The sequence below is a fragment of the Ahaetulla prasina genome, chromosome 5 (assembly GCF_028640845.1).
Source record: "Ahaetulla prasina isolate Xishuangbanna chromosome 5, ASM2864084v1, whole genome shotgun sequence".
NCBI lineage: Eukaryota > Metazoa > Chordata > Lepidosauria > Squamata > Colubridae > Ahaetulla > Ahaetulla prasina.
In genome coordinates this window covers 120,176,682-120,248,770 of record NC_080543.1, presented here as the reverse complement: position 1 = coordinate 120,248,770, position 72,089 = coordinate 120,176,682, and the positions used below count along the sequence as shown (strand labels likewise).

At 37.6% G+C, this 72,089-nt stretch overlaps 1 protein-coding gene and 2 long non-coding RNA genes across 4 annotated transcripts in view; 1 reads left to right on the top strand and 2 right to left on the bottom strand.

The window, feature by feature from the left end:
• LOC131199200 (uncharacterized) overlaps window positions 1–6,812 on the bottom strand; it is a 13,154-nt gene extending 6,342 nt beyond the window's left edge. The window contains exon 1 of one of the 2 annotated variants that reach the window (XR_009155294.1): window positions 412–6,812. This is a non-coding gene — a long non-coding RNA (uncharacterized LOC131199200). Of the gene's footprint in view, window positions 74–411 lie in introns of those variants that run through there. The other variant, XR_009155293.1, reaches the window with a different exon arrangement.
• Window positions 6,813–12,776: 5,964 nt separating this feature from the next.
• Window positions 12,777–14,997, top strand: LOC131199201 (uncharacterized). The gene is made up of 2 exons (XR_009155295.1): window positions 12,777–13,139; window positions 13,251–14,997. It is a non-coding gene; the product is annotated as an uncharacterized LOC131199201 (long non-coding RNA).
• A 9,650-nt stretch (window positions 14,998–24,647) lies between these two features.
• Window positions 24,648–69,904, bottom strand: RBM26 (RNA binding motif protein 26). The gene is made up of 22 exons (XM_058184694.1): window positions 69,451–69,904; window positions 59,795–59,913; window positions 59,003–59,139; window positions 58,094–58,182; window positions 57,030–57,247; window positions 55,589–55,849; window positions 54,281–54,520; window positions 50,740–50,877; window positions 49,326–49,466; window positions 47,945–48,053; window positions 46,687–46,846; window positions 43,822–43,986; window positions 42,804–42,935; window positions 41,752–41,823; window positions 40,174–40,302; window positions 37,246–37,320; window positions 35,797–35,964; window positions 34,841–34,945; window positions 33,697–33,906; window positions 32,521–32,607; window positions 29,335–29,448; window positions 24,648–25,551 (listed from the first exon to the last, which is right to left on the bottom strand). Exons 1-22 carry the CDS (start codon window positions 69,519–69,521, stop codon window positions 25,462–25,464), a joined length of 3,030 nt encoding a protein of 1,009 aa, XP_058040677.1. The 5' UTR covers window positions 69,522–69,904; the 3' UTR covers window positions 24,648–25,461.
• Between the last annotated feature and the right edge of the window lie 2,185 nt (window positions 69,905–72,089).

Here is a 72,089-nt window from a genome sequence, read left to right as displayed (position 1 = left end):
CGCCCCCAAACCCCCAAAACTTTAACCTTAGACCAGTGCTTCTCAATTATTTTGTCATGCCCCCCTAGGAAGAAGAAAACATTTTTCGCCCCCCCCCCCCCGCGACTGTAAATAGTATCATTATTAAAAAAAACGAGGTCAAACACGCCCTCTTTACGGAGCCTCACTATTTGAGAAGCACTGCCTTAGACTGTCTACTGTAGACCTCATCCCATTCCTAAGAGGTCTATAAGGGGCGCCCATAAGCGCACCAGCGTGCCTACCATCCTTGTCCTAATGTCCTCATTTATTTGTATCCATTTCCTGCGTTCATATTCATGTTTGTACTTATACCTGTTATCTCGTACATGTTTGACAAATTAAATAAATAAATAAAAATAAATAAAATAAAAAGTTGATTGTCTTGCTGACCTTACCCAAGTCTTCAAATCTATGTCATGCGAGGTTCCTCAGGGGACCAAGTCAGTTCCATAAAGATGGATCAGAAGATCATACCTTGAGGTTCCTCAGTCCCTGCTCTTCTGGCCTTGCTCTGTGGCTCCACCCTGAACCTAGTGCTGGAGCTTGTTTGCCCTTTGGCATTGCTGGATTCAAATCCAGACTGCTATTTCAGACAGAGTCCATCAATCTCCCATTGGATTGCTTGGGAAGAGAACCCTTTCTATATTTGAAAAAATGTGATAAAGTTCTTGAGTAACTGCACTACTAATTCAGCGGTGGGTTTCAAAAATTTTTTACTACCTGTTCTGTGGGCATAGCTTGGTGGGGAAGGTTACTGCAAAATCCCCATTTCCTCCCAATCAGCTGAGATTTGGGAGGCAGAGAATAGATGGGGGCGGGACCGGTCAGAATTTTTACTACCGGTTCTCTGAACTACTCAAAATTTCTGCTACTGGTTCTGCAGAACTGGTCAGAACCTGCTGAAACCCACCTCTGTACTAATGGCAAGTAAAAGCTTGCACTAAAATTTTGATTGTATGTGTGTGTGTGTGAGAGAGAGAGAGACAGAGGGAGAGAGACACAGAGAGAGAGAGGGAGAGAGAGAGAGAGATTTAACATGTTACTTCAGCCTTTCTCAATAGGGTGCTTTCATATTTCTGCCTTGAATTAATATCTAGGTTAATGAAGGTTTCTACTCATCACCACAGCCTCCAAAATGGCTTCCTACTCTCTCTCCCATGAAAGTAAGCCCTCTAGAAGAAAGAGTTTAGCTTTTTATCCCCACCTTTCCTGCCATAATCCTAATATGCCTGATAGAATTTGGAATGTATTTAAATAGCAATCAGAGTTTACTTTGAAGATGGATGTTGTGTTTTTGAATAAATTAGTTCTCAACATGGCTAGCCAATGGACAGATAATGCTAAGCTTCACACACATTTGGGTTTACAGGTCGTGCTTATATGGCTTATTTTGGCTGCTATGAATGCATGTGTTACAATTTCAGATAATCACTTATAGCTTATGATCACAAAGCCAGCCAATTGTGGCTTATTCAGCAAACTATGATTAAATTAAACTTCAGCTTATTGAAGTGTATGAGTTATGTCTCTCTCTCTCACAAACAAGTCTAGCAGACCTCTGCTGGATGGATGAGACCTGGTGAGCTACTTTACAGGGCAGCTGGAACAGTGTTTTCTGGAAAGGAAAGGAATATTTCTTTTGTTTGGATGCGGTCATAATGACCTCCCTTTTACTTCAATGCTCTTTTAAAAGACAGAAGATGTAAGTGGCTGGATCTTCTTAGTCAGCAACATAGGGTCTGCTTTGTTTCTGTTGTCCAGGGGAGTCACAAAAATACTTTTTTTAAAAAAAAACACCTCATCAATGTTGAGAAGAATGCAATTGAAAAATTGGAATGGCTTGTTGGAAGTGACACAACAGAGTTATGGGGTGTTCAGATGCCCCTTCCCCATCTTTGTATTTTGATTAAAATCCTCTGATAATGTCAGCGCTTCTCAAGGAGAGCATTATTTCTCAGCACCCGGGTGGCACAGTGGCTAGAATGCAGGATTGCAGGCTAACTCTGCCCATAGCCAGCAGTTCGATCCTGACCGGCTCAAGGTTGACTCAGCCTTCCATCCTTCCGAGGTCAATAAAATGAGGAAACAGATTGTTGGGGGCAATAGGCTGATTCTGTAAAACTGTCCTGAGAAGGCAGCTGTATACCACTATGGGGCAGTATATATAAGTCTAATAAGTTGTTGCTATTGCTATTATTTTATTGTTGAGTGTCTGTGATCCAACCACGTTCTTATAAAGTCCACTGTAAAAAGCTTGAATTCTTCCAAATCATCCTGAGATCCTCTTGGTCAGAAGTCACCCCTATCTATGCATATATTAATTCTGATAAATGGATGCCATTGCCTCAATTAAGAGCACAAATGCATTTTTTAAAAACTTTTTCTTTTGTTTGAGGCTCATTCTTTTTTGAATTGCATTTTGTTAAAGCTGGAAAGCTTTGGGAGGCCTACAGCCTGTTATCTAGCTCTCCCAGTTGACAAAAATGGGAGTGATTTAAATGAAGAGAAATAGATTTTACTATCCCTTATTCTTACAGTATAGCATTTAATCCACAGCTGTGATTAAAAAGGGAATCATGAAGTTAGTTCAAGATTTTTAAAGATACTATTAAAAAAATGGGAATTTAGCAAACTGACCAAACTTGAAACAAACAAACCTTGCCAAGTTAAACTTTTATAAAAGGACACTTGTTATGAATACAATCTCTGCATACTTTTTATCTCTTCAAACAGGATGCTGAATAAAATTCTCTCTCCAAATAAATTCACAGTGTAAGCCCAGATCATTGTATAAGTTATTTATATAAACCTTTGTGACAGCAGCATCCATGAATGTGTGCTAAATTAAAAATATAAAGGTTTTGTGATTTATTCAATAACTGGATTATCATTTTGGTATCTGAGTTATGCCATTATTTCCAAGTTCACATTAACCCATGTGAGCTAATAAGTTAGCATTATTATGTTTTTAAATGACACTGAAGATACGACATCCCTTCCATTTTTTAAAATTTTGGTGGTAGTCTCTTTCTGGTTTTTGAGTACTCTTTACCATGTGTTTGTACTTCCAAAAAGGTTTTCTAGCAACCAGCTGGTTGTTTCTATGGTGGCAGAAATCCCCATCAGATCTGCTGCCATCAGGAGAGTTGTAGGATGAACAAGAAAACCATCTACTCAGCGGAGTCTGAAGCGTTATTAAGAAAATTATTAAGACCCAGCAAGACTTCCTCAAGTGGAAGATCTGATGTTTGTTAGAGGGCTAAGATCGCAGAACTTCTAATGAGAATGGGATTGTCTGTAGAAGTCCCTCTTCTTGGTCAGAAAAATCTTGAGTTAGTGTTAATTCCTTGCTAGCACATCAATAGATTTCTGTGGTAGAGATAGTCCTCAACTTATGACCACAATTGAGCCCCAAATTTCCATTGCTAAGTGAGACAGTGAATTTAGCCCCATTTTAAGACCTTTCTTGCTACACTTGTTGAGTGAATCACTGTAGTTGTTAAGTTAGTAACCCTGTGGCAAAGTGAACTTGGCTTCCCCATTGACTTTGCTTGTCAGAAGGTTCCTAGAGGTGATCACATGACCTTGGGACGCAGCAACCATCATAAGTATGAGCCAGTCACCAAGTGTCCCAATGTTGATCTTGTAACCATAGGGATGTTGTGATGGTTCTGTGAAAAATGATCATAAAACACTTCTTCAAGTGCCTTTGTAATCTCAAATCTTCATTACATGAATGGTAGTAAGTTGGAGACTATGGCACCTGTAGTTTTAAGTTATTTGAATATGGATGCCTTTGAAATTACGAGGTTCGAATGAGTTGTTAATTCCAATGTAAGTCAGCTAACTAGATGTAGATTCAACCCTTGGAATCCAGTCTATGGTTGGCCAAAGATTTATGTTGTAATTAATACTGAGAAGGTAGATTATGGATTTATCTGAGGTCTAGTGTAAACAAAACTACCATCACTTTTTGTTTTTTCATCAATTGCTTCCCCCAAGTTACAACACCCATCATAACAGCACATTAAGCACACAGGGTTATAAGCAGGAGAGAAATAGTAAAGCTTTATTTTAGAAGAAGAACACCAGGACAACAATATTCTGATTGCATTCTGGTCAGTGACTGTAATACAAATTTCCATACAAATTTTGTTAAAATGAATCACTGCAGTTTTTCAGTTTTTCTCATCCATTCATCAGATTGACCAATGGGGAATCTGGCTTCCCCATTGTCAGGAGGTCACAAACAGTGATCAAATGATCTCAGGATACTGCAACCGTCATAAATACATGCCGGTTGCCAAACATCCGAATTTTGATCACATAATCATGGAGATGCCGCAACGGTCATAAGTGTGAAATACGATCCTAAGTCATATTTTTTTTTTACAGTGCCACTGTCAACTTTAAATGGTCATTAAACAAACTGTTGGAAGTCAAGGACGACCTGTATTTCATAACAATGCTGTCGTATTACCATTTTTATCTAGGCTAGGTTTCTGACCAGGTTAACTAGGAGCTAGTTACAAGCAAGCAAGCAAACTTTCAATGGAACTTGGTATGGAACTTCCAAGTTTTTAGCCAGTGAACAGAGTTCCAACAGTGAGTAGATTTCTAACAAAGAATCAATCATAGTCCATAGCAATCAAGCTGCACGTGTGTGGAGGCTTTCCATTTTCATACACAGTCAGAAAGAGTAAGCATTGGGGAGGGAGAATATTTGCGCAAGTGAACAGGGGCAAATGAGAAAAATCCCAGCACAACGCACAGGGGTACTAATGGAAGCGAGAGAAAGGACTGCTGTTAATCAAATGTCAATAGTTGTCTAATAGGAGGGTAAGAGGAAGCTGCAGGCTTGAGACCTAAGGGAACGGAACAAAACAGTTTCCCACTAATATTAGTTCAAAAATTAAATAGATTGCTAGACTTGGTACATATCTTATGTCACTTCTGTTCAAACACTCTGTCGGACAATTTCATACTCTGGACAAGAAAAAAATAGAGTCCAGCTAAAGGTACACCTGATTCATTAGCTTTTAGAAACTCAGTTCATTATGGAAACTAAAATTCTGCGACCTGAGCTGGAAAAACGGATGCATGCACAACTCAAATGAGGGCATCACCCTGTCTCTGAAAGACAGTAAAAAATTCAGTCCTTATAGGCATAATATCCCTGTGTTAATTAAGTTCTTTCATTTAACCATGAAATGGTTTTGAACTAATTGGGAAGAGACAAGTTTTTGTTCCTAACATTGTATATTCTCCAAAGCATCGTACTTGGTCTGGCAACTCCTGGGGATCCTTCAGACTTTTTCAAAGTAAAACAAATGTTTTTTTAAAAAAATTCTTAGTTTTAATTTATAACACACACACACAAGGGGCAGGGTGGACCCTGATTCATATATCTAGTATACATTCCATCACTTACCAAGTATACTTAGAATTAGCAATTACAGATAGAATATTATTCATACTTGTTTCATATATACATGTCCAGTGGATTCAGTTCACCCAATGAGGTCAGTTGAAATGTGAGGTAATCAAGACAAGAGTTTCTGAACATACTTGTAAGTCTTCTTGGCCTTGTGACTGTTTTATTATATTTCTTGAGCAAGGTGTAAAGAAGACTCTGACTATAGAACATAGTAATGAGAAAACAGCATTCCTTAAAATCTGCTCAAAGAAGCAGATTGGCAGTGATCTCTTTTAGCTGACTATGAATGAAAGTACCAGTAATATATCAATAGTACCATATGAAAATTTGCAGACTCATAACAATTTTATGCTGTATTTTTCATAGAAAACATTTTGGAGATGAGAGGCTTAAAAGCTTTAAAGAGATCTGTCTCACTTCTATAAAAAAATAATCTATAAAGTCAAGCCAATTGGAATTCAAAAATAAATTCAGAGAGGGAAAACAATCCATTTATTTCAAAACAACGTAAGATAGAGGAGCGAGGGGTGGAAGGAGAGAAGCAACTGGATTTCAGCACACAACTACAAAAGGAAAAAAAATCAATTTAAGAAGATATGTCTGCAGTTGTCTTACAGGTTTTTAATTATGTGTTTGTTTGCCATGGTGGCCTAATTTAGTCAAGTAGATGAGGCAACATTAAAAGCTAGTAGGAGAGGTAAGTAATCCCTTGGGCGACCAGCTTGTGCATATAGTTTAGAAGGTACATGCACAGTAGCAGAAAGCTACAGCAAATTTGAGATGGGGGCCTGCATGATGAACAGCAAAAAGCTAGCAAATCAAATTTTTCACAATTAGTTGAACAACAACTGTGACAGGTTTGGCGCTTAACATTTTCATTTGTGCACTCAAATTTGGTTATCTGTCCTCTTTTATGCAAATGTGATGTGACAGGAGAAGCTGAGAGCACTCAAGCAGGCCGATCACTCACAACAGGAGCTGGAGTCCTACAGCTGAGAAGCTTGGATTAAATGGACTGAGAGCTGATGGAGAAGTGACAAGAAACAGTCCTGGAAATCTCATGAACTCATTTAAAACTTCTTCAAAAAAAAAAAAAAAAAAGACACATAACTTACAATTATCTTTCACATTCGTACATCAAAAACCCAAAAGATAAGAAACAAAAATCAGGTCAAGTCTGTTCTTCATTAAATCCAATACATTGTTATTAAAAATTATAATTGGGTTATGCTTTGCTTTAAGAGTGGCATTGTGTATCAATGTCGTAAAGAAACAGATGAATGAAAGAAAAAGGTTGTGAAGAAAGAAAGAAAAACATGACAACTTGAGGTTTAGTAAACTGTTGTGACCCAGGTTCCTGGACCCAGACTCCTGGACTCGGATGATTCAGAAAATGAGGGAGAAGACCTGGCAAGCCCTGCTTCTCTTGAGCCCTCTCCCTCCCTGGCACCCACTCAGAGGGAGGGGCCGGCAAGGCCTGATTCTCCCGGGCCTTCTTCTGATTTGGCAACGCCCCAAGAACAGTTTTGGAGGGACGCAAGGTTACGAAGGCTTGATCGGCGTGCGCAGCAGCGGAAGAGTTGGGACAAAGCCAAGTCATAATTGTCATGCAGTGACATCTGCAGAGACTATAAATAGGAGGCGGGACTTCCTGGTTTTTTGTCTCGGACAAAACAATGAATTTGGCGCAAGCTAATTCATGGAGGGAAGAATATATTCGTGAGTAATTCTGGCCTTATCTATAATTTCCTCGTTATCTCCAGAAACTTGGCAGGCCCGTGGGTAGACGTGGCCAGGACATGTATCTATGTAAATAAAAGGGAAAAAAAGGAAGGCCTCTGACGGACTCTTTGCTGGGAGTATTGGGGGAAGGGAAACAGAACATTTTGTCCGAGACCTGACTAAAACATCTTCCACCAAAGATGGATCAACAGCTCCAGCAGCAAGTGGCTCACTTGGCAGGCCAACTTGCTGCCAGGAATGTGCCTGCAGCCCCCCCCCATCCTCCCACTCCTCCTCCTCGTCGCAAGTGTCCGATAACCGTGCCGGATAAGTTTTCTGGGCAGCCTGAGATGTTCCCGACCTTCTTGGGACAGTGCCAGCTCTACATGGCTATGAGGCCAGAGGATTTCCCAGATGACCGGGCTAAGGTGGCCTTCGTGATTAACCTTCTTTCCGGCTCGGCTGCTCGATGGGCCACGCCCCTCTTGCTCCAGGACAGCCCCCTGCTGGCGGACCAACAGCGTTTTGGCAGCACCTCGCACCATGTATGAGGACCCGTTCGAATGCTGACGGCAACCAGGCGCCTTAAGGAACTCCGTCAAGGAAACGCCCCTGCAGGAGTACATCGCCGAATTTCGTCTTTTGTGCCAGGACTCTGACTGGAATGATGCAGCGCTGGTGGGCCAGCGTTCAGGAGGGACTCTCAGAGGAATTGCAAGACGAGCTGGCCCGCGTGGGCGCGCGGACCCTCGACAACTTGGTGCCCTTTGTCTCCGCCTCGATGCCCGTCTGCAGCGGCGACCGTCCCGTCGCACCCCGGGACCCTCCGTCGACATCTGCACCCCACTTCCTGCACCACCAGCACCCAGGGTCGCCCACGTTTTGTAACCGCTGCGGAAGAGCCCATGGAGTTGGGAGCGGCCAGACCTCGCCTAACAGCCCAGGAGGCGGAACCGGGCGCCAAGGGGATTGTGCCTGTACTGTGGGGAGCCCGGCCACTTCGCCGCTTCTTGCCCCAGAAAGCGGTGGGGCACGCACGCCGGTCCCGAATCACAGCGTGACCAATCGAAGCGGAGCAGGCCCGACCTCGGGGAAACCCTAGGTCGGGCACGTACTAAGCCCCCACTGGACGTTGCGGAAGTAGACTCTGGGCCCCCTCGGCATCTGATTCTGGACACACGGATATGGTTGGGGAACCAGTCGGACGGGCTCCAGGCACATGCGCTGGTGGACTCAGGGGCCACAACAAACTTTATGGACCAGGCCTTTGTGACCCAGTTTGCGGTCCCCGTGGTTCCGTTGGACCCTCCGATGCGGGTAGAGACAATTGATGGACGAGAACTGGTGTCTGGCCCCATTAAATTCGCCACCCAGCCTTTGCGCCTGGCTATTGGGGACCATGAGGAGGCGATCCAGTTTTATGTCACGGTGGACCTTCATTTTCCTTGGTCCTTGGGTTGGCCTGGCTTCGGACCCACGATCCTCAGGTGGCCTGGTCGCGGAACGCCATCTCTTTCCCGAGTCTGCAGTGCGTCGATCACATCCGCCACACCTGTGCCGGCCAGAACGTCCCCACCGCTGCCATCACCTTGCCTCCTGGGCTGGCGGGCTTCGCCGGCGTGTTCAGCGAGAAGGAGGCGGACCGACTACCCGCGCCGGCCCCTCGATTGCCCGTGGACCTTCTGCCCAACGCACCACTGCCTGTGGGACGCCTGTATTCCATGTCGGAGCCCGAGTTGGCCGCCTCAGGGACTTCCTGGACAAAAACCTGGCCCGAGGTTCATCCGGCCTTCAAAGTCCCTCTCTCGGCCCCGGTCCTCTTTGTGAAGAAGAAGACAGGGACTTGCGCCTATGCTGTGATTACCGCCGGCTAAACGCCATTACGGTGCGGAATCGCTACCCCTGCCGCTCATCCGGAGCTACTGGAAAGGTTGCGGGAGGCCACGATCTTCACCAAGCTCGATCTCCGGGGCCTACAACCTGGTGCGGATACGAGAAGGAGACGAATGGAAGACGGCATTCGGCACCCGATACGGACACTCTGAATACACTGTCATGCCATTTGGGTTGACCAATGCTCCCGCCGTTTTCAGCACTTCATGAGCAGCGTGTTCGAGACATGTTGGATCGGTTCGTGGTTATCTACCTCGGCGACATCCTGATTTACTCCCGGTCCAGGAAAGCCACCTTCGACACGTCAGTCTGGTTCTGCAACGCTTGGAGCAACAACTCAATGCGAAACTGGAGAAATGCGTCTTCTTCCGGACTTCCATAGAATTCCTCGGGCATATCATCTCGCCCGAGGGCATAGCCATGGACCCATGTAAAGTAGAAGCTTTGTGTAGCTGGGAAGCCCCTCGTCGGGTGAAGGATGGTCAGCGCCTACTGGGCCGCCAACTACTACCGGACCTTCATCCCGGGCTTCGCCACACTGACAGCTCCACTTACCCAGCTCCTCAGGAAGAAGGTTGCATTCCGGTGGGGTCCCCCGCAGCAAGAAGCATTCACAGCCCTCAAGAAAGCCTTCGTCACGGAACCCGTCCTGAGGCATCCCGACCCGCTCCGGCCTTTTGTGGTGGAAACGGACGCGTCAATGTGGCTCTGGGAGCGGTGCTGCTACAGGCTCCGGCGAATGGCGGCACACTTTTCCCTGCGCTTACTACTCCCGGAAACTCAACCCTTCCGGCGCAACTACACTATCTGGGAAAAGAGTTGCTGGCTATCAAGGCTGCATTCGAGGCTTGGCGACACCATCTGGAGGGCCCGACATCAGGTGGAGGTCGAGCGGACCATCGGAATCTCGAGCACCTCACCACAGCTCGGAAGTTGAACCAGCGGCAGATCCGGTGGTCGTTGTTTTGCCGGTTCAACTTCCGCGTGACCTACATTCCCAGCGGTCACAACCGGAGGGCGGATGCCCTGTCCCATAAGCCAGAGTACCTCTGCGCCAAGGACCCCTTCCTCCACGGACAGTGCTGCCGGCAGAAGCCTTGGCCGCAGCACGGAGCCAGTGGACTTGCGGGCCCAGGTGCGAGGCGCAGCGCCAGGACGCCTGGTCGCAGCAAAGGAGAGCGGAGGTGGGCCCCACGTCTCCTTGGACCTTGGAGGAGGACTTACTCAAGTTTGGGCGATTATATGTGCCCACAGGACCACTCCGAGCCCTCGTCATGACCCAGTGCCACGACAACCCTGCAGCAGGACATTTTGGGTTCTTCAAGACCCTCCACCTGGTGACACGGACCTTTTGGTGGCCCAGTGCGGCATGATATACATGCCTACGTGACATCCTGCGTACCGTGCCGGCAAGCCAAGACCGCCACGGGGCCCCTCCCGGCTCCTCCAGCCCTTGCCGACACCCGACAGACCCTGGGGCGATCTCTATGGATTTCCTGACAGACCTGCCGCCGTCCTCTGGGTTCACCACGGTGCTGGTGGTGGTGGACATGCTCACCAAGATGGCACACTTCATCCCATGCCGCGGACTGCCCACAGCCGCAAAAACGGCCCGTCTCTTTCTGCAGCACATCTTCCGCCTCCATGGTCTACCGGACAGGGTGGTTTCGGACCGCGGAGTTCAGTTCACAGCTCCGCGTTGGAGGTGCAGGTATGTCTGTCGTCATCGCACCATCCGGAGACCGACGGGGGTACAGAGAAGGTCATCGGTATACTGGAACAGTATCTCCGTTGCTTCATCAACCAGCAACAGGACAACTGGGCCGACTACCTGTCCCTGGCGGAGTTTGCTTTTAACAACTCTCAGCACACCTCTACTCAGATGACCCGTTCTTTGCCAATGTGGGGTACCATCCGCTCTTCCTCTGGCACCACGGACTCTCCTGTTCCCGAACGCAGACCTTCCTGACGGAATTGCATGCGGTCCAACAGTTGGTACGTCAGCAGCTGAATCGGGCAAGGAGGACTACAACGGTCCGCCGACCGCTCCCGACGGGCAACGCCCCGCTGGCAGTTGGAGACCGGTGTGGCTCTCCACCAAACACCTCCCGTCCGACCGCCCGGTAAAGAAGTTGGACCACCGATTCATCGGCCCGTTCCCTGTCGAGGCAGTCATCAACCCGGTAGCCTACCGCCTGACCCTGCCACGATCCATGCGGGTCCACCCGTTTTCACGGTCCCTTCTGGTTCCTGAGGCCACACGAGTCCCCTTGGTGCCCAACAGCACCCGTCACTGTCGCTGAGGACGGATCTGAGGAATCTGAAGTCCACAGCGTCTGAGACTCTCGCTGGCTAAAGGTCGTTTCCAATATTTGATCGCGTGGAAGGGATACGGGACTGATTTCTCCTGGGTAGATGCCTCCGGCGTTCATGCCCCTGACCTGGTGCAGGCCTTCCATGAGCAGAACCCAGCCCGACCGCATCCCGATCGTCAGCCCGGGGAAGGGCCCTGCGGTGAGGATAGTGTTGTGACCCAGGTTCCTGGACCCAGACTCCTGGACTCGGATGATTCAGAAAATGAGGAGAAGACCTGGCAAGCCCTGCTTCTCTTGAGCCCTCTCCTCCTGGCACCCACTCAGAGGGAGGGGCCGGCAAGGCCTGATTCTCCCGGCCTTCTTCTGATTTGGCAACGCCCCGCTGGCAGTTGGAGACCGGGTGTGGCTCTCCACCAAACACCTCCCGTCCGACCGCCCGGTAAAGAAGTTGGACCACCGATTCATCGGCCCGTTCCCTGTCGTGGCAGGCATCAACCCGGTAGCCTACCCACCGGCCCTGCCACGGTCCATGCGGATCCACCCGTTTTCACGGTCCCTTCTGGTTCCTGAGGCCACACGAGTCCCCTTCGGTGCCCAACAGCACCCGTCACTGTCGCTGAGGACGGATCTGAGGAATCTGAAGTCCACAGCGTCGAGACTCTCGCTGGCTAAAGGGTCGTTTCCAATATTTGATCGCGTGGAAGGGATACGGGACTGATTTCTCCTGGGTAGATGCCTCCGACGTTCATGCCCCTGACCTGGTGCAGGCCTTCCATGAGCAGAACCCAGCCCGACCGCATCCCGATCGTCAGCCCGGGGAAGGGCCCTGCGGTGAGGATAGTGTTGTGACCCAGGTTCCTGGACCCAGACTCCTGGACTCGGATGATTCAGAAAATGAGGAGAAGACCTGGCAAGCCCTGCTTCTCTTGAGCCCTCTCCTCCCTGGCACCCACTCAGAGGGAGGGGCCGGCAAGGCCTGATTCTCCCGGCCTTCTTCTGATTTGGCAACGCCCCAAGAACAGTTTTGGAGGGACGCAAGGTTACGAAGGCTTGATCGGCGTGCGCAGCAGCGGAAGAGTTGGGACAAAGCCAAGTCATAATTGTCATGCAGTGACATCTGCAGAGACTATAAATAGGAGGCGGGACTTCCTGGTTTTTTGTCTCGGACAAAACAATGAATTTGGCGCAAGCTAATTCATGGAGGGAAGAATATATTCGTGAGTAATTCTGGCCTTATCTATAATTTCCTCGTTATCTCCAGAAACTTGGCAGGCCCGTGGGTAGACGTGGCCAGGACATGTATCTATGTAAATAAAAGGAAAAAAAAGGAAGGCCTCTGACGGACTCTTTGCTGGGAGTATTGGGGGAAGGGAAACAGAACATAAACTATAATTTGTAGAGCAATTTACCTTTCCTCTATGTATACACAAACAGAATTCGCCAAATAAATCTCAACAGCACTCGAGAGAACACAATTGCAGCAAGACCCAATTAAGCTGGGAATTATGCTTCCAGTCTAAAACCCCTCTATTCAGAAATTAAGCCTAGAAAGAACTGTAATGTTATATATTTGTAAAATTTTACTTAGGAAAAGCTGATGTAATTTTGTTTGAAAATTATAGGCTTATTACTTGCATTCTTTTATTTAATAAAAAAAAATCTCTTTGGGAATGCAGAAACAGTCTATTTCTAAGTATCAGTTTACATACCCTGCTGTGTGGCTACCAACTCAAATATGTTCTGAAGCAGGGGTCTCCAACCTTGGTCCCTTTAAGACTTGCAAAGCTGGCTGAGGAACTCTGGGAGTTGAAGTCCACAAATCTTAAAGGGACCAAGGTTGGAGACCCCTGTTCTAAAGAGAGGAACTGAGTTTCAGATGGTGCAATTTTACTGGGGCAGATACATCTTCAAAAGTAAGTGATCAACCACTGCCTGTTTCTCCAGCTTTGGAAGTACTAGCTACATCCTGACTCTATCCCAAGACTGCTCCCAGATTCATTGTCAAGGGGTCGTCTTGAATTTTAACAACCATTTTTTGCCTTCCGTCACTTTTCAGATATTGTGGTTTGTTCATCATCACCTGAGAATTGTCTGGAGAACAAGACAGTTCACACCCTAATCTGAGCCTGAGCTTGCCTTAAGAGTAATTACAAAATCCAAATTAGGACAACACAGCCAAGTTTGGATTTAATTTAATAAGTAATGCTGTTTATAAGAATCCACTGGAAAACAATGTTTGCTATTATAATTTATAGTCGTTCTCTAATTGTGGGTGTGTTTGCATATGTCAAAAACATTACCAGAAAAGTGGTTTTTAAAAAATACAACATTAATTTAAAGATTTCCGAACTTAAATTGTTGAACCATTTCTAGGACCATAAAAATGATACAAATTCCATTTGTTTGGCTCTGTAGTGATGCTGACAGCTATTCATGCCAGTGAAACCTAGAAGGCATCAGCAAGTATTAACAAGAGTCTTTGACACCTTCTAACAAAGATGCCTTTGTTGAATCCTAAAGATTCAATATTTTGACCATGAAGAAGTGCTCCAAAAGGATTTTTCCTGCGAATTACATAACATAACAGCTCCCAAGAGACTCCGACTTATAGGTCATATACTCCATATGAAGAATGACTGAATTCCCAAGATGGCAATGAGATGGATCCCCGTGATGCCAAAGGAACAAGAGGACACCCTTGAAATACAGGGCGAAGAATATTCATAGACGACTTAAAAGATTTTAAACATCACATGGGACGATGCTGATGTACTCACCCATATCTGACATTACTGGAGATCCCTTGCTGCCCAATATGCTACACAGGCATGGGAGGATCTAATGAGACTCAACCAGTGCGCACAGAAAACAAAGCAGATTTTATTATACTTGAGAAATCAACACTATGACAATTGAAAGACACTGTGGTCTTCCTCTTCCTGATAACCTTTTCTTTTTAATTTTTTTGTTTCATTACTGAGTATCTAAATAATCTAGCTTTCCCATAACTGGAAAAGTAACTGCAGCTAAGGGAAACAATGACAATTTTCAGATTAGATGTATCCACTGATTTTGATAGCCAAGTAAGGATCTGAAGCACTGTTTCCGTATCCAAGACAAACACAAGGAGAGAGGAATTTTAGGAGCTGGGGAATAGAACAGAAAATAATAGAGTTTGAAGGGACCTTGGAGGTCTTCTAGTCCAACCTCCTGCTCAAGCAGGAGACCCTATACCATTCCAGAGAAGGGGCCGTCCAGTTTCTTCTTAAAAATCTCCAGCGATGGAGTAGCCACAACTTCTGAAAGCAACCCGCTCCACTGGTTAATTATTTTTACTGTCAGGAAATTTCTCCCTAGTTCTGGGTTGCTTCTTTCCTTGATTAATTTCCAACCATTGCTTGGCCACTCCAGCCTCCAGATCATCTTTACTGCTCTTTTCTGCACTCTTTCCAGAGCCTCAACAGCTTTTTAATAATATGGCAATCAAACCTGGATGCAGTATTCCAATTGTGGTCTTACTAAGGCTTTATAAAGCAGTACTAATATTTCTTGATGATCTTGATTCTATCCCTGTTAATGCAACCTAGCATCACAAGCAGAAATGGGGGGGGGGAAAAGGGTGCTTGAATCTGCCCATCTAAATTTTTTAATTACATAAACTATTTTTCTATAGCATGCATATTAAGTATGAAAAATAATCTGAAGATATACTGACTTGACGTAATAGCCCATAAAGCTGGATCTGTAATTTTCCTTCATTGCAAAAATCAAATCAAACTACAAATTAAACTTCTGATGCTTGCTATTTCTTTCACTGGAAGAGTAGGGAACATGTTTTAATGCATCCCTAAGGAAAATCCAAGACACATTAGAAACAAATATTAAACACACAAACAACATATTGTTGTGTATTTACGGTTATTTTTAGGTACTCTGATTAATCTATGATCTTCTTTAATGAATCTGGGGAAGTTTTGTGCAACTCTGCCTTTTTCTCTTATTTTCTATCACAGATACTGTGATGATGAGATGATAATCTATCTCATGAGAACGATTGGGACAACTTTGCCATCAGCTAAAAGTTAATTTCTTCTTCTTATAGTAAACGCGCTTTGCAGGACCAGATTAAGTGACAGCTTATCTTTCGGCATCCTGGTTATCAATTAAAGTTTCAGAGGAAGAAAAGAAGAAGAAAAAACTCCTCTTGAACATCCATAGCGTTTTGGAGTGTGCTAAGTGGAAAAAGTGTTTTTAGTTGCTTAATAAGGAATAAAAATGAAGGGGCCTCACACTCCAACCCATCAATCAAAGAGATTGTGATTAGAACAATGAAATTAGATTACAAATGTGATTAGAACGAGAACCTACTAGAAAGGTTCAGAGTGAGAAGTCACCTAGTGCTCCTTTATTGTCTCACCTGCAAAATGTTGTCAAATTTTGACTTCTCTTTAATTTCTGGAAGTGGACGTGGAACATCTATTATTATTTTTAAAAACACTTAAGATTTTAAATAATTTCTACATGAGGAATTGTTAATTGAGATTGCCTATGTTACTTGCAGCCCATCCCTCCTCCAATTTAATTAGCATTTAGTCATAATCAGCTATACAACTAAGACAGTGATAACTACTACCCCAAAGCTAGTACGGTAATCTAGATAGAAGAATGTACATAAACATCACAACAAAGAGCAACAAAGATGATTAAAGGGCTGCAGGCTAAAATATATGAAGAATGGTTGCAGGAATTGGGTATGTCAAATCTAGTGAAAAGGACTAGAGGCTACAGGATAGCAGTGTTCCAATATTTGAGAAACTGCCCCAAAGAAGAGGGTGTCAACCTTTTTTCCAAAGCACCTGAAGGCAGGACAAGAAGCGATTAATGGAAACTAATCAAGGAGAGAAGCAACCTAGAACTAAAGGAGAATTTTCTTGACAGTGAGAATAATCAACCAGACTTCGGAGGTTGTCGGTGCTTCATTACGGGAGGCTTTTAAAAAAAGACTGTACAGTCATTTGACTGAAATGGTGCTTGAGAAGGGGGCTGGATTAGAAGACCTCCAAAGTCCCTTCCAACCATGTTATTCTATTAAATACACAATTCCATTATATAAAAAAGGAATCACATTTAGTAAACTAGAAACAAAAAACACACTAGGTCTTGGACCTTAAGAGCAGCCATTTATTATCAATTATTCTGTAGGAAACAATTGGTAAACAAATCTTCAACTATGTAACTACTCTTGAATCATCTGGGACTTGTCTCTCATGTTCAGAATAATTAAACAAAGGATTGAATTTTAATATCTATTGTTATTTGCTGGTAAAACAGAACTATACCATCCTTAAAGATGAAAGACCAGCAATATAAATACTATTTATGGAAAAGAGAAAAGTGTACTTAAATTATTTTAAATGATGAGAAGGCTCAAATAGGAAAAGCAACGTAACCATAAATATCAATTATGACAACTGAACCATGTGTTCATTTCACACACAAAAAATGAGGTTGTTTTGTTTGGAAAGGTCAGTGTAAAATTCACAACAATTATGATACATTCCAAGCATTCCCCCGAGAATTTCTATCAAATAGAGAACAGAATCAATTCACATCTTAAGACATTACCAAGTTTCAGAGTTGACTTTGGTCTTTCAACTGTTAGAAAGGCTGTCGTCTTAAAGATGATCATAAATCCATTACTTCACATATAGTTTGCACATTAATCACATAATTGATTTTTTTAAAAAAAATTCAAACCTTTGTAATAGGCAAGTTGCAACTGGTGTTGCAGCAGGACTGCAGCAGGACTGACTGACTATAGGAAGAACTACAAAGAAGGTGATTGTAATTTTGGTTTGGTATTACATGAACAATTCTGCATTTAACTTCTCATGCTTGTATTTTTCCCCTTGTGCATTGATTTTTCTACTTCTTCCATGTTATTAGCTGGTCTTACCTGTCAAAATTGATAATTAATTTGCTACAAACTAGGAAATGAATCGCAACACCAGGAGGAAGGAGCAAAACATCCCATAGCTACTTCATATGTACTAAAAATAAGTTGTTTGCCTTCACGCATAACAGCTACTTTATTCTATACTACTGAAGTAACATTTATAAAAGAGAAGTTGTTTCTACCAGATAAGTATAATTCTATAATATAGATATTTTATAGATATAAAGTATAATTCTATAATAATATATAAAATAGAGAATTCTATCAGATAAGTATAAAAATGTGACACCAAATTGGGACCCTTACCTAATATTTATCCACTTTAGAGTATTTTAAACATCATCATGAATGCCTAATATTGAATTAAAGACAGTTTTCACATTTATAACAATGTCAATCTTTTCAGCTCAAACTATTGACAAACACCCATACATTTTTTATGTAAAAATTGAAGTACATGCCAATTTCTTTCAGGAATACAAATAGCAGCACTTGTCTACAATGAGAAGCGTGCTGGTGGGTTAAATGGTATTGGTGTCTCAATCTTACTTGGACAATTTGACATAGGAGAAAAACAGAGTATCTTATAGATAATTTACTGTAGCCAATTGGCAGGTGGGAATTTTAGGAACATGGAGAAATGGAGAAAGAAGTCCTGAAGAGGGTAATGGAGGGATAAATTTTACGAACTATATGGGGCCATTTATCTTAAATATTTATTTATTTATTTATTTATTTAGTATGCATGCAGTCACATTTTTAGAAAGGAGACAAGAACAGGGAAGGAGGAAAAGAATCAAAAGCACAAGCAAATTATTGTACTGTTAGCAGACTCCTGCTAAAAATTTAGAGAGTGTCAAATAGCAGAATTCTCCGATTGCTTCACTATATATGTCCAGATATACCATTTCTCAAACACAACAGGGATTTGGATATTGAACTGGAATTGACTGGAAAAAGTGAGAGATGGAGAGAAAATATATCCCAAATAAATCCTTGCTTTATTAGGCAAGATTGCATGCACTGGCCTTATTGTACTTGATCAAACTAACATTTAGAAAGGTACCCATACACACATATAAAATACACATACAAAATAAGTCTGGAGCATGAGAAGGCTACAATTTGGAGATTATATGTCCCAAATCCTGCTATGTCTCACTTTGGGAGAAATGAGTGAAGACCTTTGTAACCACAAATGATCTTAAAGGAAACCAATAAACAGTGTATTTATACTATTTATAGTACCTTTTCTGTTATATTTCCATTTCTTTCAAATTTAAGATGATCAAATAAAAATGGAAAAGGTACTATGATTCTGTACCCTAGAGATGGCAACATACAAGATATATTAGAAGACATGAGCTATTTACAAAAAACTTGTCACACTAAAAAATAATGTTGGATCAGCACTGTCAAGCCAGAAAACAACAGGAAATGATGGAATATCTATAGAATATGGCAAACAACTAAAGAAAAATCAGTGAAAGTTCAACTAAAACTTATGCCTGCAAATAAGGCTGGAAGTTTGCATACCCATCTTAGCAAACGCACTATCCCTGGTTCACATAGTGCCACCTTAAAATAGGTATTTTGTTCATTATCAATGATCGTGTTCAAGATCAATCACATATTTTCAAATGCAATTCAAGAGAAATGATTGTAATGTATTAGTTATACTGTTCCTTGCTCTAGTCAGTATATACACACACACACATATACTGGAAATAGTTATGTTAAGTTGAAATTTACAGCAGTGATTCCTATCTTTTTTTAAAAAAGGAAAAGAATAAACTGGAAGTGGTAATATTAATTGTGAAAACAAGTAGAATAAATTAAGAAGTATATACAAGACAAGAATTAACCTCAAATTCAATCAACGTATTTTTCTGAGATTTTAATTAACTATTTAAACTCCTAGATTGCAGAGATTATATTTCAACTTTATCATCTAAATATGAAAATGTTCTATTAAAAGGATGTTGAAAGCATCAAAAATTGTACAATATAATAACTATTTTTTAAAAAAATATAATCTTTATATTAAAATCAAAAATATTTAAAGAGCATTACAGCGTAAGGAATTAATCTTTATTGCCAAATGTTGGCAAGTAAGGAATTTTCTTATGGTTATTTAGAATAAAATGCAGGTCACTAAGAAGATAACAGGTAAATAAATCTTTTTAATCAGAAGGTAGGTAATCATATTAGTCTACCTTAACCAAACACCGAAGCATCTGAGGGTAAATTTAGCCAGACAACATATAGACAATCACATATAATTTTGCAGATTGGACAATACTTTTGATTGCATTTCTCCTCAAAGCATGAAAATGCTCATTTTCAGTTTTCCTTCCTCACAATTTGCCTCACAATTTGCCCACCATGCTCGCAAGCATTCTGTGCAGCTCCTATTTTCTAAGATGTTAATATGAACATCCAAAAAAATAGGGAAGAAATGTCCGTATGGTTTATGTGGAAAAAGGAGTAAAACACTAGAAGCAGCTGCTAAATAGAAAGACAAGTTCATCATAATAGGGAGATTATAACCAATAAAACTGTGATGATTAATTGGAAAACTTGTATTTTTTTAAAGAAGGAAAGTAGTTGTGGGCTTGCTCCAGAATGAAATGCTTTTCTACGATTCACGGAAGTGTTCTGAACTTCTTTCACTAACATGTATGAAGAGTAATGAACATGATTGTAATGCAGCTTGCATTTGCTATGGGATATTAGTATGAGTTCCATTAATGATTTTGTGATTATGATCTTTAAGCAATGATGGATCCCTGAGAGGAATACACTGGCTTAGATAAAAATAGTTTTAAATGAGTTCTTTGTAGGAATGTATACTATATTTTGCATAGCAAAACATAAATGTTCATTTGTTAGATTGCAAAGGTCTGATAATAAACTGATACATAAAAGAAAATGAAATTAGCTTTAGTTATGTAGACAGTGCCCCCTAGCCTCCAATGTGCAGAATTTATTTAAAAAATACATGCAGCATTTATAAAGTGCTGGCTTTTTATTTCATACTCAAATATATTACTAAAAATAATTACTTTTGCTATAACAGAAAGGCTTTTCTGTTTAATTACAAAAGTCATGGAAAAATGAAAATGGTTGAAATTAAGCATTATTATCTGCTTTTCTATTTTTGTATAACCTGCATAGAAGGTTATACTAGATGGTGATTAAAACTTTCATTTAGGAAAAAAATATATTGCTAATATGAAAATCTACAACTAGATTCATTAATATGTCTTTATCTATCAAGTGTATTTGAGTTGTTTTAGAAACCGTTTATCATTTGAAAGAGAACTGAGGATGTCCGTTTAAATAAAAAGATTAAGATCTTTCCATTTACTTGTCAATAACATTTAGCAATTTTTCTCAGTACAGTGTAAAACCAAGAGAAAAATCATCAATCAACAGTAAAGCTCTCAGACTTGTAACTGCAACAACGCCATACTTTTTTCATATTACCCTCAACTCTGTAAACAATATATTTATCATTCTTATGTCCTTAGCCGCAAAATAGACTGGGAATACATAATATTCTTCTTATTCCTGCAACCCAAAAATAGACCCAGAGTAGATATCCCTTCATCCTATATTTGCATTTTTGAAAACATTTTGAATATTTCTGCCAATTTTGGCAGGAGGCTGAAAATATAAAAACATCTCTTTAAAAAATCTGCTTCAGCAATACAAACATATATACTTTTTGATCAATTCCATGGATTTCATTGAACGCATGCGTTTTTATATCAAGCTAGTAAAATACAACTGTCAGATATATGCTAGATTTTAAAGTTTATAAAACCACTTCTAATAACATTATAACTTTACTGCTTTCTCCCCTTAAAGATACTATGAAAAGGCTTATGGACAAAGATAGTTGTGTCTTTTGGGCACTGAACAGGAACTGGGTATTTTGAAAGAAAATAACACAATAAAAATTATTAGAATTAAAACAAGCAAGTCCTGGTGAGGTAAGTTAGCATTAAATAAGTAAAATGAAAAATGTGGTTCTCAAGATTCAAAAGAAAAAAAACAGATTTTCTAATAAACTGTAACTGAACTTGATTAATGGTGGCTTTTGTCATCTCTTTAAAGATGGATCAAAAACCACCTATTTCAAAATGTGACATGTCAAGAGTTTTACTGTAGGCAATTTATTTTAATTAATTAATTAATTTATTTATTTATTTATTTATTTATTTATTAGAACTTGTCAAACAAAAATGAGAAGAAGAATAAAAGAAAAGAAAATACAATGATAGGGACGATGGGCACGTTAGTGCACTTATGCACGCCCCCTCTACTGACCACTTAAGTATGAAGTAAGATCCAAGGAAGTCAATTAGTGACTGAAATTGTGAAAATTTGTAGCTGAGACAACTGAATCAGATAGAGCATTCCAGACTTTGACAACTCTATTACAGAAATTATTTTTTACAGTCAAGTTTAGAACGATTTACACTGAGTTTAAAGTGGTTGTTTGTGCGCGTATTATTGTGATTAAAACAGAAAAAGTCATTTACAGGTAAAGCATTACTACGTATAATTTTGTATGCAATACCTAGGCCTGACCGCAAGCAACAGTCAGCCCATATAATTCCAATTCTATATAAATTTATAACAAAAGATAAATATTTGCTTTTCTATCACACCAATGTTTAAGGTTGGCGAACTACTATTACTAATCTGGCTTGTGCCATGCTTTGGACCCAAAGGGGAAAAGGAGCAGGGGGGAACAAAATGGCTACTTACCAGCAACTCCTTATGGGAGCTATTTCTTTTCCTGGGTTCACATAGTTACCCTCCAGAGCTGCAGTATGTTCATGTGAAAAGACAAGAAACTGCCAACAGGTATATTTAAATAAATAAAAATAAGAGGTAAAAGAAAGGTAGATAGATAGATAGATGACAGACAGACAATCACCTTATTTTTCTTCCTCCAGTTTAAAAATAAAATAAACTCTTTCTCTAAACAATTTTTTCCTCCAAATTATACACAACTGTATATCCCTCGGGAGATTGGGCGGTATACAAATGTGATTAAATAAATAAAAATAAATAAATAAATATCCCTGATCAGTTGATTAGACTCAGTGCTGATTACTATTATTACAAATAGTCCTCAACCTATAATCATTATTTAGTTAGGAAGGTAACAGAAACATTTCTGCAGTAAAGTGGATTTTTAAAAAAAAATCCAATCAGGGTTCACAACGTTTTAACAAATGGCTATATTTAAGGGTGCATATTTGTTTTCATTTGGATGTTAATTTGGATACTACAAATCTGAGAAGAGTATTAGCACCCTTAGTAAAATGGTCGTGTCACTTTTTTCAGTCTCATTTTAATTTAGAACTGTCACTAAATGAACTGTTGTTAAATCGAAGACTATCTGTATTTCTCCTAGACATAAATCATCACAACAAATTGTAAAGAAATGCTGCTTAATACTACTGTTCTTTCAGAATAATCCAGTTCCCCACAATTATATGTATATATAATTATACATACCTGATTTAAAATTAAGCCTACCTTAACTCGAGTTTTTTTTCCAGGAGCAAAGCATTATATGGCCATCCATTCATTTAGAAATTTAAAAATATTGTTTGCAATGTTGAAACAAATGCTTGGGTTCAGCATTTCTTAAATAATGCAGCCTAAATTATCCATGGTAAACTGCATTAACTACCATTTTCCCAACATTGCTTAGGGAAGATTCAAATTATGGGAATTTTTTTGCAGCTGAATCTTTCTAGTACTTCTGTGCTGAAATTACCTGAAGAACAAAAACATCTTATATTGCTGTCTTATTTATTTCAGAGTTGTTTGCAATAAAATGCAGCAAATATGGCATCTAAAAGCATTCAGAACTTCAAAAAATAAACATAGAGTCATTTCAGGTCCAAGTAGTCATTTTTCATGGTGTGTGTGTGTTTATTTTTCTCATTGCTCCATAAAGAGACCATATATCTCTTACTTTCTGAAATTTTATATAACTGTGGTCAAATTCCTATTTTGCCAGAATGAGATATTTTCTAAGAGGTAACTCAAGATCTACTAAACTGTATAACAATATAACTAACACCTTATTTACTGGCAATCTATGAATCAGATTTCATAAAAATTCAATTAAGGGATTCTAGAACCTACTTCTATTAAGAATGCTGTACTGTATTTCAGTCTGCCCTGTAACTCTTGAAATATTGAAGATTACATGTGGTCTCTTTCTTCTTTCGTCTAAAAGAAAACAGAAATACAGTCTCTTGTAATGAAACACTCCATGTATTCTATGAAATACATCCGTTTTTGTAATTAGAGTTATTAATTATGAGACAACTTTTCTTAAAAGCATAGGCAAAGGCAAGATTCTTAAATTTCTCATTAAATCATTGCTCAGACCTGTTCTTGTTTACCTTCAGCAAGGTCTCTATTATGCAGCACTTTGAAATCCTCATCTTTGGATATACAAAATACTGTTCTAGGAAAAAAATTGATGGCTAGGTAAATTTGATGGCTAGATTCAAAATTGAATCTAGGTAAAATAATTTAAGAAAATTAATGGAAGTATGTTCTATTCCTTCCACTTTAATTACTTGCAATTTTTTTTAAAAAAGTGTTATATGTAAGTCAGGAAAGAGAATATAGGAAATTGTAGCAGAAAAGCTTCTTTGCTTTTTTAAAAAAACAAATTTGTATCATCTATTTTAGGATCCAATCCATTATTAAATGCTATCATCTACCTGCTCCTGTATTTTACTCTATATAATTTGGCACCTTTTGGGAAGATGAGAAAGGGACAGGAAGCAGCAGGTAAAAAAACAGATCAAATAAACGAAAGTCTCAAGTCACCTATTAGAGTCATTATAAAATACAAATCAAAGGATCAGAGCAAAGGAGAATAATTTCCTGCTTAAACAATTTAACAAATACAACATTTAACAGAATTAGGATCAATTACGTTTACTTGGTCTAAAGAGCTTCAAACTATACATAGTCTCGATAGGAAACTCTATATGGATAGTTTGAACTATTTTAAGCAATTAATAACTAAAAAAAGTACATACCAGTTTTGCAACTAATTTTGTTACGTATCTTCAAGCTCATGTCTTCTTTGCAGGAGAAAGTTCTGTTTGATTCCCCGGGCATGAGGAAGATTTGCTTCAATGCAGAAATTCCATCTGATGTTAGATTGCCAGTTTAGCAGTTTAAAGTGTGTTTCAAGAGATTTTAGCGCATTATATATATATATGTAAACTGAGCATATGGCTTCAATGCCTTGTTTTCTGTATTGTTTTATTCATTATGAAGTGAAAAAAATGACAGTGATTCAGCTCTTTTCTTGACGATTGGGGGGGGTGGGATTGCCACTTGGAATGGTCTCTTGGAATTTTTTTTTTAATCTTTTAAATTTTTTTCCGCCATTATCATGGGCCATAGGTATAATTTCATTATTATTGCTTTTTTCTTTTTTTTTCCCAAGACCATTCCATTTCTTTATTTTTTTAACATCTTAAGGTGATAAAGAGATATATGCAAAGCAGTCATACACTGTATCGTTAAAACTCATACGTAAAATACGTTCACAAATCCAACAAAAGGCTAGTACATAGTAAAGCCTAAGCATACTACTATGCAATATTATGAATACATAACTTTAGAGACTTCAGTTTAGTACTGTTATCTATTATTTCCGAAAACATTCACAAAGATCTTAAATGCAAATTGTCATTCCATACTTGGAATAAAACAAACAAACAAAGAATATTCTATGTTATAACAACGTTTGGTCATTTTGATGCGTGACCAATTATTTTTAAATTACAAAGAATCCAAAGAATTCTGTAATGTTTCCATAGAATAAAAACATTGCATATGTTCCTAATACGATGTCTGTAGCAATCATTTACCGAAATGTAAATGCAACCTGAACATCAATCACTCAAAATACAGGATCAATCAGCTGCTTGTTTCCTATCTGAAATCCGTCTCCCTTTCCATCCAATTGTCTTGTAGTACAAATATTCAAAAGTTCTTTAGGAAATGTTAATGCAATGTAGCTAAATCTCTAGCACTGTCTTTGATCAGTTGAATCATCTTCTCCACGAACGAGATTCATTGTCATCATCATCTTCATCATCATCTTGAAGCAATGAGTCATCTACCAAGGATTCTTCCTGAAACTAAAAGAAATGTTTAATAAGACTCTGCTGGAAGAAATACATCCATTAGAGTCTGAGATTATGCAAACCTGCACCTTGAAAGGATAGGCAAAAAATATATATATATTTTTAAAATCATCATTAGTGGAAGCAGTCTTCGACTTACAACAGTTCATTAAGTGACTGTTCAGAGTTACAAAAAGTCATTAATGACCATTTCTCACACGTAAGTTGAAACTGTTGCAGCAGCCCCATGGTCATGCGATCAAAATTCAGGTGCTTGGCAACTGACTCATATCTATCATGATTGCAGTCTTCTGACAAGCAAAGTCAATGGGGAAGCCAGATTCAATTAACAAGTTTGTAACCATGTTACAAACTTAACAGGTACAGTGATTCACTTAACAAGGGCCTCTGGTGGCGCAACAGGCTAATGCAGCCTATTATTAACAGCAACTGCTTGCAATATTGCAGGTTCAAGTCCCACCAGGCCCAAGGTTGACTCAGCCTTCCATCCTTTATAAGGTAGGTAAAATGAGGACCCAGATTGTTGGGGGGCAATAAGTTGACTTTGTATATAGTATACAAATGGATGAAGACTATTGCTTAACACAATGTAAGCCGCCCTGAGTCTTCGGAGAAGGGCGGGATATAAATGCAAAAAAAAAAAAAAAAAAAAAAAAAAAAGTGTGACAAGAAAGGTCATAAAATGGGGCAAAACTCATTTAACAAGCCCCAGTGAGCAGCACAAAATTTCGGCTCAATTGTAAGTCAAGGACTATCTGTATTTATTTCATTTAATATAAAGATATCAAACTGAAAAAGGATCTTTGAAAACCAAAGAATATTTGGTTCAACTATTTCTGTCAAGTTGTTACGCTGGTGTAAGTGGAATAGTCCTCGGCTGACTGTTGGGGACGAGTCATTGGCCCCGATGGAGAGGGTGCGCAACTTGGGCGTCCTCCTGGATGAACGGCTGGCTTTTGAAGATCATTTGACGGCCGTCTCCAGGAGAGCTTTCTACCAGGTTCGCCTGGTGCGCCAGTTGCGCCCCTTTCTAGACCGGGATGCCCTATGCACGGTCACTCACGCCCTCGTGACGTCTCGTCTGAATTACTGCAATGCTCTCTACATGGGGCTCCCCTTGAAGGGCATCCGGAGGCTGCAGTTAGTCCAGAATGCGACTGCGCGGGTGATAGAGGGAGCCCCTCGTGGCTCCCGTGTGACACCTATCCTGCGCAGACTGCACTGGCTACCTGTTGCCTTCCGGGTGCGCTTCAAGGTTTTGGTAACCATCTTTAAAGCGCTCCATGGCATAGGGCCGGGTTACTTACAGGACCGCCTACTGCTACCGAATACCTCTCACCGACCCGTGCGCTCTCACAGAGAGGGACTCCTCAGGGTGCCGTCAGCTAGGCAGTGTCGTCTGGCGACACCCAGGGGAAGGGCCTTCTCTGTGGGGGCTCCCACCCTCTGGAACGAACTCCCCCCAGGACTCCGTCAACTTCCGGACCTCCGAACCTTCCGTCGCGAGCTTAAAACACATTTATTCATCTGCGCAGGACTGGATTAGATTTTAAATTTATATTGGTTTTTAATGGGTTTTATTATTTATACTGCTTTTTAATAATTCGGCCTTTTAGAATAAGTTTTTTAATTGTTATTTTAATTTGTATTTATATGTTTTTACTTGCCTGTGAACCGCCCTGAGTCCTTCGGGAGATAGGGCGGTATATAAATGTGATTAATAAACAAACAAACAAACAAATAAATAAATAAATAAATAAATAAATAAATAAATAAATAAATAAATAAATAAATAAATAAATAAATAAATAAATGTAAAGAACGTTTCTAGCACTGAATTTACCCAAATTATTTAGGTTTTCACAGTCAAATAGTTGATACCAAATAGCTGACTCAAAAAGGGCAAAAATACGCACAAACCTATGTGAAGCTTCAAGACTGTGTTCTACCAGGTGCCTTACCTGTAGTTTCATTTAGTAAATCCCAGGCCTTTACTTGTATATAAATCATGACCTGGTGTTTTAAATGGCAAGCAAAACAAACCAGCATTTGAAGACCAATACTATTCCAGACAAATGGTTGTCCAATCTCCTCTTAAAAACCTCCAGTGATAGAAAACCATAACTTCTGGAGGTAAGCTATTCCACTGGTTAATTGTTCTCACCGTTAGGAAATTTCTGTTTAGCTTTTCGATTTCTCCTTGATAAGTTTCCATCTACTTCTTCTCCTGCCTTCAGGTGCTTTGTAGAATAGGTTGACACCCTCTTCTCTGTTTTGGAAGAACGTTATGTCACCCCTAGTCCTTCTGTTCGTTAGACTAGACAGTTCCTGCAATCATTCTTTATATATTTTAGCCTCTAATCCCCTAATCATCTTTGTTGCTCTTCTCTGCTCCCTTTCTATAGTCTCATCATTTTTTTTTTATATCAGGGTGACCAAAACCGGACACAGTATTCCAAGTGTGGTATATGGAAACGTGAATGAGAAATGTGGGAAAACAATTCTCCACATTTATATCCTCATAGTCATATTGTTGCACACCTTTGCCTAATAATCTCTCTATACATTTGAGATACAAGAATTCATCTATGGAAATAAATTCACACTCTATGGAAAAGAAAAGGCAGAAGAGAGCCTGAATTGTCTAAAAACTGGATCTTGTATGGTGTGTTAATGTACCAAAATTTCCTTTATCACAAAAAAAATAAAATTTAGAAAAATATTTAAATAAATACATGTAGATTTTCTGCAATTCATATGAAATATTAGTTTGGAAATAGTCACTTTTAAAGAAAAAATTACAAAAGTAATTTCCCAGAGATGAAATATACATCTTTTAGGAGGTGCTTACACAAAGGCCAAAGATTAAGACTATAAATATTAAAATAAATGACCTGACAATGGAACAGCAACTCTGATAAAATTTATGGTGAAGTCAGTGGAATTCTACACTCATAATTTACCCTACAACTGATATTTCTAGAATCTGATTGTTACATATATTTTAATATTCATATGTAACTTTATTAGCAATAATGGTGAATTTTTATCTTTGTAAAAATCTGCAATAAAATCATGCTAAATGCTTGAAGAAACTTTGATTGGAAATCTATTATGTATATGCATTTATTGAAGAGAAAAAATTTTTACTCTCACACAACTTGTTAACTAAACTGTAATTTAAGGAACCAATATCTACCGGATAAGAATATGTAGAACAGAGGTTTGATTATTAATGTGAAGTTGTAACTTCAATAAATGCCACACACACACACAATGTACAATTCCAGTAGTAAGAACATATTACAATTTTAAAAAGTGTGTTAAAATGTTATACAAAGACAAACATGAATTTCAGAGCTTTCAATTTAGTACTGTTATTTATCATTTCTGAAAAGATGTGTCTGGAGTTACAATGGCCACCAAGACTGCTGGTAAGTGTAATCACAGTAATATCACAGTAAGTGATATGATCACGTGACATCACACTTTATGCCAACTTCAATTAGTGATCGAGGCCCCAGTCTAAATTGTGGTCTTAAGTTGAGGACTACCTGCGAATGCCATGTTTACATGTTTCTTAATATCTATTTGCTATCAAAATAGCATTTTCTTTAAGGCATACTGCTTTCTTAAATGTAAAAAGGGTGAGCGCCTCTCTTAAATTAATCAGTAGTATGCCTTCTTCAAACATTTATGATTGAGAAAAGATGTAGCTGGTCCCAGAACAAACAAAGAGATAAAAGTTCACACTCCTTCATCTCCTTCTACACTTACTTCCTCTTCATCTGGCTCAGTCTCTTCTGTTTCCACGGTTGACATATTTGTTACTGGCTTGTTCCATGCTAACTTCAGGTCTTGCCCTTTAAATCGAGATCCGTGGATAGCGGCCTAGAGGCAAAAAATATTTTTAGCGAAAACACACACACACACACACACACACATTGCCTGCTATAATCAATCGCCAAATTCACTGCACAAAGGGAAAAGAACCAAGGACCAGGTGAACAGCTCACAAATATCCCTATGTGCCTAAAGGACTACATTTAGCATGCTACGTGGCAAGGCATTTTAAACGAAGTGAAATATCAAGAGCTTTTATGTTATCTCACTGGGTGATGTTGTTCCAAGGAAAAATAGTAAAAAAGCCAGAGTCCAAAATGCAGTCCTTTGCCGTACTCGTACTAGCTTTATGATTTCTATATCTAGCTTTTAATAGAGATAAAATAAGCCCACATCTCTGATAACAGAAATTCATTAAATGCAAGATAGGCTTAATGCTCCGTTAAATTATTTCAGAGTTTATAATCAAGTGTATGAAAGTAATTTCCATTTTTATAACCCTCCCTTATATTGCAATGCTACATAAATATATTTTAAAAAGAACTTCAAATTAAAGTTCTCAAACTTGCGTCACACTGTATTAGACAGCCAACTGTTACTGAATCATTTCCTTATTTGTGCTTTTCTCCAAAATACTGATATTTATTAATATCAATAAGACTGCAATCCAAAACATGGCATCTTGATAACACAATGGGTTGATAAATAAATAAAAAATAAACTTCATGAATCTAATTTATCTTGCAGTAAAACATTCTATTTTTGGCAAAAGTCTGGCAATTGAATTGTTAAAAAAAAAAATAAACCTATGGGATATTCATGCCTTCAAGTATCAGATACATTAAGTGCTTGCTTTGGAAATAGTACCTCCAAATTAAAGTAACATGAACTAGCATAAATCAGTGTTAGCATCATTCTGAAATAATAACTGCCATGGTCAAAAAAAAAGATTTATGGTATAATCTGGAAGTACAGCATAATGTGAAATGTGGAAACAATTACATGTCCAATGACATCTGAACATGAATTGTGTGATATTAAAGTCCCTAGGCATAAATTTTAAATCTGTACATATAAATTTATGATAAATTTTAAAAGATACCACAAACCTATTAAAATGCAACTCGGGAGACTTTTTTGTACATGGTCTTGTCACAACATCACAAAGTGGGATTTTAAAGACTGCATATATATGACATTTGAGCTTTTAAAAAACATGGTAATCTCTGAAAAAATTACTGCAGCATAAAAATGTAACATTTCACGACTAGAGGTTCATCCCAAACCGAAATGTATGTGATCATAAAATTTAACCTTTTTTTCATTCAAGGCAGTAAAATATTTGCTACCGTTCCTTCAAAGAAATCTCATGAAGCTGAAGCTAATTGAGAAATGAATTTCTACAGCCTGTTTTTCCATAGAATCAAACCTAAAATCATACGGTTGGAAGGAACTGTGAAAGTCTTCTAGTCCAACCTCCCAAGATAAGACCTCATACCTTCCCAATCTTTTCTTAAAAACCTCCAGTGATGGAGCATCTACAACTCCAAGAGACAAGCAGTTCCATTGCTTAATGTCCTCATTGTCAGAAAATTCCTTATTTCCAGGTTGGATCTCCCTCTGACAAGCATCTACACCTTGCTTCTCCTCAGGTGGTATGGGGAATAAGTCAATGCCCTCTTCCCGGTGGCAATCCTTTTAAGTATTGGAAGACTAACACCAACTACCTTCTCAGTCTTATCTTTGTTAAGCTAAATAAACCTAGTTCCTTTAGCTGCTCATCATACAATTTAGCCTCTAGACTCCTTACAATTTTAGTTGCTCTTCTCTGCACACTTTGTAGGGCCTCAGCATCTTTTTCGTATCATGGTAATCAGAAATGGAGACAGTATTCCAAATGTGCAGTATAGTGTGGTAGTAAAACTCCACTTGATTTTGCTACTATCCTTCTGCTGATGCAGCCCTGGACAGTGTGGGCAGCTACACCACATTGCTGACTCATATTTAAGAGACAATCTACCAGTGCACCTAGACCTCTTATAGGCAATACACTTGCACCAGATGCTGCCTATCTTATGCTATTCATCTGGTTTTTCCTGTCTAGATTTTACTTTTCTCACCAATTTCCAAGTTATATTTTCAAAAACTATACTGTGCAGTATTCAGTTTATTGACTAGTACAGACTTGAGTTATATATATTTTATTATCCTTCATTTTTAATTAGGCTATCCTATCCATAGGATTATATCTGTGGCATAATAAACTTGCAAATATTCAAGATCCGAGCGAACTGTGATTTGACACTAGTAAATAAATTATTAAATTCATATGATCATATGCTGTGCTTTTATAGCTCCAACATTAGGGCACAAATCTTTCCAAGTTGATTTTTTCCCCCAAATATCTTTAGTTTTTGGAAGATAAGTGATTAAATATATTAAAATCAATAACATTGATTATTAAAATCAATAACATTTTAATATTTTCTGATTTTAGAATATTCACAAACTGATGAAGAATGCAACAAAAATATCCGACGTAAGTAGCCTTAGAACTATTAAGTTTCATATTACACACTCTTGATTTATTTCAACTGAAATAAAAGAAAAAATATAAGATATTCTTCACAGACATCGTTTCCCACTGCCATTGCTCCAGGAAACAACTAAATGAATGCTAGAAATTATATATTCAGAAATATTCATAGCCAACATTCATTATACCTCTCTTCTGATATGTCAAATTGTGATGCAAGCATCTGAGGTGATTGCCCAAAAATACTATTTTATTAGAACTGTTGTATTTAATTAAATAATTTAAGCTAGAATAACATTCAATAGAACAAATACTGCAAGTACAACTGCCTGAAATGAAGACTTTACATAATTTTATCTATCCCTCCAGTGCTTAGTATAAAATACCATGATAACTGATAGACAGCAGATATATTTGCAGAACTGTCTTGAAAAGTTTTAGTAACTGTCCTAAAAGTGAGAAGGATAGGATTTAATCAATCTTTGGAAGACTGTAATGCTCCAAAGACAGGACATATGAAAACACTTCACTTTCAATTATAAATATATTTGAAGAAAAAAAAAAGAGGGCAGGGATATACTTACTGCTTCTGCTTCTGCTCTTGTTTTGAATGTAATCACTGCGTGGAGAGAAGAATCATCTATCTGGCAGTCTTCAATTTCACCATATTGCTTTTAAGAGGAAAAAAATTCTCATCTAGGCAACGTATTTATTCTCTGATAACTTTAAGCTAAGAGCATTTAAATACAATTTGCACTGACAATGATCCCAAATCTAAAATAACTGTAGAACTGTGCTTTTTTTAAAAAAGTTAAATATTAAAAATAGTCTGAAAGGAAATTGAATATAAGACGTTTAAGCCCTTTAAAAAAAAAAAAAAACTTGCAAGATAACGTTATCTGATGTTCATTATCTCCCTATTTGGGTAATGAAATTTCTGAAAACAAGCAACCAAGCTCAGAGAGCTCCAAGTTAAAACCCTAAGATAGATAGATAGATAGATAGATAGATAGATAGATAGATAGATAGATAGATAGATAGATAGATAGAGATAGACAGACAGACAGACAGACAGACAGACAGACAGACAGACAGACAGACTCTTTCATCAGAATGATCAAACAAGCAGCATGCAAGGTCTACTTCTGGGATTTATGATGTCATGATGTATGTATCAATGGCACAGACTGTATATCATGGAATATGAATCTAATCTAATCTAATCCAACCCAATCCAATTCTTTATTACAAATCAGTAACCCAGAAGGAATTTTTCATGCAGCTGTTGATAAAAATAGGATTGTCAACATGATCGCCAACATCCGATGACGGATATGGCACAAGAGACAAGAACCCAGATATGCTTCCTTATTTTCATCCTTTCCCTCACTGTTAGCAACCATGCACACCTGCCATTTCCTATTCTTTCCTGGACTTTTTCCACACCCGCATAAAAATATGGCAACAGTCTTATGTCGAGTATAAGGAACATCTGAAGAAGTTCAACAAATTTAACTTGGCTTAAGTATTTCATCAGTCACAGTGAAAATATCAGCGGTAACACACACACACAAAAATCACACACACGTATTAAGATTAGCAGAACAATCAGACAGGTAGTCCAAGCTTCTTGGATGAGAAGCAAAAGGTTTTCAAAGGAAAAACCCAAGAAAGTCCAGTTGCCTCTTGAAAAAGCCCTTTGGGACAACCCATGACCTGAATGACTGTGAATCTCCATAGACAATTGGACAGGTACATACCGCAAAATGAGGAAGGAGATCTTCCCTGTCATTCTCCGTAAAAGCTGAGATTTCAAGGGCTCGAGGACGATGATCCACCACCGCGTGAACAGAAAGACTTCTTCCTCGACCCCGGCCTCGAATTCCCCTACCTCTCCCACGAGATACCCCTCGACCTCGTGTGTGCATTCCTCTCCCGCGGCCAGAGGAAAGAATGCCTCGTTTTGCTGCCTAGCAATAATAAAAATGTTCACAGAGACCCAAATGAGATATATTCTCTATCTGCATTTTCAACTTTAGAACTTTGCATTATGTAATTTATAACGATACGTATAGCATTATCATCTTTGAATTGTAGATGGCTCTTACGGATTGATGCTGTAAGGTTGGCTCATGAAATTAAAGCAAAGGTGACTCTGATCACTGGGTGGCTTTAGGTCACCCGTTCTCTCTCAGCCAAACTTTCCCAAAGGTTTCTTGATGTGAGAAAAATTAGGGAAGGGAATGCTACTTATGCCACACGGAAGGAAAAAGAGGGTTCAAATCTAACCACACACTTTGTCATTGTTTAATTCCTTGATAATAACATGTTTTCTTAAAAGAAAATGAAAATAAAGCAAATATATTCAAAATATGAATGCCCAAATATACATGCCATAGACTGAGCCAAAATTCAACTGAATGAACTGCAAAGGTATGTCTCTTTGTGTATGTGTTAATTTTTTAACACTTGTCTGCTGCATAATGGATGGTTTACGTAATTAATGAAACAAACACCAAATTATGCTGCTATTTGTCCTTTAGATTCCCTTTACAAAACAGCAGAATCCACATCAAGCTACATTTAACAAAGAACTGTCTCTGTTAATATCTGTTTCTAGTAAGAAAAAGGGGCAGTGAGTCTTAAAGGCCAGGGAAATAGGTTAGAGACATATCAGTGCTTCTAAACACCAATAGCACCACCTATGGGTACATTGTAAAAATGCCTGCTGTTGATAGTGACTTAGGTTAAATTGCTGAAAGACAAGTGAACAGAAATATCTAAGTCCAAGACCTGCAATAAAAAACAGTTTTAAGGTGATTTCTGTTTAAAGCAATTTTTGCATTACGTAGACAAGAAGTGAAACATCTACAATGTTAACCAGCAATGGTGAAATATACTTACTTCAAGCTGCAGTTCTGTATACTTTCTCCTTAGTTCAGTAACTTCTTCTCCAGCCTGCATTTTCTTATATAAGTCCAACTCTGTATCCAATAGTTCTTTCTGCATCTAAAATGTTATGGAAGCAATGTAGTTTGCATTTTCTAACTCACATACAAATACCAGATGAAATAACTGGATTCCACGGGGTGTATTAAGGATGCTAGATAGAAAAAGAAGTCCCCAACAGAGGTTGAATTACTTTCATTTTTCCAGATTCTGAATTATGATTCTATGCTGAAAAATTAACTCCAGACTAATTATTTGCTTCCTTAGCAGTATTACTTCAGATTGCTAGGCAAGCAAATAATTTGTTGGAGTTAATTTTCAGCATAAAACCATAATTCAGAATCTGGAAAAATAAAAGTAGTTCATTTAAACTCATTAAAAAGCAAAACTATGGCAATTGTATGATGCAGAAGTATTCAATAATCTAGCAAATTATAAAGCACTCAACCAGTATGGGAAAACTAGTGGGTTAAAACCCCATTCAAAAATTTGCATTGAAAGAAGAGGGGATATTTTTTTTCCATTCCCCCCCCCCCGCCCCAAGGCAACAATGAATTGGAAACACTCACAAATATATACATACAATCGTGGATGTTAAAGTCAAAACTAATTAACTGACAAAATGAAATAAAAGAGAGCTGAAGAGAAAAAAATGGGAGCCAGTTTGGTCTAGTGGTTAAAGCGCCAGGAAAGAAAGCAAAAATCCATGAGTTCAAGTCCCATCTTAGCTGTGAAAGCCAGCTGGGTGACTTTGGGCAGCTCAACCCACCTCACAGAGCTGCTGTTGTTGTGAGGGAAATAGAAGAATGGAGTTATAAAGGGTATGTTCACCACCTTGAATATTTGTAAAAAATAATAAAGGCCGGATACAAATAAATAAATTAAAAATAAATTTTTAAAAATCTGTATACCTGTGTTCTTGTTTTCATGCTTTTTACCGTAGTGCTTGTTGAGGAAACTCCTTTTAATTCATCCTTTAACTTGGTGATACTGTTGGTTAACGTCTCCAGAGTTTTCATGATTTCAGCTTTGTCTTCTAACTTCATATTTTTATTTTTCTCCAGTTTTGAAATCAGCATCTAGTGGAATTAGTTCTCTAGTGTTAGTTACAGGAATTCTTTACGAGTACTTTCCCCACACATAAAACATATAAAAATATTCATTCTAATACCAATGTGCTCTATGTTTTTTACACTGAAATTCTGGATCCAATTACATGTTTCATTTTTTTAAAAAAATTCATACTGATCAACAATTAAAAAGAGAGAAAATGTCCACTTTTTACCAAGATCTATTTTATTGGCTTACTTTCTCAAAAAAAAAAAAGTTTGAAAAATTCATTCACAAGAAACAAAACTAAAATTCTTCCAAACTCATAAAGCCTTGCTAATGTCTTACTTTTTATTGAAAATGTATATGGTTTCTTACTGAATATGAATATAGGTAGTCCTTGAGCAACTGCGTCGATGACTGCTCGCAGTTATGAGAGATGAAAAAATAACTACAACTTATGCCCACATTTACAATCCGTGTGGCATCTTTCTCTCATGAATATGTCAATGCAATCAGTACACATTCTCCTGTGTCTGACATATTTTTCTTTCTTATCCCCTCACAGGCAGGAGATATTGCCTAAATAAGCTTGCCCGGAGCTGCTTTTCTCTGCAGCACAGTATGTGTCCCTAAAAACTGCTAAGTGCAAGTTAACAAACAAACAGTTCTAGGACTTTAATTAGCTATTAGAACCATCCACCTGCGCTGCTGCCCGACACTGACAACACTCGAATCTATTTTATACTGAAGGCTTTTTTTGCCTTCTAGGCAGTTGATGGTTAGTAGTTGCCAACTTGCTAGGCAAAGAGCTGGCCCTAATGTATTGCTTTAGATCTCTGTTTCCCGTTATATGCCTGCTTACTCTCTTGTAATCCCTTCCTTTCCAATAAATGTTAACTATAAACATCAATTTTTCTTGCTAATAATCGCAGCGTTGGGATGAGCATTCCAAAGGGCAGGAGAGTGAGGGAAAAGGGCTATAAGATTTGCCCTTTTACCCTTCCTTGTGAGTTAAATTCCAGAAACTTTCCAGATTGTTTAGGCTCACCAGTTGTTTAGGCCTGTATCCTTCTGACACTATAAAGCAAAGGAAAGCTGAAATAAAATAGTAAGCACAATTGCAGTCATACTATTTTTCACTTAATAACTGCTTTGCTTAATGATTGAGTTGCCATCCTAATTGCAGTTGCTAAAGGGGACTGGTTCTTTGATTTTTCAATTTAACTACATTTACAATTCAATTTTTAATGAAATAAATCTACTATTTTATCTTAAAGCTTCATGTTTGACTGTTATCATTCTATTACCTTTTGTGTTTCGATATGTTTTTCCAGAATCTCTTGCTTTTTCTTCCTCACATCTTGCTGAAGTCTTAATGCCTCCTAAAAATATAAAAAAAAATCCCAATAAGCATCTCAATACATTATAAAAACTAAAATGCCTCCAACTATGTATGTATGTCAATATCAGTGTGTGTGTGTGTGTGTGTGTGTGTGTGTGTGTGTATGGGTAGGTCTTTGGTTATTCGGGTTTTCTCCCGCGTAAAATTGGAAGTTTCTTGGCGACGTTTCGACGAAGTCTCATTCGTCATCTTCAGACTTCAGCTTCGTGCTTCTGGGAGCAATGTGTGATTGCAGCTATTTCTTCCTTTTTAACTGCTAGTGGGGGTTTGAACTGATTGGGTGGGAGCTTGGCTGTGCTCTGATTGGATGGGGGTTTTTTTGTGCTCTGATTGGCTGGGGGTGTGTCCTGTTTGGGTGGGAGCTTGGTTGTGCTCAGATTAGTCTGAGTTGCAGGGGGATTTGAGCTGGTGAGCTGCATTGCTGTTGTTTGGCTTCGTGTTTGTGGTCGTGCTACATCTTCATAGTGGGTGTCTGTCTGCTGTATGTATGGATTGGAGGGGTTTGAAATGGCTAATGTTGCAGCTGCGGTCTGGCTTCTGGTCCTTGGTCGTGCTTCATGATCAGTGTGGGTTTGGGTCTGCTTTCTGGGTGGATGTGTGGTGGTGACATCCTGTGTGGACCTCGTGAGTGTGGGTCTGGTGTCATTCCTCGTGTTAGGGACTCGTTTGTCAATAAAGACGGGTTTCCAAATGGCTGGTAGGCAGGAGGTATCATCTCGTTTGTTCATGCTGTGTGGGCGTTTTTCTATCTCGATGGCTTCTCTGATTATTCTGTTGTTAAAGTGTTCAGTTTTGGCGATAGTTCTGGTCTTTTTAAAGTCAATATCGTGTCCTGTGGCTTTAAGGTGTTGGACCAGGGAAGAAGTTGGTTCCTCTTTTTTGACTGAGTTCTTGTGTTCTTCAATGCGTGCACTTATTCTTCTGTTGGTTTGTCCGATGTATGTGGTGGGGCAGGCGATGCATGGGATTTCATATACTCCTTGATTTTCTAACTCAATTTTGTCTTTGGGGTTTCTTAGGATGGTGGATATTTTTTGGTTTGTGCAGAATGCTGTCTTGATGTTATGTTGTGGAGGATCTTGCTGATTCTGTCTGTGGTGCCTTTTATATATGGGAGGAGGGCTGTGCCGTTTTCTTGTACTCTGTCTTGGATTTTAGTGGGGGGTTCTTTTTGGATTAGTTTGGTAATCTTATTTCTCTGGAATCCATTGGATGTTAGTACGTTTGTGAGAGTGCGTAGTTCGGTTTTTAGGTGTTGTTCGTCAGCTAAGCGTTTTGTTCTAGAGATGAGTGTCTTGGCTACGGAGTTGATCTGTGCTGGGTGGTGGTGTGAGAGTGCGTGCAGATAGCGGTTTGTGTGTGTTTTCTTCTGGTAGATGGTGTGTCCTAGGGAGCCAGCTCCCACCCAATCAGTTCAAACCCCCACTAGCAGTTAAAAAGGAAAAAACAGCTGCAATCACACATTGCTCCCAGAAGCACGAAGCTGAAGCCTGAAGATGACGAATGAGACTTCGTCGAAACGTCACAAAGAGACTTCCAATTTTACACGGGAGAAAACCCGAATAACCAAAGACTTAAATACAAACACCCGCGAAAACCTCAGTATGTATACACACACACACACACACACACACACACACACACACACACACAGTGTTAAAAATAATTCATTAAAGAACTTTATTTAAAAGAATCATATATGGAAAAATGCCTAAACCTTCCTATTATATTTTCACTAATTAATACACATTGTAATTATATATAATTAACAATCACCATATCGGAAGTAGGTATTTGTGCTAGACGTTCCCTACTTGTCAATGTATGGAATATTTGTTCAATGTTTATGTAGAAAAACACAAATTTAAAGACATTATTGGAGGAAACCAAGTTATCAATTCATTGAACAAAATCAACTATATTCAAATCCCATTATTATAAGAGTCTATAATTTAACTTGAAATTTAAAGAACCCCTAAAAATCTGGCATAAGAAATGTCCATAATTCAAACATGATGGGGTTGCCATCATAGTAGTATCATTGTGGAAAGATTGCCCACAATGTCCCTTCTCTGGTTCCCTAGAAGAGCTGTACAAAGCCATGCCAGAGGCAAAGTCCTGTATAGTTGAATTGGATATACCGTTATGAGGCCACTGATATACTTCCATGGAAGTTTTGTATGCAATTACATGGATTATGTACAGTATATTTTTACTTTTCTTCTGTCGTGTTCTCATCATACACTAAATAATAAAACCAGAAACTCCAGTTGCCTTTTGAAAAAGCATCTTTGGAGTAGTTGTGGAATTGTAAGAGTATTTATATATCTTAGCTCTCAAATTTTTTATTGTATTTCCCATTGTTTGAGATCTAGAAAATATATAAATATTATAGTTCAATTATATCTCATTGGGTAGCTAAAACTAATCTTGAAATTTAGCAAAACTAATGTCATTTCTAATATATTGGATTTTCAAGATAAATAGTCCATGAGGAAAAACAAACAAACAGCGAACAACACCAGGATTTTTATTCTATGTGATAACTGAAACCATTGTTTGTAAATTATTTGTAATCATGACTGCATGCTGTGATTGGGAGACTGCACAAATGCACATACATATATACAGTGTCACTTAAATATATTTCAAATGTGTGTGTGTGTGTGTGTGTGTGTGTGTGTGTGTGTGTGTGTGTGTGTATAAAAACATGAAATTCATAGGAAGAAATAATTCTTGGAGTGCTCCCAATCACTTAACCATAATTAGAAGATCACAAACAATATGCTTCAACAAGAAAAATGTCCTTTACCCACAATCACATTAGATGTACCTGTTTTTTCTTCTGTGCTTCACTGGAATCTAATAGGGCAGTATTAACAACAGGCAAAGTTTTCTGAGCTGCCTTCAAAGCAGCTGGATTATATACTGTTTTTGTCAAGCCAGTAGAAGTTGACAACACCTGTAGTAGAAAAATATTTCATTAGCACATAATGAAATGGAAACTCTCCAATGCTCAAGTTACCTAGACTCATCAAAGTATTTTCTTAGCAATAAGATACAAAATATTGCTTTTACCTTCTATGATATTTGAAATTGTTCTATTTTACAGTCCAGGAGTTTCCTAGAAGTCTTCCATCTTAATATAGACAAGATCTGCCCTCTTATAAGGAACAGCCATGGCCTCAACATACATTGAGAAGTCAAAGATTTATTAATAAAAATAATATAATAAATGTTTATTATAATTACTAATTACTATTTTGAATTCAAAAACAGTAAGACTGGAAGTTAAAGGCAGTTTAACTGAAAGCTAAAGGATAATTTTAAAACTTGTAAAATCAGCAGTTACAAAGTGCTGTTGAGTCAAGATATGATTTTCATATATTCAGAAAACCTCTGGTTTCTTCAGCGTACAAAAAAATGGAAATTTTAAAAAAGGAGTTGTCTTGTTTATTTATTAATCAAGTGTACAAAGCTGGATATCTCACTATTATAATATATGGAAGGAACTGTAAGAAAGACCTAATGAATTTTGTACATTAAAAGGGTATCTTGAAATTATGAATTGTGGCTTGTTAAGGGAGTTAAATAAGTTTTCAAAATAACAATTTCAAAAAAGGCCTTAAATGCCTGCTTTGATTAGTCTTTGGTTTATTTTTCCAATGCTAATTCTTTCTTACCTGCTTCTTTTTTCCCAAAAGCCTATGGACATTTTATCCAACTTAAATTATCCTGGATCACTGTATGTGTATTGGACTCACCAAAACAAAAGAATGTAAACTCACATATAAAAGGCAGCAAGCTTTTAATTTGTAGTTTATAACTATATAAACACACTATTCAGTATCTACCTCCTCTAGTATCCTATATGCAAATTCCACTAGGTAAAATAAAACTGTACTGAGTAGTAGTATCATCCCAATACGGAAAGTCACATAACCATAGATGCCAAGCAAAGAGACGGAACCATTAAAGCAAATATAACATAGCCTAGCAGGCATCATCTGGGTGCTTTGGGTTAGAACTCCCATAATCTCTTCCTACCAACAATGCCAACAGGTTTATTAATATGTCAATCCAAAAGGGGTGCTCTTGCCAAGAGCTTTAGGAATGTGACAGTGCATTACAGCAATTTCCTGCTGCTAGCATTACTACACCTAAGTCATTTTTGAATGTCAAGCAATTTCATTTGCTCTACACTAACAGATGCTGCACCAAATTCAAACTGGTTTTGTTAACCATCTCGGCATGCAAATCCATGCCGAAACAGCAACAGTTTAGGTTTCACTGACGAGCATTTCAACCACCTTCTTAACAACTATTTTGCATTTATCACACGTGAGCATCTGCTTGGAAGCTGACTCACGTTAATTAGGAGACAGTTTGTTGAGCATTATAGTTTTCTTACCTTTTCTGTAGTTGGAATAGGTGGTTTAGGCACAAACCCAAGTCTATCCTTTACAGACAGTTTGGTTACATTCTAGGTGAAGAGAAAAAAGATCTGTTTAAAGTTTGCAATATGTGTTTTTAAATACATTTCATTTCACTTTTAAGGTTTAAAACCCAACCAATTTCGTCAAGATAAATAAAAGATTATAGAAGGGTTTTGCAAAACACCCATTCCTTTCAACTACAGGATTTGGGGCCATACTTCAGAACGTAGAGTATACAACTTTCTGCTGAATCAAATACTAACTTGGAAAAAAAAAATTAAGCTGCAAGCTGATTTAAAAACTAGTGAGCATACAATGCAAAACATAATGAGACAGGGCCTATTTAGATATACCATTTCCATTTGCTGTGTAGAAAACAGAAGAGCAAAAAGCAGTGATTCATTAAAATGCACGATGGCTGCTCACAGCAAAGTTTTGGAAGTCTATCATCTACAAGAGTTTTGGCAATACGGAGAGTCCTCAACTTATGATATGCCATATCCCAGACTGAAATGTTTTAAGTTTTGTTTATATACCCAACTTTCTAGATTGGCCTTCCCCCACCACAAATTCATGTAATATTTGTTTTACTAATGAAGATGCTTTAATTAATTTTTCAATCAGCTTGTGAGCCATTACATCCTTTTTCTTTTTCAATAGGGAATTTCCATAGATAGATAGATAGATAGATAGATAGATAGATAGATAGATAGATAGATAGATAGATAGATAGATAACCTTACTTGAATATTAGAATGCTTTAATTCTTCAGAGGCAACAGAATTAATCCCTTTAAACATATTTGGCTATTAATTAGAAAGCACTGTAATGAATCTGTAAGGCAGCTTTATCAATTCAAATGTGTCATTTTACTAAACATGCGAATTAAACATAAAAATCATTTTCATTATTTTTTAAAATGTTCTGTTTACCATTTATATTGAACAGGTGCTTCTGACAGAGAAGAAACTATATAGTTTGGTTCTGCAGACTAAGAAAGTTCAGAAAAATTAAGAGTCACGTTCACCTGAATGGTTTCCGCACTGGCACTCTGTGCTTCAGCAGGTTCAATGTTACTGGCAGGCACCGGACCTAATCGCTCCTTCACTGATTGCTTCACAACTGGTAAAATGGGCTGCTGGACTAAAGGCTGTATTACCTTAAAAAGAAATGAAATCTTCATAATAGTTCATAAATATTTCAACTCGGAGTATGACTGGCTTCTAGACATTTTACCATTATTCCTTTTTTCATGATGCTCTCTAATCTGAATGCTATTTTGGCATAATTATATTTCAGTAAGTTTCATAAGGCCATAGTCCTAAAACTACTCAGATTATTTAAACCTAAAAACAACAGTTTAAGAATAACTGTTCTTTAATCTTTCTTGTTTATGTTAACAATTTCTGTATGATTGTATTAATATCCTCAGATTATCTTTCCAGTAAATAATTATATGGTTCTATATAATACTTGAGAAAGGGATCAGGGGATGAGTGTTGCAGGTTATCACAAAAACATACTCAAAGTTTAAAAATAATATTTTTAGAGCCATGAGTGCTTAAATATGTGTTCCACAGAAGTGGTTGAACCTCATGAAACATCTTTGTAACATTCATTAAATAAAGCAATCCTATAATTTTTTTCAGGCTTATATACAGTATAAGACGGGGAGGAGGAATTCTTTAATGAATAGCAGAGACATTTTTGGCATAAGATTGTGAGAATTCTGATTTATGCACAATATTATTTTTTTTAATGAAACTAAGAAGGGAAAAAAACATCCTACAAGAAGGAAGATCAGGTACTAAAAGGCTGCATCAGCTCTAACTGACTGATTTTCTTACAGTAAAATATTCAAATATGTGAAATAAAATATTTAACTGATCTATATTCATAAGCAAAATTCTTATTCAAATAAAAAATCTTGATTTCTTAGTATTGATCTGGAAAATTCAAGATTCAAACCTTGAAAACCATGCCAAAGTAGATATTTAGCATAAAAGAGCTATCCAAATTACCGGTAATCAAATTTTATTCTTTACCTTCGGAACTGAAGTTGTAATTGGGGGAGTACTGCCTTCTCTATGCCAATAGACTTTGATAAATCGATTATTTAAGACTGCTTCTGTACTGGATATTGCTTTTTTAGCTTCCTCGTGGGTAGCAAACTGGATGAGGGCACCTTCTGGATCTCCCTGGTAGGCAACCTATGATTTTTGAAGGAAAGGCAAACACAATGTAGAGAAATACAGTGAGTCTTCTCAAAGAAGGACAAGACTCTTTAGGAATGTCATTCAGAGAATATTCAGAACATTTATATATACATACATACATACATACATACATACATACATACATACATACATACATAATGTTCTGAATTATATATATACATATATATATATCACACAAATAATATGAACATAATACATATAACTCTAAATACAAAAAAAAAGAAAAAGAAAAAATTACAAATATTACAGTGCACTCCCCCGAGACCATTATTTTCCTTATATTTCTTCTTCAGTAGCAACTAAAAGATATACAATATTTTCCAATTGTGCTCTTATCCCTTCCAAAACAATGTATATTCTTATTTCTTAATGAAATAACATATTTCATTATAATTGTTTACTTTGATCATCTCTTTTTAAAATTTAATTTCTGTTGTTAATTTATCATTTGTTACCTCACTCCAAATTTCATTTCACCACTCATTTCTTTGACTATCTCAATTATCTCAATTCCTTTTTTATTTCATTTATATCTTGTTTTTCCACCAGCAAAAGTAATGCAATCCTTGGTTACATATCTAAATTTACATTCAAAAGTGCTCTAATTTCCCTAAACACTGTGTCCCGTATTTTTTGTGCACTATCACAATCCGACCACATATGTTTATATGTTCCAACCTCTTTCTCGCACCTCCAACAAATATCTGTATATTTAACATCTATTTGATTTAATTTACGTGGTGTTAAATACCACCTCCATATCACTTTATATCCATTTTCCTTAACTCTGACATATTCTTATATACTATTCTGCTCCAAATATTTTTCCAAATTAACATTTTTCTCCTAAATCTGATTTCCAAATTAAATTTAAACCTTTTGCCTGATCTTCTAATTCAGTTAATATTCTATATATTTTCCCAATTCTTCCTTTACTTATATATTCTTCATTCCCCTCACATTCTTTTATAATCATTTCAAATTTTGTTAACTATCTTTCTCCTCTAATCTTTCTTTCATTTTTATCCATTTCTTTAATTATATTAAATTCAACCAATTTAATTTAATATTTAAACATTATTAAGCCACTTGGAGTTCAAGCAGATTTTACTAGAAATCTCATAAAATATAATTTTTAAGCAACCTGATCTAATTTGTAATTTCTAGTCAGGAAGTGGAGAAGAATATAATTATTCAGAATGTACATTTCTGGGCATTTTACTAAGCATGTTTTTGGCACAAACAAATCAAATTTTCTTGCAATTTTTAATCCCCCCCCCCCAAAAAAGGAAAGAAAACATGTAATCCCAAATCAACCTTTCAGCTGGGTACAAAATGAATCAAATATCCCATTACACAAACATTTAGGAGAAGGCCTTACATATGAACCTTTTATTTTTTTTAAATTGTAGTACAGCAAATTGTATTACAGCTAGTCCTTTACCTACGACCACAATTGAGCCTAAAATTCAGTTAAGTGAATCACTGCAGTTGTTAAATTAGTGAAATGGTTATTAAGTGAATCTGGCTTCTCCATTGACTTTATTTATTTTTATTTATTTTTATTTTATTTTATTTTATTAAATTTCTATACCGCCCTTCTCCCGAAGGACTCAGGGCGGTGTACAGCCAGAATAAAAACACAGAATATATACAATTAAAAGAATTTAAAATGAACTATTACTATACGGCCGATAATTAAAACATTTAAAAATTTAAAATATTATTAAAACCCCAATTTAAAATCAACTATTTATGCCAGTCCTGCTTGAATGAATAAATATGTTTTAAGCTCACGACGAAAGGTCCGAAGATCAGGCAGTTGACGTAAGCCAGGGGGGAGTTCGTTCCAGAGTGTTGGTGCTCCCACAGAGAAGGCCCTACTCCTGGGGGCCGCCAGCCGACATTGTTTGGCGGACGGCACCCTGAGAAGGCCCTCTCTGTGAGAGCGTACGGGTCGATGGGAGGCATAAGGTAACAGCAGACTTTCTGACAAGACTTTGCTTGTCAGAAGGTCACAAAAAGGGATTACATGACCTTAGGACATTGCAACTGTCATAAATACATGCCAGTTGCCAAGCATCTGAATGTTGAACTTGCGACCATGGAGATGCTGCAATGGTTGTTAAGTGTGAAAGCAGCCGTAAGTCACTTATTTCAGTGTTGTAGCTTCAAATGGGCACTCAATGAACTGTTGTAAGTCAAGGACTACCTGTATAGATTACTTGACAAGAAAGGAACTAGTACCTGTGCCACTTTACAAGGCAATCCAATGCCTTTCAAATGTTTGGAATTCAAATTATCATCAGGCCCTATCAGCAGGGACAATTGCAAAGAAATGTGGAATATTTAGGCCAAAATATCTGGAGGAAACAATATGGCTTATTCTTGCCTTGCGGTAATTGCAATAAATTAATTCCCTGCCAATATTTAACTTCTGATTAAAGCTCTCTATTTAAACAGATGATATACATCGATTATAAATTTTCAGGGCTTTATGTATTAGAAAAAATACACCACCCATGATCCATGTTCCAGCTAGTAAAGAATTTCCAACATATTATTTCAACAATATAGTAAAAAGGTTTACAGCACGGTTTCTCAACCTGGGACATTTTAATATGGGTGGACCTCAACTTCCAGAATTCCCCAGCCAGCCACGCTATCGCCTACCTGCAAATTCACTAAATTTCCAAATTTGCAGAAGTGTTCATTTAGTTTGCTGATATTATTAAGCTCTGGGGGAATTCTCCTCAGTTCAAGTTTTGTGTTTTCATTCCCAAATTGCATCTTCTTCTGGAAAGCAGGACTATTTGTTCTATTAAAATTTTGTCTGGAAAAAAAAATCAAATACTTAAAGTTACTAATAGAAATCAATTCACAAGAGGATAGTTAAAATGTGGAATTAAATGATAAATAATCTGAAACTAAATTCCAGGAAGCATCTATTTTAAACACTGTTGTGGAACAAGAAAAGCTTCAGTATACCAGTATCGGCAGCTACCCAAGTAGGGAAAACCAAAGATCAATTCATGATCACATGCCAGCCTCTATCATATATGCCTATAGATAATATATCCATGATCGTAAATGACTAACATTCCTCTATATTCCCACGTTTTCCTCTATAGAAAACAGTGCTCTACAGAGCTAGTTTAAAAATCTTGTTAAAAGATTTAATCTTGTACTATATTAATATATATTGCAAATTGAACAAACTAAGATTAATTCAGTGTTGAATGAAGAACTTGTTGACATGTACATTAAAACGGGATGGAAACTAATAAAGGAGAGAATCAGCCTAAAACTAAGGAGAAATTTTCTGACAGTCAGAACAATTAATCAATTGTCCAGAATAGTACTGGTCTTCTGTATGAGCAGTGGGTTGGAGTAGAAGACCTCCAAGGTCCCTTCCAAGTCTATTAAAACTGTTCCTAGTTTGGAAAGCAGTATTTGTACATGTTTTCATACAACAGAAACACCTGTATTACTCAAGTGATACTTATATGATAATGTGATTTTCTTTTAATACAGGTATACAGACAAATGTCGAGTATTACAGGGCCCATATAAAAATAATGCAAAGTGTTGTTTATGTGATCTGCCTCTACAGTGTCCACGGTAACCATAAAAAAAGCCAAGAGAATAGTTGCAAAGCCCTGCTGTTTTACATAAATACAGGATATTAGAAACATACAAAAAAGTAGACTTTAAATTGTTGCAGCAGCTATTTTCATTTTTTTTTAATCCTTCAAACTTAAAACCTAGCGTAGACAATATTTCTGTACTGTATCTAAATTCCACTTTTACAGCCAAAATATGTGGAGGGAGGGGGATTAAGAGGAGGGGTCTTTTGATCAGCAGAGGGCATGACAGCTAATTCTTCATTACTCTGTTGACTTTGCTGTCAACAAAGCCAACAACTGCTTACTTGTCAAACCAATTCTTCTTTGCTGCAAGTCCATCGCCTGCACCGATAGTTCTCTTCCGGGACTCTGAATCCACTACAATCCTCATACTGCTTTTATTGGGAGGTTTTTCTGGAGGAAGAAAAGAGTACACTGATTAATTTTTAAAGGATGTTTGTGCATTTTATAGTAGAATTTTCTCTCCTGATTACCGTCAACTGACTTACTACATTTTCGCAGCATATTAAATGCAGGACTTCTTTAAATCCAAGTCCCTTTTATTCAGTGTTGGTCCAAGATACATTAAAACCACATGCCTCAAAAGGAAATGCAAGTAACCACAGAGGGCAGCTACAGAATATACTGCTTAGAAAATATAATTTTTTTACAGCTGTAGATATTTGGCAGATGACTTGCGACCTGAAACCCGAGAGGGATTTCTTTGGGAAAAGGGCATCTCATAAAGAAGTATGGACAGTCCTTGATTTACAACAGTTTATTTAGTGGCGGTTCAAAGTTACAATGGCAGTGAAAAAAAGCAACTTGTGACCATTTTTCATAGTTATGACCTTTGAAGCGTCTCTGTGGTTATGGGATCAAAATCCAGATGCTTGGCAACTGGTTCATACTTACGACCATTGCTGTGTCCCAAGGTCATGTGATCACTATTTTCAATCTTCTGACAAGCAAAGTCAATCTGGAAGCCAGATTCACTAAAAAAACCAGCTTCCCTCAGGTATCCTGTTCTATCCCTTCCCCCATTGTTCATCTGATTAGGAGCTTCCAACACTAGTTGATTAAAGGTGCATGGTTTCAACAGAGAAGTACAAGGTAAATGGTTTATTACTTTTCCATTAACTCTTTTAAGCCTTGCAAGCACATGCTTGCTTGGCTGGGAAAAATGCAATTATGATAGGTAGGATGGCAGCACTAGAGAAGATTCTTGCAACTTCAATTACTACCATATTTTCCAATTAGTAAAATGGAATAACATAAGGTAAAGGAAAAGGTTCCCCTTGCACGTATACACTAGTCGTTCCCAACGCTAGGGGGCGGTGTTCATCTCCGTTTCAAAGCCGAAGAGCCAGCGCTGTCAGGAGACGTCTCCATGGTCATGTGGCTGGCATGACTAAACACCAAAGGCGCACGGAACGCTGTTACCTTCCCACCAAAGGTGGTCCCTATTTTTCTACTTGCATTTTTATGTGCTTTCGAACTGCTAGGTTGGCAGAAGCTAGGACAAGTAACAGTTCACCCTGTTACGCGGCATTAGGGATTTGAACTGCTGAACTGCCGACCTTTTGATCGGCAAGCTCAGCATCTTAGCCACTGAGCCACATTTCCCCCCCACACACACGTGATACTATCCATTTACATCTTAAAGCAAAGAATCTTTCATGTTACCTCTTGGTGGCAGGTCCATATCACCTGAGGTAAGTCCTATCAAGTTTGGTCTTTGGGCATGGACTCTGTGTCTATACATGGGTCTTGAAGTGCTGGTTATACTTGGTGCTTCAGGATTGTAGCCATCTGTGTCATATGTTTCTGGCAAAAAAATATATTATCTAATCATACAATTATAGAGAAACCTAAACCATATACTGCAGGCATGCAAATCAACCCTTAAATGATTCATGTCACCAATTTGGTTTAGGAAAAAACCCCACATATTTGGTGCATATGCACAAAAGTAGCTAGATTTCTAAGCTGAATAATTTTGAGTTAAACTGAAAAGTTTTAAAAGAGTGAATTACTATCCTACTAAACAGATGTATGCTAAAAGCTGTGCCGAAATCAACTTTTCACACCTCCATCATAGATACGAAGCTTAATACAATTTATATAGGATTAAATCAGAATTAGAACACAAAGTAACTTTTTTTCCATACATTTTTTTTCTACCCCAAAATTTCTTAAAAACATTTTTTCTTTAAATTTTGTAATATACAAAATATAAAATTCTCCTTTGGGAATTTTCTTAATTTCAAAAGCTTTTGACCTTTTGAAGAAAAAATACATTTTATGCTCCATTAAGTTTGGAAGCCTAGTTTTCACAATTCTTTTGATCTTGTGTTTGATTATAAAACTGCATCCCACATAGACTCTTATTAAAAACGTAGACTGTGCACTATTTTAGTTAGCTAGAATTATCCTTTATGCCACTCAAAAGTGCCTTTAAATACACACACACACACACACACACACACACACATATGATGGCATTCAATTAAAGTACAATCAATCCCAAATGTTTTACCTCCCTCCATGAATTGAAAATCTCTAGAAGTCTGGGGATATTTTGGGACAGGGAAAAGAAAACTGTAGAAGAGAGACTCTGAGAAGGGACTCTGACAATTTGCTGCGGCCAACTCGCCACAGCCAACTCTCTGCAGGACAACTTGCCATGGCCATCTTGCCACAGGACAACTCGCTGCAGGACAAGAGTTACACTACTATCAAAGAAATGGTGGAATAGAACGATTAAAGAAAGGATTCCAAAGGAGGGACAGAATGAAATGTGAATGGCAGAAATTAAAATAATTTTTATTTATTGTAAATAATGAAACAGAATTGTCAAACTGTCCCACAGGGAGTTGTCCCACGACGAGTTGGTCATGGTGAGTTGCCTCGCAGAGAGTTGGCCGTTGTGAATTGGCCGCAACAGCCTGGCTGTGGCGAGTTGTCCCATTCTCCCCTGAGGGTGAACTACTCCTCACATGACTTTTTTTCTTCCAATGTTCTAATATTCCACTGCACATTATGTGTAGAAATCATTTTTCCCCTTTCATTTGTTAAAAAAAAAAATCCAGTACTACACCTGTGAAGAGAGAGGGCGGAGCAGGTGGCGGCTGATGAAGAATACCCGTGGTCACAACAGTAGGAACAGAGCTGGTAGCAGAATTTGGGGGGGCATCCATGCCAGAGGGCTGCAATGGTGGTAGCGGAGGTGGTGGTCCTACCAAAAATAAATAGTGGAGTTATAAAAATTATAAAAAAATAAAATAAAAGATTTGGGCATCTTGTCTTTCAAAATCTTATGCATCTTCAGAAATAGACTAGATCAGTGGCTCCCAATCTTTGTGGCTTGGCGGCACAGCTGAGGGGAGGAGAGAGAGAGAAACTGGTCCACATGAGCGGTGGGCTGGCAGCTTGACTTGTGCAAGCAGTGGCCTGGCATGCGCACGTGTGAGTACCCATCAGCCTGCTGCTCATGCAAGTTGAGCTGTGTGAGCATACGCATGCTCCAGCCAGCCACTTGCGTGGACCAATTCCAAATAGCCCATGGACCAGTAGTGGCCTTTGATCTGAGGATTGAGGTCCCCTGCACTAGATAACCTATGCTGGCTCTTCATTTCAGGGCTATTTCCTTACCTAAGCAGAGAAACCAGTTGCTCACGAGTGGACTAAACAGCAGTGGGAGTGGGAATAATTTCTGAATTCCCTGTCAACTTCCCCATTGGCTTGCCTTGCAGGAAGCTGGCAATGAGCATTGTAAATTTGGTAATTATTACCTGAACATGACCGGGCATGATAGCACTGAAGCAAGAAAGTAGGTTTTACAAATTTCAATCCCACAAACGTCATGGGTTTTGGATGCATTTCTAAATTAGCCTCTTTGAAATACCTTGACTGTTGCCCTATAATGTTGATTATTGCCAAATTAAAGATTACAAATAATCAGACATGAAAGTTTTAGCAGTAGATAGGTAGCAGTATGAAGTAAATAATGGCTTAAAATGTTTTGTTTCTTTGAGATGGCAATAGTATGAGGATAGATATAAGTCATTTATCAAGAAAACCTGTCTGCAAACACTAGGGGAAATACCTGTTGTATCATGTTAGTGGACCATAAAGCAATGTAAAATGTTTCTTTTCAATGCAAAATGTGGAAAAGGGAAAAAAAAATAGTTGCAGCAGTTCTAACTACGAATTATTCTCATTGCAAATTCCAACTTTTGCCAGCTGTACAACTATTTCATAATACAAGTATTAGAACGGTAACTAAAGGAAACAGATTATATCACACAGTTTTTTTTAAAAAAACAACAACACTCTGGTGTGCTTTGCAATCAATCTAATTTTAATTTTTTAAAGCTTCATCTGGATCCTGCATATCTGAAAAGATATCTCCTTCTATATATCATCATAATGAAAACATGTGTGTTTGGGAAGAAACTGTAATAAAATGTAGAGTAGGAGTATATATTTATTTCACACATTTTATAGACTGCCCTGTACACATAAGGCAATTAACAAAACTGTAAGAAAAATACATTCATAAAACTAGGAGCAATTAGTACTAAATAATCATCCGTAAAGCAGCGGAAACATCATTAGGTTCCAAAAAGCATAGTAAACAGGGAACTAAAAAGAAATTTCCAAAAGCCTGGGACATTCAAGGCATTCTATTACTCAGGAGGCAAAGCGTCAACATCAGGTAATTTATGGGTGCCCCACAAACTTCACTCCATGTATATGGTCTCGCACTAAGCCTTCCTTACAAGAATGCATGGAGTAGAACAAATCTTGCCAGGAGAGATAATCCTGAATATAGCCGACAGCCAAGCTACATAAGGTTTGAAGGACAGTAACACACACTTTGAATGAGGCCCGTAACAAATTAACAACTTATGGAACAACCACACCACAGGTGTTACAGGGCTAAATTTATGCTGTTCTTGATCAACTAAACTTCCAAGTTGTCTTCAAAGACAATACACACATACACACAGACAAATCTATTGCAGAAATCTAACCACAAGGTGACATGGTTGAACCAAGTACCGTAGGCCTGCAATATTAAAAGCAGCCTACCTTCATTCAGGTCCTGATGAAAGTCATCCAGCAGAACAATGTAATTTCCTTCTCATGGCCTGGCCTGAACCCTGACTGAAAAGGGTCCAGTAAATTTCTTTCCTATAGGATTCTCTAAAACTAAAGATCTACAACCTTCCCCAAAAAGTGAAATTTAAAGACTGGTACCTGGGATTGATGTCTCTTGCCTCTACAGTGGTTCAGCACCAATGAAACACCATATAAATCAGAAAGTGAACTGATCAGACTCATCATCTCCCTAAGGCACAGTGTAATACAGTAGTGGCCAAAACTTTTGGGAAAAGTGTATTTTTGAGGTTTGATGGCTAATAACACTACTTTTTTTGTGGGGGGGAGTTCAAGATAATCATATTCCACTGCTGTAATGGCCTGGGAATAACCCAGAACTTAACCCAATTGAAAATCTATGGAGCCGACTAAAGAAACTTGTTAGTCAGAAGCAACCCAGCAATAAAACCCAGTTAATAGAAGCAATCATTCAATCGGTTTCACATTAGAACAGCTACAGAAGACTTGGTCCCCCCATGAGAAGACGTTGTAAGGCTGTAATTCATGCTAAAGGTTACCCAACTAAATATTAACTGACATGGTGATAACTTTTGTATATCTCATTTTTTTCTGTGGTGATAATTTTTGTATATCTCATTTCTTTTTACCTGTTTTCACTTTTCTTCTTGATAATGTAACTGCTATTCTAATAATAAATAATGTATCTGGTTTTTTCTGCATGTTTCACTTTTCTTTATTGCTATTCTAAGACCAAATCCTTCATAAAAGTTATTACATTACATTCTTGATTAAATTATCTTTCCACTGATATATAATTTTATGGTATTACTCCAAAAAAGTGGTGTTATTAGCTAATTTTAGAAAATACTCTTTCCCCAAAAGGTTTCCACAATTTTGGCCACTACTGTATATAGACACGCTCACCTGTCCATATCTTAAAGGAGCTTTTTTTCAAAAGGCAACTGTGATGGTTTTTTCCTTGAGGAAGAAGAAGTTTCGCTTCTCATTGAAGAAGCTTCATCAACCACTGATGAAACTTCTCGGATGAGAAATGAAGTGTCTTCCTTAAGGAAAAAAACATAGTCCAGTTGCTTTTTGAAAAAAGCACCATTGAGACAACCATGACCTGGATGACTGAGAATTTCCATGGACATCTCATCCATCCATGTACAAAGGCAAGCACATCTGGTCTCAGCCAAGGTCTCAAGAAAAAAAAATCACCACTTATACCCCTGTCCTAACCATGGCATTAGGACTGCAGGGCATCTTAAAAAAATTCCAATGGGTACCTTTCACTAGCTTTGCCAAGTTTCCATTAAGACAAGTGAGATCCGTATGTTTCTCCACTCCCATATTTTAGAGTAAAAGGATCTTATTTCACACGTTTTAGAATTGACTAGAAATTATATCCATTTCAACAAAATCCAACTGTGACTGGTAAACTATACCTGGACGTACAGTGTGTAAAGTTTGCAGCCAGCAGATTTATAATTTACAGAATGTACAGAACCTACCTGTAACAGGTGGAAGACTAGGTGGTAAAGGGCCTGGCGGTGGGACAGGCGGTCTCAGGTTTACAGGAGGAGGAGTAAGAATAGGTGGTGGAGGAGGAAGTCCCGGAGGAGGAGGTCCTTCAACAACCGGCGGCTGCGCTGGAAAAGGCAGGATGCCTGGAAGGTTCACATCTTCTACAACTACAGGGTCACTTCCATGATCAAAGGGACACATATCTCCTCTCATACAAAAACCTTTCTCTGAAAAAAGGAAAGCAAAATAAAGTTAGGAAAGTGTGTAGAATTCTGAAACGGCGCAGCATTCTTAATAAATGAATGCAACCATGCAATTAGCTGAATACACTACAATGCAATGAACTTTTATTTTTTGATATCGTTACACAATAGTATATAAAATACTAAAGACAAAATCGTCTGAGAATATTTAAGATCTTGGACCATTAATATCTGAGAGGTTCAAGGGGAAAAAAAGGAGAAATATAAAATACAGATAGTCCTCGAATTTATTTCAAAATAAACAGAATAAACAGTTCTTTATTTATTTTTATTTATTTTCATCTTTCAATCGTTTTTTATTGGCTTATAATAGAGCATACGAAGAAAATACAAAAGTAAATAGTAGGGACAATAGGGAAGGGAAAAGGGAGGACAAGAAAAAGGGGGAAAAGGAAAAAAAAAGGCATTAACTTCCAACTCCTTTTGGTGCAGTAGAATAAGGCATTACAATGCAATGGACTTTTTTCACACAATAAATATAAAATACTAAAGACAAAATCATCTAATGAGTATATTTAAGATCTTTGATCATCAATATCTGAGAGGTTCAAGGAAGAAAAGGAGAAATATAAAAATAATACAGGTAGTCCTCGACTTAGTGACCAAATGGTTCTTTAGTGACCATTTGAAATTAAAATGGCACTGAAACAAGTGGCCTATGACCGTTTCTCATACTTACGACTGTTGCAGCAACCCCATAATCACATGACCAAAATCCAAACGGACGCTTGGCAATGGACCCATGCTTATGAAGGTTGCTCTGTCTCGGGATCATGGGATCACGCTTTGCAACCTTCTGACAAGTCAATGGGGAAGTCACATTCACTTACAACCATGTTACTAACTTAACAACTGCAGTGATTCACTTAACAACTGTAGCAAGAAAGGTCATAAAATGGGGCAAAACTCACTTAATGAATGTCTCAATTATTAATATTAACACAACTGGGCTCAATTGTGATAGTAAATCGAGAACTACCTGTACATGCATCTTTATGTTGAAAATACTTGGGTCAAATGTTCTGGGCTTACCGTCATAGTCTCTGCACCGTTTCTTTGGTAGTGGAGGCCTTCCATAGGAATTGTGTTCCAACTGTTCTTCATGAAATTCCGACCAACTTTCAGTAGTACTATTTCCATGATGAGCAGGTGCGATGACAGTTATAGTGCTACTTAGCGTAGGGACAGGATAGTGACCGGATGAAATGTTTGTTACAGAAGAAACCGGGGGGTAGCTGTTTTCTAATGGCTCCGTTCTGTCCAAGTCATACTTCGGCTTCCCCAGATCTCTTTCTATAAAAGAATAGTTGAGAACTGTGGACGGTGACAGAATAACATAAGCAAAATGGCAACTAATTATGCAGACGAATCAATTCTTCCAAAATAAACCCTCCAAAATCTAATTAATGTGACCCAAAAAAAACCACACCACAACTAGTGAACATTTCAAATAATATAATAAATTCTAAAATCTAAATTCTCTTCCGTGGGCATAAGTAGCTTTCTATTAATTTGAAAACTGGACATTTTGTCCTGAGTTAGGCAGATATTTTTAATTACAGCAACAGACAGTGCTTGTGATGGAATGTTATTTGGTTTTCTAGGAAGGAGTGCTTCCAGACGACGTTCCTTCACAGCGTTCTAGACAATGGAGCCAGAAGACAGGGCAGTCAAATACAGTAGTGGACAAAAATTATGGAAACCATTTGGGAAAAGTGTATTTTCTAAAACTATTTAATAACACCAGGTGTTTTATTTTTGGAGTAGTACCATAAAATTATATATCAATGGAAAGATAATTTTATCAAGAATGTAACGCAATAACTTTTATGAAGGATTTGCTCTTAGAATAGCAGTTACAATATAAAGAAGAAGAGCGAAACGCGTAGAAAAAACGAGATATACAAAATTTAACACCATGTCGGCTCTGTAGATTTTCAATTGGGTTAAGGTCTGGGCTGTTCCCAGGCCATTCCAACAGTGGAACAGGGTTATCTTGAAATTCCAAAAAAAAAAAAAAGGTGGTGTTATTATTCATCAAACCTCAAAAATATTTTTCCCAAAAGGTTCCCACAATTTTGGCCACTACTGTACATGTTGGGACTTAGAATGTCAGGTAATTCCATTCTGTTTCTAATATGGAGGAAATGGAAAAAGCATGTTTTTGGAACACTGGGGAACGATTCCGTGGAGAGAATTTTTTTCTGTGGACTTGGTAGGGGTGTGGTTTTGTGTGTTGCCTACATCCTGCAGATAGGACTTTGCTTGTTTGCGCAACCCGCTTCTGGCATGCTGTGGCTTGGTGCCGGTTCACAGACCGGGGGTTGGAGACCCCTGATGTAAGGGAAAGCTAAAAGCCAAATATCTGGTCCATATCTCAAAGAAAAGGATGTCTCCCTACATGCTACATCTATATTTATATTTATTTAAATGAAGTACACTGTGCACATTAATGCTTGAGGTTAATAGTTACCTCTGCTTCTTGTTCTACTTCTAGTGCGACTCCTACTTCTATCTCTATCTCTGTCCCGCAACCTTTCTTTGCTCCAGCTTCGACTACGGCTCCTGCTGTAGCTTCGGCTCCTTCCCCTTCTTCTATTGTAGCGGTCTCTATAGGATTCTCTTCGTGGAGGATTCCGATCATAATCTCTCTTACGAGAACGGTCGTCTTTCTTCCTGTCATCCCTGCTTCTAAGTATTTTGGACAAGAATATAAGAATACAATTTATATACTTCAAATGGAAAATTCATATATAAAAAGGCTACTTATATCAACAATAGTAGAAATATTTAACCAAAAACTAAGAAAAGATTGCAGGTAGGAATGCAAAATTCATCAATTTGAGAAGGGAATTTTCCAGACAACTCTAGAATATTCTATTCCAATTTTGGAATATGCTATTGCAATGAGAGTTCAGCAATTTCTGGAAGTAAATCCTTCAAACCAAGAGTGGTTCTTAGGTCTTTCAGATGTAAGTTCTTTACAATGTTCCAATTTCAGACTGATGAGTTATAAACACTACTAGATACCCATCCAACATAGATAGATAGACAGACAGACAGACAGACAGACAGATTATACAGACATATATAGATAGATGAAGATATAAAAGCACTATATATTGTCTATGACAAAATAATGAAAATAACAATGTTACTTTACTTATTTTGCAATTTTAGTGCAAATTTAGTTCCTGAACAGCCCTTAACATATAAAGTACTGGCTAATTTTGTTAACTATAGAAAAGCAAAAAAAAAACCAAAGTCCAGATATTGGCAGTTTTCTAAAATACAATTATTCTATTGTGAACATTATATGTCATGAAATGTGCTTGCTTGTATGTCTATTAAAAATGTAACTTCAAAACATTTTGATTTTTAATCTTTTGTTTAAAACACATTCTGCATAGATACGTCTTCATTTGTACCTTTGTAAACCTTGTGATATTGACATAAACCAATAGCTCAGCATCTGAGAATTTGTCCTAAAAATGAGAAACATTTATTAACTGCAAGAATGAGAAAAATAGGTGTTACCTGGTGTCTCGGTATCGTGAACTTGACTGAGGAGGACTATGATTAAGCCTTCTGGAGAATTTTTTCTCTCGTTCTTCTTCCTTAATTATCTTGATAAAAAGGAACATGAAACAGATTTTTTTTTCTAACAACCAAATGAAAGGTAGTAAAAATGAAAGTACCAGAGATAAACTTCTTGTGTGTCTAACCATACTTGGCCAAATAAATAAATACCATATCATAACAGTAAGTTATAAATAAAGTATGAGGGATATTTTGTGCTGCTGTGCTCTATTAGTACCCCTTACCACCTGTTTCTCATAGTATTACATAATCTGATATATTTTAAGTTTTATATCTCTATCATATAAGTTGTCAGGATTAACTATGATGAAGTCTAGAAGACATTCACTAGAAATATCAGTTTTAACAAACTGCCATTCATATGTACTAAAGTGAGAACAGCAATAAAATATGTAGATCAGGTTACAAGATACAGATTGTCATTTTACAACTATTCGTTTAGTGATCATTTGAAGTTACAATGGCACTGAAAAAAACTAACTTATGACACGTTTTTCACACACCATTGCACCACCCCGGAAACTATGATCAATATTTGGACACTTGGCAACTGGCATCTATTTATGAGAGTTGCAATGTCCTAGGGTCAGGGGATCACCTTTTGCAACCTTCAACAAACCAGATTCACTGAACTTGTTACTAACTTAACAACTACAGTGATTCACTTAGCAACTGTGTGGCAACAAAGGTCATACCAAGGGTGTCAAACTCACGTCGTCACGGCAGCATCACGTGACATATTGGGACTTCCCCCCCCCCCTTTGCTAAACCGGGTATGGCCAGCAGGTGAATTTGACAGCCCTACTGTATAACATAAGCTTAAGATAAGATATGGCTGATTATTACCTCTTCTTTTTTTACTTCTTTTTCTTGATGCTGAAAAAAGTCTGACTTCAGGCTTCCTGAAGATGGCAGCTCAGGTGGAGGTAGATAGCTCTTGGTATTTACGGCATCAAACAATTTTTCTACAAATATCTGTGTCTCTGAAATGAAACCCAAACAGTATACAGTACATAACAGGCAACTTAAGAAACATTCTTAAGGGCTATTATTATTGAAATATTAACATTTTTGTACTTTATCATTATTAGGACAATTCTATTTCGATAGAACCAATTCTAGGATTTCTAGCTTTGGAAACGAAATACATAACTTTATGTCGGTTCTGCAATGCAACATTAAATGTTTGTGGTAATGACACAATAATAATAAGAACACATTCAGCTACTTAGGCAATGGTATTTTCAAGCAAAAGCCATCTTTTAGAATACTCAGAGGTGAAAAGAGGTCTGTTCTGAATAGTCAAGGGAAGGAAGAAACCCACACTAATTGCCTGAAAGTTGCTTATTTTATTCTAGGCTGTTGTCTAATAACTTTTCAATACATATTATTCAAAAGAAAATATTCAAATATTATTCAAAAGAAAACCTCACGGTGAACTTTCGGTATTTGCAAAAGCAGCATTTAAACATCAGTCAGTCAAAGCTTATAAGTCATACTGTAGTTTTATATTTCAACGGGGAATGAAGGCATTGGTAAAATAATGTCCAAATTGTAATTAAAATCAAATGGAATAAATCTTAAATGGGATTAGAATTTGAAATTAAGTCCTGAAGCTTTAAATTCATAGGAACTTACCCTTCTGAAGAAATACATCCAGTTGATCCACACACAGTGCTTTAAGTTCTTTCTCACTTTTATCTTTTTTCACCAACGCAAGAACATACTTAGCAAGGGCTGATGGATCCGCATCACATCTACAAATTAAGAACACAAGTAATTCATAAAGGCCTTTTTAAACCTCACTTCCAGGTAATAAATTAAGTTTAACATATCCCATATGCATAATGTTTTGATGCAAATTATATAACAAAATCAGGTTTAATTTATAGTCATAACGTAATTCCTAGCTATTCCCTGCTTGTGTTCAATTTTATTCCAAATATATACACTTCATTTTTTCCTTTCTCTTATATTAAACAACACTTTTTAAAAAGCTCCTTTCAACTGAACACTATTATAGAATTTGTTCTACCAGTGTGTATTATCATTATATATCTAGCAATTATTTCTGTAAATACAGTGAGTAAACATTTAAAAGAGCAGAAAGAAAAATGGAAGTATTAGTTCAAAAGCCAAAAATACAGACCAAAGAACCATTCAATTTTATTTTACTTCTTCAAGAAAGTTGCAAGCTTAAGAGATGTACACTTAAAGATTATTTAGGATGCTGAATTATGGAGAGGATTTTATCAAAGTAATGTAAATTTGAAAGGCAGACAGCACTTCTATAATCATAAGTTTAGCCTTCTGAGAATATAGCATCTCCAGGTATTTTTCCTAATCAAAAATTTCTTCAAATGTTGATGGGATGACAATAATACCTAATTTAGATTCAACAATCTTGTTTTATATTAATGCGTCAACTGAGTAATACAATGTTCTCAATATACATTACAAAGATTCCATCAACCCACTAACATTAAAGTCATGAGCAAGCAGACTTCAAAGGTGAGTTTCAAAAAAAATGGAAGCATTTTGAAATACATCAGAGATATCTGGAAGGCTGCATGTTCTTCTAAATTAAAAATTAACTTTACAATACTTTAACATCTTCTGAACCATATCCTTTCAGCAAAAAGCAGTTATAACAAAGAAGCAATATTTAACACAAGACTTATGCTAAACATTTAACATAAGGTTTTAGTATAAATTCCTTCTGTATCTAAATGATATAAATATACTTCAGAGCTTTTTTTCTTTAATTTGGAGTTGAATTAAAGACCACAGAACAGAAGCTTATAGATCTTAAAGTTTTTAGGTCACTTTTAAAAGCTCCTTTCAACTGAACACTATTATAGAATTTGTTCTACCAGTGTGTATTATCATTATATATCTAGCAATTATTTCTGTAAATACAGTGAGTAAACATTTAAAAGAGCAGAAAGAAAAATGGAAGTATTAGTTCAAAAGCCAAAAATACAGACCAAAGAACCATTCAATTTTATTTTACTTCTTCAAGAAAGTTGCAAGCTTAAGAGATGTACACTTAAAGATTATTTAGGATGCTGAATTATGGAGAGGATTTTATCAAAGTAATGTAAATTTGAAAGGCAGACAGCACTTCTATAATCATAAGTTTAGCCTTCTGAGAATATAGCATCTCCAGGTATTTTTCCTAATCAAAAATTTCTTCAAATGTTGATGGGATGACAATAATACCTAATTTAGATTCAACAATCTTGTTTTATATTAATGCGTCAACTGAGTAATACAATGTTCTCAATATACATTACAAAGATTCCATCAACCCACTAACATTAAAGTCATGAGCAAGCAGACTTCAAAGGTGAGTTTCAAAAAAAATGGAAGCATTTTGAAATACATCAGAGATATCTGGAAGGCTGCATGTTCTTCTAAATTAAAAATTAACTTTACAATACTTTAACATCTTCTGAACCATATCCTTTCAGCAAAAAGCAGTTATAACAAAGAAGCAATATTTAACACAAGACTTATGCTAAACATTTAACATAAGGTTTTAGTATAAATTCCTTCTGTATCTAAATGATATAAATATACTTCAGAGCTTTTTTTCTTTAATTTGGAGTTGAATTAAAGACCACAGAACAGAAGCTTATAGATCTTAAAGTTTTTAGGTCACTTTTAAAAGCTCCTTTCAACTGAACACTATTATAGAATTTGTTCTACCAGTGTGTATTATCATTATATATCTAGCAATTATTTCTGTAAATACAGTGAGTAAACATTTAAAAGAGCAGAAAGAAAAATGGAAGTATTAGTTCAAAAGCCAAAAATACAGACCAAAGAACCATTCAATTTTATTTTACTTCTTCAAGAAAGTTGCAAGCTTAAGAGATGTACACTTAAAGATTATTTAGGATGCTGAATTATGGAGAGGATTTTATCAAAGTAATGTAAATTTGAAAGGCAGACAGCACTTCTATAATCATAAGTTTAGCCTTCTGAGAATATAGCATCTCCAGGTATTTTTCCTAATCAAAAATTTCTTCAAATGTTGATGGGATGACAATAATACCTAATTTAGATTCAACAATCTTGTTTTATATTAATGCGTCAACTGAGTAATACAATGTTCTCAATATACATTACAAAGATTCCATCAACCCACTAACATTAAAGTCATGAGCAAGCAGACTTCAAAGGTGAGTTTCAAAAAAAATGGAAGCATTTTGAAATACATCAGAGATATCTGGAAGGCTGCATGTTCTTCTAAATTAAAAATTAACTTTACAATACTTTAACATCTTCTGAACCATATCCTTTCAGCAAAAAGCAGTTATAACAAAGAAGCAATATTTAACACAAGACTTATGCTAAACATTTAACATAAGGTTTTAGTATAAATTCCTTCTGTATCTAAATGATATAAATATACTTCAGAGCTTTTTTTCTTTAATTTGGAGTTGAATTAAAGACCACAGAACAGAAGCTTATAGATCTTAAAGTTTTTAGGTCACTTTTTTAAAAAACAAATAAGCTTTTTATTGGTGTGGGTCCAAATTATCTGATATATATTTTGCACATTATAATGCAAATAAATTATTAATAAATTCTTTATTTTCAGATTGAATTTTAAATGAAAGTCATAAATACCGCTAACCATAGCATGATGTATGAATATAAGACTGATTTCAGCTGAAAATAAAGGAAAATACCACAAGATTTACTTTTAGTTTGTAAATGACTTCATTTTCAGACATCGTAATACGAACTCTTTAAAACTAATACCTGCAGTTTATTACATTTCTAATATAAGCTTTGTCAAAAGAAAGATTGTTATTGTGACCCCATGGATGTTCCTCCAGGCCTATCATCCCCTGCAGTCCATTTAAGCTCACACCGACTGCTTCAGTGACCCCATACAGCCACCTCATTCTCTGTTATCCCATTCTTCTTTTTTCCTCAATCCAGTTGAGGAAAAAAGGACTCACTGGCTCTTCTCCAGTGAGTCCTTCCTTCTCATTACATGCCCAAAGTATTTGATTTTCATCTTCAGGATCTGGCCTTCTAAAGAGCAGTCAGGGTTGATCTCCTCTAGGACTGACTGGTTTGATTGCCTTGCAGTCCAAGGGACTCGCAGGAGTTTTCTCCAGCATCTCTTTTCCAAGGACTCAATTCTTTGGTGTAGGAAAGTTAGTGTCTGATAAGTTCCAACATGTGTAATTAAATTGTAGGGATAATACTGAAAGATTTTTTTCTTTTTTCAAATCTAAAATATTACACTATTTGAAAAAGCCTCATAAAATAATTTCAAATGTATGTGTCTTTTAATTAGAGATATAATTTTAACTAACCATATTGATAAACCTATGGTCCTTCAAATCCTGCTGAACTACAGCTTTTTTTGCCCTTACATTCAATCATGTCCAATTCTCAGAAACTATCTGGACAAGTTCTGCAGTTTTATTAGCAAGCTTTTTCAGAAGTGGCTTGCAAGGTCTCCCAGTTGGCTCTGTGCCTAAGTTGGGACTAGAACTCATGGTCTCCCAAGTATCCCTATTTCTAGCCTGATGCCTTAATCCAGGGGTGTCAAACTGGCGGCCCGCAGGCTGGATCCACCCTGTGCAGGCCATACCTACCCCGGCTCCGCAAAGGCAAAAAACGTTGCAATACATAATGTGGTGCTATCGAGTTTGACACCTGTGCCTTAACCACTATACCAAACACCGGACATTGTAATTCACAGGATCTAGAGATCCATCACCTAAGCTGCAACCAATTGGAGCCTAGCAACCACAGTATGTTGCTCTATTAAATTCTAAAGATTATGAATCGATGTGTATGAATGAACATGTATGAAAACGAAATAAGTTGTGACGTTTGTGAATTGATATGCATGGAAAATGTGTTTATTCCTGATATAAGAAATAAATCCATATCCAAAACCTCATTTACATGAAAAGTTTCCTCACTGCTTCATTGACAACTTGTTAATCTTAATAAACTGAATAAAGAGCTGCAGAAAAGAAGCAAAATAAGTAATAGCTGCACACTTCAATTCCTGGCTCTAATTGCTATAGTTGTACTCAATTTTCTGGTCTGCACACTTTTTATATTTCTGATAATATTAAATATAAATGTTGGCAGTATTAAGGAATCAGTCCAAGTATTAATGATTATTCTTGTTATTTTGGGGATCCCAAAGCATACCAGAATTCTTCTGAATGGATCCACCATACCATCTCCTCATAAATAAATGTAAAAGATGTTGTAAGACTATCTGGCAGCAACATCTGTTACCCCACTGATCCCTAGGGTTGATCTGACTATTTTCTTCCCTCACTAATCCATCAGCATCCTTCCTGAAGCTGCATGAAGGCAACTATCCCAAGCAATAGTGTATCAATTGTCAGTCAACAATAACTGTGCTCCACTGCTAAAATCTCCAAACAACTAAAAGCTAAAAGAAATTGATCTTAACAATCATCCTGGGAGCACATAAAATATTTTCTGAAAATGGAAATTTCATTTTGAAACCTTGCTTCTCAGTCTCAATTTCCATGCTGTTACTGATCTTTTGATCTATCTCTAGATATTATTTGTATTTTTTTTTGCTTGCTATACTCTCATTTTTTATGTTTCCCTGTTTTTTTTTAATTGTTTTCTCATATTTTAAGCAAAATTTTGATTTCAACGTTGCTGGCTTTTCCTTTCTTTGCTATATTTTCACTTATACTGTACCACTCTTATTTGCCAGATAAGATATAGAAGAAGTTACAATTAAAGCATCATCTTACTCATATTCCCTTTATAATGCTTTATAAAATCCCAGGGCATTTAGCAAGCATAAAGAACACTGTATTTTAATGAGCTTATCTTTCCACAATGTCTACATATAATGAAAATGTTCAACCATCCAAAATTAACAAATAACAAATAAAGAACATAATGCCAAAAGCGGAAGTTACTTTGAAAATCCTAAAAAAAAATAATTTGAGAAAAGCCAAAGCAACAGGTTCAAATCAGATAGAAATGAAACACCCCAAGGAGTAGTACAGTAAATCAACACTTTAACAACATTAAAAGTGCTTGCCCAGCCTGCATGGATAATATCTCCAGGGACATTTCCAGCTTGGGAGAAAGACAGAAAACAAGAGGAAAGATTATTCAGAATGATACATCAAAAGTTATTTTTGTAGTAAATGTAGCTGATTTACTGCTGGATGAAGAAAACCTTCAGCCTAATAAAAGATAAATGGCAATTAGGGCAGCCATTGTTCTTCACAAACAGTTGTGAAGACTGGTAACAAAAAAGTCATCTCAACATATGTGGTACTCAAAAAGTCACTTTAATATACATACACATGCATGCACAGAGAATACATAATGAGCAAATTAGAGTTTACCAAATTCACATATATGCCCCCCACAAAAGTCTGATCAAATCATGTACTAAACTGAATTCTGAAGGAGAAAGTCTAGATTACTGTACAGATAGTGACCATACGATCAAAATTCGGATGCTTGGCAACTGGCTCACATTTATGACTGTTGGGAGTGTCCCAAGGTCATGTGATCACCTCTTGAGACCTTGACAAGCAAAGCCAATGGGGAAACCAGATTCATTTAACAATCGTGTTACTATCTTAACAACTGCAGTGATTCATTTAACAGCGGTGGCAAGCAAGGTATAAATAAAGCAAAACTCACTTAACAACTATCTTGTTTAACAACAAAATTTTGGGGCTAAACTGTGGTCATAACACTACTTATATATCAAAATACTGATGTGGGAAGAAGGATGAGAAGTCACATTTTGAAAGTCTCTATGTCAAGAATATATATAGTCATATCACCTTAATGCAATTGTTAATGTAATAAAAATAGGCTGGATTAGAACTCATGCTGTAAGTATATGCAATTCAACTGCTTTAAGTTCCATTATATGCCAAAATTCTACTACACATAGAGGGCTTGTGGTCTTGAAAGGAAATATAATGTATGTAAATGTGCCTCTACGCCCACAATCTATGCATTTTCCTATTCTAGTGCTGTACTTTGCTACTGTAATAATAGGTAAAAGGGTAGGGGGTTTCCTAGGTACCTCAACAATCTAATATTGATTCCAAATTCAATGTCATACATTTACAAACTCATTTACAGCATACATGATCATTTCTATTTACATGAAGTTATGGTTTTCTAAAGAAAAAAACCCATTCCTAGTATTATGTTTTGTCTATGATAACTACCCCTCTAATGCTGAAAAGAATTTTGGGAATTGGAGAAAAATCAGTTCACAAATTGAGCAGAATATTAACTCTTCTAAACTTCATTGATGAGTTTGTATAAACTGTATCCATACCAACATCCAAAGTATAATAGCATATCAAAAAGCATCTACAGTAGAACCTCTGGTCACAAACACTTCTGACCACGACAAATCAAGTTCGGCCCAAAAATTCACATATTTTTTTTTCGCAGCCGATTTCTCCTTCCGCACCATTTTTTTTCTAAGCACCTAATTTCCAAAATTCAGTTCGGGTCACGACCAAACCAGTTTGCGACCAAAGTTATGGAACAAATTATGGTCGTGACCAAAGATTCTATTGTATTGTTCAGTTTCTCAAAACAATGGAATGAACATTAATCCATGATTCTTCCACATAGCTTTTGTGCAGCAGTTAAATTAAAATGGGAGAAATATCCATTAGCATAACAAAAGTTTACACCATCCTTTACTGCACATTACAACATGTATTCTTACATATGAATTCTGAATACTGTAACAATATTTTCGATATGAATTTGATCTCACAAATGTATTGGCAATCAATTGTTTTCAAGGTTCAAAAAGACTCTGTATTATTCAAGATAACAATAACTTCAGTCAAACACTGTTGTTGAAAACAATATGTAAGCCAAATAATTGTACAAGGTCAGATTTTGCTCTGAATCTGATTAAATAAAGAACTAAAGAGAGAAGTAAATAATTGAATTAATTATGTACTTAAGCTCTAGTTTGATGGTTCTTGGAAAATCCTGCCTGGAGCCATAAATCAATCCAGATTCCACTTTAACAACAAGAACCAGTTTTACACATGTTTCCTAGTCACATAGAAAAAAATTATATAGCTGGTTACTTCACTATATTTGTCACTGAGTGCTTTTATGAGGCTCTCGTGAAGTTACCAGGGATGTAATAACTCTGCAAGATCTACCAAAATAAGATAAAAGAACAGTAGGAAATCTAGCTGAAAAAGAAAAACATGAAAATTGAGTTATGTTTTATCTCAAACTATTTCCTTATTACCATAATGCCAACTATAACCAAAAAGGATGACACAGGTGCTTCCCTCGTGGATCATCTAAGTGACAGAAGCAGGCTTGGTCAAAGGAATTCATTGTTATTTATTGCTTTTTCAAAGGTTATTTCTATGTACTTTTGGTAACATGGATCTTTGGAAAGTAACACAGTTTCATAACTGAGAAGCATGAAAACCTAGTTGCAATGGAAATCAAACAGGATCACAGCGTCAAAACTATATAGAACACTGGGTAATCACAATAGCAATAAATAGAAATAAATTCCTTTGACCAAGCCTGCTTCTACGCTTGCCATAGCTTAGATCCGTGATGGCAAGCCTATGGCACGTGTGTCGGAAGTGGCACACAGAGCCATCTGTCTGGGCATGCCAGCCATCGCCCGTTGCTCTTCTGGGTTCCGGTGCTGGTCTTCGTGCGTGCAGGAGCGCTGTAAACCAAAAGAGCAGCTCCCTGGTGCGCATGCGCATGCAAGGTTTTCACGAACGCATGTGCACCAGAAACTGGAAGACCAGGTGACTGGTGTGCATGCTTAGCTTCCCGGCGTGCACACATGCGCAGGGGAACTGCTCTTCCAGTTTCTGGTGTGTGCACGCGCACTCTTATTTCAGCAAGGTTTGCCAACACTGGCTTAGATGATCCAGGAGTAAAGCAACGGGATCATCTTAATGTCAGCAGGAGGCTTGGTCAAAGGAATTGTATCATTTATTGCCATTTCAAAGCGATTACCTAATGTTTTCTATAGTTTTGACACCATGGTCCTGCTTGATTTCCATTACAACTAGGCTTTTTGCTACTTCTTGGTTATGAAACTGCATTAGTTTTGGGTTTTTGCTGGCACTAAACCCAAAACTAAAAGGGAAGAGTTTAAGATAAAACAAATAAATCTGCATATTGTGATTTTTTTTCATCTAGCTTTTCTAGTGTTCCTTTTATTCTATTTTAGTGTATCTTGCAGAGTTACTGGTTCAATCAATCAATCAATCAGAATAGAGCTGGAAGGGACCTTGGATGTCTTCTAGTCCAACCTCCCTCTCGAGAAGGAAACCTTATCTGTCCAATCTCTTCTTAAAATCCTCCTGTGATGGAGCACCCACAACTTCTGAAGACAAAATGTTCCACTGGTTAATTGTCCTCACTGTCAGGAAGTTTCTCCTTAGTTCTAGGTTGATTCTCTCTTTGATTAGTTTCCATCCAATGCTTCTTGCTTTACCTTCTGGTGCTTTGCAAAATAAATTGACCCCCTTGCTCTTTGTGACAGCCCCTAAAATAGTGGAATACTGCTATCCTGTCCCCCTAATCCTTCTTTTCTCTAGACTAGTCTTTTCTCTAGCCTAGTCCCTCTAGTCCTTTTCCTTTGTCTTTTCTCTGGACTATACTTTTCTCTAGGATTAATCTTTTCTCTAGTCCCCCCAGTCCTTTTCCCTATTCATCTCTAGATTAGTCCCTCTAGTCCTTTTACTTGTCTTTTCTCTAGACTATTTTTCTCTAGATTAGTCCCCTCTTCTCTAGACTAGACTAGTCCCCCAGTCCTTCTTTTCCTTAGTCTTTTCTTTAACTAGTCCCCCCAGTCCTTTTCTCTAATCTCTCCTCTAGATTAGTCCCTCTAGTCCTTTTACTTCATCTACATCTACAACTACACTTTTCTCTAGATTAGTCCCCTACCTTTCTCTAGACTGGTCCCCACCCCCCAGTCCTTTTCTCTAGACTAGCCAAATCCAAATCCTGCAACCGTTTCTCCTATGTTTCAGTCTCCAGGCCTTTCATCACCCCTCAGTTGGATAGCAGGGATCATTATTTAGGGCTGTTTATCGCTCTCCAGGAGCCAAGAGGCCACCCTGCGTGTACGAAACCCCCCCCCCCACCGCCTACCTTTCCAGAGACACCACGGACTCACACGCACGTGTGTCCGGGCGCGCACACGCGAGCCCTTATAAGGGGCCTCAAAAGGGGGGGGGGAGCAGCGGCTGGCCGGGTTTACTCACATGGGCTCCAAGGTTTTGCTGAGCCAGGATTTCAGCGCCTCGAAGTTTTCTATGATCATTTTAACCACCATCCAGAGCGGCCCCAGCCCCGCCTCCCCGAGCAGCAATGGCAGCGCAAGAGGTGGCGGCCGCGAGGGCCCCGGGGCCCCAGCCAAGAAAGGGGCGGGACCGCAGCAAAGACAGTTGACGCGACACTCCTCGCCGACAAGCGGACCGGCCGGACGACCGACCAACAACCCCGTTGCCCGCGGGAGGTGGGTGGTCTGTGCCTGTGTGAGAAACTCCGCTCTCGGACCGTTGTGCAGCCGCCCGCGAAGCACCGGCTTGCCAAGGCCGCCGCTAACGCGCTTCTTTTTTTTCTTATTTTTTTTTCTTTTTCTTTGCGCGCCCCCCCCCTCCGGCGGCGCGGACGGCAACGACTACGGAGATCACCGCGCCAGAATAACTAAGATGGCGACGCGGGGCTGTCGCGAGAGTTGGGGAAGCGTCGCGAGAAAGAGGCGGGTGTGTGGGGGGGGGAGAGGAGGGAGGTGTGGAGAGGCCGGCGGGAGGACGAAGCGCGGAAGTCGCGTAGGGCGGGCGAAGAGAGAAAGAACGAAGAGCGGCCTGAGGGGCCGTTGCTAAGCGACGGCCGCTGTCGTAGGAAAGGCGCAACCTCATAAAGAGTCCCCCGGGCTTCTCCGGAAACGGCGGCCGGTGGACCTTTTAGAAATCGCACCAATGGAATAAAACTTTATTCTCGCTTTAAGCGTACCCTCATCAGGATCCGTTAAAATGAAATTTCGTGGCATTCAGCTCTCGAAAGATATTATGCGTGTAGCCAGATATTGTCGGTCCTTGGCTGATAAAAGGAGAGCGGGGGTGGGGAACTGAACGCCTGAAAAGTCTTATGTTTGCTTTAAAACCTTGTTTTTTCCGCCTGGGTGTAATTCTTAACGCATAAATAAATAACGCAGAGGCTTCTGCTGAAACCAGCACTAACTAGTCCATTTCCTGGCTTTCAATCGCTTAACATCTCACAACTACTTTTAGAAGATAGATAGATAGATAGATAGATAGATAGATAGATAGATAGATAGATAGATAGATAGATAGATAGAAAGAATTGATAGATAGATAGAATGATAGTTGAGAAAGATAAATGATGATAAAGATAGATAGATGATAGATAAGGATAGATGATAGATAGAATTGATAGATACAGTGGTGGGGTTCAAATAATTTAACAACCGGTTCTCTGCCCTAATGATTTCTTCCAACAACCAGTTCACCAAACAGCTCAGAAAATTAACAATCGGTTCTCCCGAAGTGGTGCAAACTGGCTGAATCCCACCACTGGATAGAAAGAATGATAAATAGAATGATAGATAGAATGATAGATGATAAAGATAGATGATAGATAAAGATAGATGATGATAGATAGATAGATAGATAGATAGATAGATAGATAGATAGATAGATAGATGAAAGAAAGAAAGAAAGAAAGAAAGAAAGAATTATTTATTGGCCAAGAGTGATTGGAAACACAAAAGGAATTTTTTCAGTGTACATTCAAGCAACATAATCATAAATACAATCATAAATCATAGATGCAACACTCAGTGACAGTCATAGAATACTCAAGCAATCAACATAAATCATAATAAGATACTAAATAAAAGCAAGCAACATGAATCATGAGCTATATCTTACAAGGTGTAAGGAAATACAGGGAGTCCTCGATTTATGACTAAATGGCACTTGAAAAAAGTGACTTATGACCGTTTTTCACTTTGCAGCATCCCCATGGTCATGAGATTGAAATTCAGATGCTTGACAAGTGGCATGTATTTATGCCGGTTGCAGGGTCCCAGAATCATGTGATCCCCTTTTGCAACCTGACAAGCAAAGTCAATGGGGGAGTCAGATTCACTTAACAACCAGGTGACTAACTTATCAACTGCAGTTATTCACTGAACAACTGGCAAGAAAGGTCGCAAAATGGGGCAAAACTCACTTAACAAATGTCTCATTTAACAACAGAAATTGTGGGCTCAGTTGTACATCTAATATTTAAAAAGATTAATTTTGATTCTGGAGGTTCTCTAGAATACTAATACTAATATCCTCTCTGTATTTATCTTGTATTTACATCATATAAAAATGTAACATCTTTCAACATAATGGAAAAATCCACTCAAACGCTAATTTTTCTCTGCCCTATAACTAGGTGTAATAGATTGTAAAGAGTTCAATAACTCATCTGTTCTTTGTTTTTAAATATTTTAATGACTGCAAGTGGCCCAGAGCTGTGAGAGTTGGGTAGCATATAAATGCAATATTATTATTATTATTATTATTATTAATCATCATCATTATCATCATCATTCTGTTAAGCTTCAGGAAAAAATGGAGTTCTGATTTGCAACAAAATGATTCTAGCTGTTTTTTAATCATCATCTTGCAGCAGTAGTGCTATCAAGATGGATATGGATGATGATTGCTCAATATTGGAAGAAAGAAGAATTACCTACAATTGAAGAATGGACACTTAAAGTATCAAATCTGGCAGAAATGGCAAAAATCTCTGCTTATTTGAAAGACTATACACAAGAAAAATATATTTTAGAATGGAAAATGTGGATTGATTATATTCAAAA

Bases quoted from the DNA above. Each gene is read 5' to 3' on its own strand.
- RBM26 (XM_058184694.1), bottom strand. From the start codon at position 69,521: ATGGTGGTTAAAATGATCATAGAAAACTTCGAGGCGCTGAAATCCTGG. The intron at 55,850-57,029 runs GTAACTATTAAC...ATTCTTTTATAG, and splicing joins AAGTAGAACAAGAAGCAGAG to AAAGAGATCTGGGGAAGCCG. The intron at 54,521-55,588 runs GTAAGCCCAGAA...TCCTTTTTTCAG, and splicing joins ACGGTGCAGAGACTATGACG to AGAAAGGTTTTTGTATGAGA.